The sequence below is a fragment of the Spermophilus citellus genome (assembly GCF_964194105.1).
Source record: "Spermophilus citellus genome assembly, chromosome: 10".
Taxonomy (NCBI): Eukaryota; Metazoa; Chordata; class Mammalia; order Rodentia; family Sciuridae; genus Spermophilus; species Spermophilus citellus.
Window position 1 is genome coordinate 36,818,643 of NC_138197.1, and position 72,089 is coordinate 36,890,731.

The window sequence follows — 72,089 nt, forward strand, 5'->3', positions numbered from 1 at the left end:
TTTTACTTGACAGTAGAATCCATTTTTGACACATCATACATAAATGGAGTATAACTTCTCATTCATCTGGTTGTGCATGATGTAGAGTTACACAGGTCATGTAATCATATATGCATGTAGGGTAATAATGACGATTCATTCTACTATCATTCCTACTCCCGTCCCCTCCCACTCCCTTCCCTTCACTCCCCTCTGTCTAGTCCAAAATACCTATATTCTTCCCCCCTAACTTATTGTGAATTAAAATCCACATATCAGCAAAGTGATTCAGCCTAAGAGATTTTTGAATAAGAGAGTGATAATGGGAATTTCTTTGGTTGATCTGACAACAATGAAAAACCAGTAGCTTGAGGGCAAAGGTTTTGTCTTTCAAACTTTGAATTTTAGTGTGTGACATGTATAGAGCATGCAATTAAATATATGTTGAATCCACAAAAGGATGATTGTAAGTAAGAGTGGTGGCCATAAGATCCTAAAGAAATGATTGAAAGTTGATGCAAGAGATGATGAGGGCTGGAATTTAATTACAGAAACCAGAAATTTGCAAAAGGAGACAACGTAGGGTGATTTTTCTTTATATTTTCTGTTTGAGAAACTGTAGACTGAGCAATCTGTAGAAGATGTTAGAAGAAAGAGCAGAGTGGGTGCTGTGTGATTTTTCTGCTATTGGGAAGGATGTGGTGGCTGATAATTATCCCCTGTTCAATGGACTTGTGTCAAGAAAGCGTATATCTCTAGGGGTAGGCCAAGTGACTTTATTTGGTGGTTTCTCTCAGGCACAATGAGAAGTCTTGTGGCCTATGGATGGTTTTCTTGTATATCATGCCAGGTTCAGAATGGACAGCAATATCGAATGGTGAAAGATGCACCAAATGTGAGGGCAGAGTTAATTGTGATGGACCAAACAAAAGGTGCTGAAGTATGTGCACTCTGGTCAGGATGTCTCTGCCCCTTCTCTAGCCCCTGGGCCCTGGTCAGTACCTAATACCATTTTAAAACAGCCAAATATCTTCTCACTAAGTCTAGGCTATAGTGCATTCCATACTTGCCTTCATTAAGCTTATGGTTATTCTTTTTCTTTTTTATTTTTTTATTCTTTTTCTTTTCTCATTTTTTTTCTGTATCTAGTTGCTTCTTCTAAGCAGATGATGAATTAACTGAAGAAACATCAGAGAAATTGCAAGTCAGACATCAAAGACAACTCACAGGTCAGCATGTCAAGAAGCGCAAAACTGGGAAGAAAGACCAAGATCGTCAGCATGGCCCAGGAAGTCAAACTGTCCATGGAGGACAGGAGAGCTCAAATGGAAAGCGACATAGGGGAGATGGCCAAAGAGACCAGGGTCACCAGGGTAGGCAGAAAGGCCAGTCTGAAAGAAGTGGCCAGAAAGGTCAGCCTGGAAGAGGTGGCCAGGGTGGTCTTCATAGAAGAGGTGGCCAGGGTGGTCATCATGGAAGAAGTGACCACGAAGATCAGAGCAATAACTCTCCTGTCAGTGAATGATGTGGAAAACCAACTAAAGATGGTCTCCAGTGATGTCTCAGGTACTGACTGTATTTCATTCAATCATTTAATTAATTTCTTTTTAAATTCTCCAATTCTCTCATTTCTACTCATGTCTCCCATTTTTAAATCTTGACTTTATTCTTTCTCAGACTCTTTCCCAGATGTGTCCATAACAATGTTGCTCTCTGCCCAACCTTACACACGAACACGCCCTCTGCTTTCACAAGAGCAAGTGTTCCTTCTACCTTGTCGGAGTTTCTGACTCTCTTCTTCTGTTGGTTGGCAGGCTCTTCAAGCTCTCCCTTTCTCTTCTCTCTTTTTTTTTCTTTAATATCTTCCTTTCTTCTTCCATTCTCCCTGCCTTTTCCTCTGGCCCCCTCTCTTCCTTCCCCTCTTTCTCCTCCTTTTTCTCTTAATGTAAGGTATTTTAGTGAGACTACTTAATGGAAGAGATATCAGGCATACGTCATGCACAAGCCAATTTATTACTCTTACCTAAAATTCTTCTTTTTGTTTCAGAAATTGATGGAGATAAACAGGCAACTATAAACTTTTCAGGAGTGTAAACTTTGTGGCCTTTCTTTCTCTAACTTCAGAAAACCAATAAGCTGGGCAAAATGGCACACATCTGTAATTCCAGTGGCTCAGGAGGCTGAGGCAGAAGGATCTCAAGTTCAAAGTTAGCCTCAGCAACTTAGCAAGGCTCTGAGCAACTTAGTAAGACCCTGTCTCAAAATAAAAAATAAAATAAAATAAAAGGGACTGAGGATTTGGCTCAGTGGTTAAGTGCCCCTGGGTTCAATTCCTGGTACCCTAAAAAACAAAAACAACAAAAAACAAAAAAATCAAAAATACCCACAAAAACTCCAATAAAGCCATCAGCATTAATGCCTTGGCTCTTGTTTTATTTCTAGGGTGATAGATGACCATCAAGGAATAAGAATATGCAGGGAGATACAGGGTCTTGACTGGACTCCAACTCATCTGTATATTGGAGGTTTATGGAAAGCTCAGATTTTAATAATTAGACAAGGACTTAAGCACCACCAGTGTTTTAAAGCAAAAGACTTTATTCTTGAAACCAGTAACCAGATTACCAATATACACACCATTTTCTCCATTCAAACAGAAATTTACCTTGTGTATTTCCTTGACCTCAGTCAGTGTTTCAAAGCATATGTGCCATTCAGTTACATTTCTGTTTAGCTGGGATTTGAGAAAGCTTTGAAGAATACCAGAAGCTAGGGTAGAGGCAGAACAGATTGTTCCTCACAGCACTCAGAAAGAACCAGCTCTGCTCACTCCTGTCTTTAAACTTCCATCATCCAGAACCATAAGAAAAAAAGGTTCTGAGGAAAAAAAAGGTTCTGTTGATTAAGCTCCCACACCCTATCCCCCTAGTTTGTGGTGTTTTGTTATAGAAGCCCCGGGGTGTGTGTGTGTGGGGGAGTGAGACAATTCACTTATGAGATTAGTTTGGGTGTGTGAAGCATAGACAAATTATAACATTTATTCCATTGTATCTTCCAAGCTTCTGAGTGGAGATCAATAGAAAAAGACATCACAGGCATGCATCTCTCAGTTGCTGGCCTCAATTCCTAGTCAAGCTAGGAATTCTGCTTAACCTAGAAGTTCTTTTGTTTTACTAAGTGTTAAAATATCATTTTATCTATGGAGAATATACACATGTGAATGCAGGTAGTCTAAGAAGATTGATATAAAATCAGATGAGGGTAAAATGATGGCTTTAATGGCCAATTCCATCAAGGGTATGAGTAGTTTTCTTTTTGTACTAGTATTAATGAAGACATTACAGTTTAAGGTAACACAAAGAGAAATTAAACATGTTTAATTCTATTTAATTGTGTATTCACTATTATGTTTAATTCTGAATCATATTTAGAACTAGCTTTTGTCTCAGAAGAGGAATTAATTTATTGTTTTCTATTTTTCTCTATGCCCTGATGGACTTTCTTTTTTTTTTTTTAATTTTAATTAGTTACACACGACAGTACAATGACCTTGACATATCATACATTTGAATCAGATGGGATATAATTTCTCATTTCTATCCAGCTTCTGAAATAATATGTCACACCGTGGGTAGACCTGAGTAACAATCACAATGCAAAATATACCTAGGTTTATATATACCTTAGGTTTATATAAATATATATATATAAATATAAATATAAATATATATATATATAAATATATATATAAATATAAATATATATATATATATATATATAAATATAAATATAAACCTAAGGATAGAAATGTCTGAAAATTTATCATAGGTAAGGATGAAAGTGAAAGAAACTTTCTGTTTTTATCTTCATTTAAATCTTACTGTATTACTCAGTGTTCCTAAACCACTGAAAATACTGTGATAATGCATAGAGTTAGCCATGGTTTCATTATACCTTCCTCCACTCTCCAATGTCCATGGTCAAGATCCTATGTCATGCTGGGCATGGAGGCACACACTTGTAATTTCAACAACTCGGGAGACTGAGGCTGGAGGATCACAAGTTCAAAGCCAACCTCAGCAAATTAGCAAGGCCCCAAGCAACTTATTGAGAAGCTGACTCAAAATTTAAAAATTAAAAAAAAGGGATGGGTAGGGAGTGGCTCAGTGGTTAAGTGTCCCTGGGTTCAATCTCTGGTACTAAACAAACAAACAAACAAACAAACAAATCCCTTGTCACTTCCTTTATGAGAACTTTCCTTTCCTTCCCTGCGATGGGCTTTCAGAATATCCTCTTTTGCCCCCCTTCTGATAGTGACTATGGTTATGTCCAAGCATCATCAACCATTAGATTCTGAGCTCCTAAGGATGGTAAAAATGATACATTCACCTTTGCATCTCCATTGCTGAGAATAGGGTCCTGCCAGCGGGATATTTTAAAAGTGTACATTCCCCAAAGAAAACAATTAGGAATCTATAGAATGCAAGAAAAATGCAGGACCTACAGAATGCAAGAAACTCTTTGCTAGCTACTCTTTTTGACAGAGGATTAATATCCAGAATATATAAAGAACTTAAAAAGCTTTATATCAAAAACCAAAATAACTCAATTAAGAAATGGGCAAATGAATTAAACAGACAACTCTCAAATGAAAAAAAATACAAATGGGCAAAAAATTTATAAAAAAATGTTCAACATTTTCAGCAATTAAGGAAATGCAAGTCAAAACTACACTGAAATTTTATCTCACACCAGTCAGAACAGCAGTCATCAAGAATACAAATAATAATAAATTCTGGAGAGGATATGGAGAAAAAGGAACACTTTTACACTATTGGTGGGACTGTAAATTAATTCAACCACTGTGGAAATCAGTATGGAAGTTCCTCAAAACACTAGGCATGGAACCACCATATGACCCTGCATGGGCTCTGTCTAGTCCAGCGAGGAGGTCCATGGAACAGGGTAGAAGAGAGTGTGGCTGCGGAGTCGCTAATCAAACCTCCAGGGACCAAGCAGGAAGCAGGTCTGATTTTATTGCGCAGTTACCATGTATGTATACTCAGACAGTAGCTAAGCAGATTACAGGCAGCCACCAATACAATTTCTAGCCAACTGTTCCTGCAGCAACCAATCCAGGAGGGTGCCATGGAGCAAGAACAGGGACTGTAACACATGCCAGGGCTGTGCCTACAGGGTGAGCAGTTTGCTGTTCACATGCCTAGCCCCAGGGAGTGGTTTGCCACTCAGATGCCCTTAAAGTATGCCACGTATGCAGTACTCCATGCACTTGTCTTCACATGACCCAGCTGTACCATTCCTTGGTATTTATCCTAAAGAATTAAAGTCATCATACTACAGTGATATATGCATACACATATTTATTGCAGCACAATTCACAAAAGCCAAACAATGGAACCAAACTAGGTGTCCACCAATGGGTGAATGGGTAAAGAAGATATGGTATACATACACAATGCAGTTTTATTCAGCTATAAAAAAATGAAACTAAGTCATTTGCAGAAAAATGAATGAAACTTAGGAATATTGTATTAAATGGAAAAAGCCAGTCGGAAGGTCAAGGGTTGAATGTTTTCCCTATGTATGGGAACTAGATAAGAAAAAGGCAAAGACAGGTATATAGGGGGTATTTCATGAAAATCCAAGAGAGATCAGTAGAGGAAAGAGATGGGGGTGGGGGTGGGGTGAGAGGTAGAGAGGAAGTGGGGAAGTGCTGGGGAGTGACATTGGCCAGATTACATTGCTGTATTATGTGCAATGTATGGATATGTAACAAGAAGTCCCATTATTATGTACAACTATAATGCAACAGTCAAAACATGTGGAAAGTGGGGGAGTGTGCATTCCATGAATGTTACATTTTATCTGTGTGACACTCAGACATTCAATGTGTGAACAGGTATCTATTAAGCACAGGACAAAAACACAAAGAAAGGAAACAAGTTGCATTGTCTGTAGCTCCTTTACTACATTCTCATGGAGAAGGCCTGAAAACTCTACCCCAAATATTAGGAGTAAGAGAAGCAGTATAAATACTCCTTTCAACTTTTCACCTTCGCATGATTTCTCAGAACTAACATCATCTCAGAAGAGAAACCATGAACCCTGGCTATGTTACTTTCATACAAGTAAGGAAAATTACATATTTAAACATACACTGGTCTCACTTTAGTTCCTCTTGACTGACACTGTTCACAGAGAAATAGAATAATGAGTTGCTGCATTCATGGCATAGGTGGCTGGTCACATTTCCAGGGCTCACAATATAAGAACATCAAAGCTGAAGCTTTCCACATTTCCATTAGCCCTCAGAGTTCTTTTGTTTTTGTGTATGTAAATCCATATAAACTAGGCCTTAGCTGTGTCGGGAGCAGGGACTGGTATTCTTTTGGGCACTATTTAAAGAAATACAAACTATAGGCTATGCATCTAACTTTCTATTTCTTTAACTTACAAGACACTCAATAAACCTTATGAAATTTGTCAATTTAATTGATATATATCCTTTCTATTATACTCTATCCTTTCTATTATATTTTCAGAAAAGATAAATTAATGCCTGAATATAGTATAAAATTCATTTTGATTTTAAACAAATCTATTGATGAGATTATTTAATGTCTTTATTTGTAAATATTTTATTTTATGTACACAAAGCTCATGACTACTTTAGGCTGGCTATTAACAGAGTTGATCTCTCCACAATATCTTTTCCATATACCAATAATATGTTTTTGATGGAATGTCCCAAACAGATCTTATAAATGTATACAGTCCAGGTATATAGAGATGACTTGAATTGAATCAATGTTTTGTTGATAGTTTTAACATCTTGATATTTAAGGTTTTGATTGAAGCTCTCATCTTATCATGGTATCTTGATAAAAGCAAACTTATACATGTCTTTTGTGGAGAAATTCTATTCAATAAGCAAACAATAGGCTCTTTGTTTTGCAGAGAATTTCTACACAAACTTTCTATTGCTTCTACAGTATCTTTCATTGATTAGTCTATGATCCTAAAATAATGCTAGCAGTGATTCTAATCAGTATTAATTACTGCTATATTTATAAAATTCCACAGAATTTATTAAGAATTGTTACTTGATTGAGTCTTTTCCAAAGGTGAAGCTTAATTCGATGATCTGAGAAGAATCATGACATTGGCTGCTTTTCATAAGGATGCAAACACAGCAAGATGCTATTACAGTTGTTTTGAATTGGTTATACATTTGCATCTGGAGAAACGATTTAGAACGAGCAATGAAAATGCCCTCCCCTTTCATGGTTTATGTTAGGATATTAATTATAAATTGCTTTAAAACATAGTTTTAAAGAATCAACTCTGAAAAGAGGAAGAGAGAGAAAGATATAGAGACAAAGTCAGTTTACATGAGATTTCCTAAGTTACAATTATAAATGTGCTAAATAAATTTTGAATACTTAACCACATGAAACTAAAATTAATGCAAGGACTGAAGATAATTAAGAAACCTCTTCTAATTCTTTGTCCTGGAGAATTATATCTTCTTCTCAGATCTGTTTGTTAAATTTTTCTTCTTTTGAGAATATTCTTTACTTTCCAAAACACCCTTAAAAATGCTTGTCTTAATTTATTGTTGCTCAGGATCAGGATAAATGAATGGCCTGAGGGATAGATTAGAGCAATCAACTCACCAAAAATGACAGCTAATTCAGTCTCTGGCATAAAATAGCTGGAGGTGGCTATAAGAAAGGCCAAATAGTAGATGATGAAGAGGAGGAGGAAGGAGATGACTGCTTTCATGGCTCCCACGTGGGCTTCTGAGCTGGGATCTCTGTGCCCTGAGGCATTGAGTTGCATCTGCCTGGTGTGTCTCCACAGGGAGAGGATCAAGAGGAGAAATGAGATCAAGGACACAGAAAAGGGAAATAGTGTTACCAGGTTGAGATATATCTTGGTAGAGGCATATTTGGTTTTCTTTGTTCTGCATTTCAAAGTTAAGTTTCTTCTCCACTTTGCCTTCACACAGTGTCTGAAATCATCATTCAAATTCTTAGTGACTGGAAGACTAATAAACACAGAGAAGGCCAAGCACCCCAGTAGAGTCTTGAGAACCACCCTGTCAATTCTCCACTTCATCCAGAGGAAAAGGGGGTGGAAAAAGTTTGCTATCTTGAAGAAATAGAAAATGCTGAGGCAGGTGGCAAACCAGACACTTAAGTGGTTGGTTAGGGTCCAGAAGAAGTCAATGATTCTCATTTGTTTACCAGTGGCATAGACATCTGGATACAGCACCAATATAGAACAATCTAACAATATTATATACAATAGACAAATTCTGGATATAGCCAGACTTGTGAGGATTAAATCAATGGAGGCAATCTTCCTATTCTTGACCCAGTTCATGAAGTTTATCAAGGCGATGAAAGCATTCCCCAAGATCCCCACTGAGAACTCTCCAACTGCTATGAGCAACAAAATTCTCTCCTTCGTATACAGCATGCTTAGATAGAGAAATACCCAGTTACGTTCTAGTGGACCTGAAGCAGTTTGGTATCTACACCTGGTTCTTGGATTTTGCTGTAATTGTTACCTCTTTTATGGCGGTCTTGCCTTGAAGACTGGAACAAGAAATGAAGATTGTAGCTATCTTCATTAAATCCTAATTAGTGCTGATGAACGCTGTGTGTGGCCATCTTTAGCCTAGATGCTGTATGTCCATTTACCTTCTCAGCAGCTATTGTTTTCCACATATAGTTAATTTAGGCTGAGCTAGTGTTTGCTAAGATGCAAATTGAGCCAATACCCTTTCATAGTCCTGCACTGTCTTTCTGAGGTTAAGTATATGAATTTTGGCTTCATTAATCCTTGATGCATACTAGTGCTCTCAAGAGGGTTGCCAGATTTAGCAAATAAAAATAGAGGATTCTCATGGAGATTTGAGTTTTAGGTAATAAATGATGAGAAAGTTTTTTGGTATATGTTACAAGTTGCATAAGATCAGAACTTTCAGGAAGTCCCTGAAGTTAAATAAAATTTGTGTATATTATATTTTACCTGGCAAACCTAAACCTCAGACTTTGAAAATTAGAAAATTGGCAAAAACTTAGATTTGTGGAAGTATCTCTGCCTTGTTGAATGAGCATGCTGATTATTAATAAAGAATCCCAAATTTGGGCACACAATGAGAATTATATATTTTCAGAAAATATAAAAGATAAACACTAAATATAGATTACTTGGACCTTCCAAATTTTAAGTTTATTTTCTTGGTTGTTCAGGTGAACAATTATATGGTACAGTGTCTTAAAATAATAATGTTGCATCTTAATTGATTAAGTGGCATTTATTGGTCAGAATTTATGATGTTAGATATAAAAAGGTAAAGGAATCATGATAAACATGACTATTGATTGTATTTAGATTTTCCTTTTCATTTAAAATGTTTTCAAGGTAACGTTAGCAGGTGTTGGATATGTCCATTACCTTGACTGTGGTGGCGGTGTTATGGTATTAGCATATGTCCAAATTCATCACATTGTATACACTAAAGATACGAGGTTTTTCAGTTGTACCTCAATAAAACTCTTAAAAAAATAAAGTGTGTTCAAAGACCCTTGAGAAAGACGAGCATAAAATTCTGCATTTTATTTTCCTCTCTACTCTCTCCATATCAAATTGCTTCTAAGTTTCCAGACCTTTATCCTTTCTAGCACAAGAATGAATATTAAATAAACCACTTCTCTATAGACTAACTCCTGTTTTAAAATAGTTTCTTTAATTTAGATTTACTGAAAAATTATAAATCGTCTGTGGAATAATTTTTGGGTATTTATACCTTCCTGGAATTGTATGACTTCTCTCATCTTTCCTTAAAGGAGAAAACTTCATTCCTTAAATGCCACCTTGATTTGGGGGTAAATTGCAGATAATGTAGCCATGTTCATAGGTGAATGCTTTCTTTTATCTTGTGCCTGTCCCAGGCACATAATTTCTACTCCATAGTTATCCTGGTAAATAAGTGCTTTATTTAGTCAAATAATTTTTTTTAATTACTCAAATAATTTTTTTCTTTTTCATTAATTTTATTGATATAACTATACATAACAGTGTCAACCAAATAATTTTCAGAAAATTTCAATATTTGATTTTGTTTTTGAATGTAAGTGTAGATTTTGTGCATGCCAGTTTCATACAGCATGAAAGTTAGGTTATGGTACAGTTAAGAGGAAAAAGAGAAAAAAAATTCCACAGGTGAGCATTTTGTCACATGCCTGCAAACCCCAATCATTGAGTCATTGGAGAAATTTGAAAACAGAGACAGAAAACAAAACATGAAAGAAGAAACTTCAGACTAATGAGAGAAAACTTTCCCAGAAGCACTAATCCTATAAAACATTTATTTTATCTAAACCTACAGAAAAATATAATGTTCAAACCAGCATAGACTTCAAAGGTTTGTTCTAGAATATATTAATATATTGCAGCAAAACCATGAATCTTCTTTTTAATTAATGTATATTTTTATTTGTTCTAATTAGTTATACATGACAGTATAATGCATTTTGACACACCATACATATATGGACTATAACTTCTCATTTGTCTGGTTGCAAATGAATTGCACAGGTTGTGTAATCATATATGTACATAAGATAATAATGTCTAATTTATTCTACTATAACAATTACCCCTGACATTTTTATTTATTTATTTTTATGTAGTGCTAAGGATCGAACTCAGGGCCTCATGCGTATGAGGCAAGTGCTCTACCACTAAGCCACAACCCCAAACCCTACCCCCGATAAATCTTCTTGTCTTGTACAATAAAAAGGAATATAAGTGACTAACATATTACAAATACAATCAATAAAATGTATATACTATTAATGGCTACAATTAAGAGTATTTTACAAAGTGAATTTTACACAATGGTAAGTAAAGCAATTAAAATTTAGCTAATTCATATTTTTAGCTATAATACAAGGAAATGGAGTAGACCAGGATTAGACAGAAAATGGTGGGAGTAAGCACAAAAATGCACAGCCAGATCAGAACAGACCTGACTTCTCAAACATCCTAGTGAGGAGGGATTTCATCCTCACAGCAAAACCACGATTTATTAGTAATCTCATTTTCCTACTTTTTTTTTTTTTTGTAACTTGCTCTATATGTGTCATGGACAGATATTGGTGAGGGAGGGAGGGAGGGAGGGAGGGAGGGAGGGAGAGAGAGAGAGAGAGAGAGAGAGAGAGAGAGAGAGAGAGAGAGAGAATGTATATGTATATTCCATGCTATATGTTAAGTTTTTTTACATTTTTTTCCCTTAAGTCATGAGTGAAACTCCTTGCTTATCTTTTTTTTTAAAGGAACTTGAACAGAATAACTTGACTGATATTAGTTATGCTCATTCTTTTATCCAGATTGTAAAGAGTACTTAGGAAACGGCTTTTGCATAGATTCTCTTCCTAAACAGGTGTCGTCTGAGAAGCAGATTCTTTGTGAAGAAACTTGATTTTAAGGGCAATGAATAGCAAGTGCTAGAATAAAGTCAACTAGAAATTACTGACACAGAGATGACCTAAAGCATCACTCAGGAAACTAAACCATAGACCAGGCAGGGGAGTTTTGAATTACTAGTTAATCAGTCAAATGGAAGTGGTGCAGCAGAGATGTGAATGGAGCACAATTAAGGGCCAGACTGAAAATGTATGACAGAAAGAAAGGGGAAACTGAAAAGTGTAGCCCAGATGCAGTTTATCATAGGCCAAAGTAAAATCTTAGAGAAGTTAACAAGGCAACACAGACCTAACATTTGTCTTCAGAGGATAAGAAGAGATGCATGAGCCCTGACATTCTTAGAGGAAAGGGAATGCAAAGATGAGAAAGTCTGAACTATACACAGCAAAGGATTTATTCATTAGGTCCTGGAGTGCCTAAAGATATGCATCCAAAATAAATGGAATAACTGGAAAAACAATAAGAATAGGCCTATTTTTTGTTTGTTTGTTTCCTTGTTGATTTTTGACACAGGGTCTCACTTGGTTGCCCAGGCTGTCTTCAAACTCCTGGGCTCAAATGATCCTCCTCAGTCTCCCAAGAAAAAAATTGTATTTCTTTTTAAATCAGAAAAGAAGGTTTGCTTTTTTTTATTGAGAAAATAAGATTTGCTCTTAAAGTCTATTTATAAATCCAATATTTCACATCATGCAGGCTATTTTTCTACATGTCAGCATCCTGACAGATGGCTGCCTTAGTTTATTATTTCCAAAAATTAAAATAACTGAGTGTCCTGATGGATAGAGAATTGCTACAGCCTCTCCAACCATTATAGCTAACATTTGTTCTGTTATAAGATAGCTAAAGGTCACTAAGAGAGAAAACACACAGTAAATAAAAAAGAAGAAAAAGAATGAAGTTATAATTATCATGGCTTTCACATGAGCCTGTGTGTTGGGGTCTCTCCAACTTTTAGAATTCATTTTCATTCGGTTAATATGTCTTCTTAGGGATATTATTAAAAGAAAAAATGAGATCAGTGAAAAAATGAATGGTACCAGAGAAAACAGGTGAAATAAAGTTATTGGCTCAAAGCATTGAATTTTACTCATTTCAGTGATGTTTCCTCTATCTTTTATAAGGTAATGAAGCTCATAACCATAAGTAACTGTTGGTAATACTATAATGCCAACTGAAAAGGAGATGGTGAAGCATCCCAGCAGGACCCAGTGAACCATTCTATCAATTTTCCACTTCAGCCAGAGAAAAAATGGGTGGGAGAAATTGGCTATCTTGAGGCAATAGAAGACATTCAGACAGGTTGTAAACCACATACTTAAGTAGTTAAAGAATGTCCAGAGGCTGTTAACAACTATGAGTATTTTCTGATTTGTATACACATCTAGGAATAGTGTTACCAAAATACCATGTAGTACTATAATTGCAATCAAACACATTCTTGAGATAGCTAAACTGGCCAGGACATAGTTAATTGATGAGATCTTTCTCTTTTTAATCCAGTCAATCCAGTTGACTAGTCCAATGTATCCATTGCCTAACATTCCTATTATGGATTCTGCAGTGATCACAATTGTAAAGATATCTTTGATACTGAACATGTTTGTAGAGAGAATATTCTAATCTCCAATATCACTGCAAATGGTTTAGTTTACAGATGATGAGTTAAAACATGATTAATACATTCCTTAAAGCATGACATAATGTTTTCATCTGTCGTTATTTTGACATTGATCCCCCTCCTGGAGCACCAAGATCTCACCTGAGATAGGATCATTTTTACATTCATAAAGACTAAACCAACAGTTTGATCCGAACAAATGTCTTGTCTTTTTTCTTTCTTTCTTTCTTTTTTAGATTGGAAAGATTATAATTATTACCTTTAGTGAGTGATAACTGAAGCATTCGGTTGAAAGTGCTCTCATGCAAATTCAGATAATTTATTTCATAAATTTGCAATAGGCTTCTTGAAGTAGGTTCTTTTAACTTGGATCTGTGAAGTTGAATTTTGAATTAGGAGTCATTAAAAAGCACAAAACCCATAAGTGTTAACTAAAAATAAAAATGTGTAAATGAAGCTTCATTTTCATCATCATAGTTAAAATTAGACACAAGTCATGTCTACTCTGGAAACAGGATTTTGTTTCAGAAAATATTAGTACAATTAGATCATACAGAAATAATAGTCAGAGGATAATACATTTTGTCTTCATTAGATGATCAATTAGGGAAGGTTATGATACAAGTCTCATTATAAATGACAAATTTTTACTCGTCAGACAGGCACCTGGCAATAGTTACTAAGAATTTGTTCTGTGCAGTTGTTTATTAGAAGTAAAACTGCCTGACAAAGATTTGTTGTCTATAGTTTTATTTAATGTTAGAAGTGCTCCCAAAGATGGTTCACAACTTAAAGCATTCTCTTTTGGATATTAAGCATTGTCCTCTAAAATTAAGGAAATTTACATTTTATTCTAGTTCCAATACATTTCTTTTGATAAGACTTACCATCTCATAGCACTCATTACAGTCATGTCTCTAGATAGGGCAATCACATAAAAATATATATTTTTAAAATGAAGTAGCATTTACAGGGAGTAGGACTAAACCTACCATTAAATTAGATTGATTCTCCTTTTTGGGAAACATGACTCATCCCACAAAATGTTTGAATGTGGGTAACACAAATCATAATAATCCAGGGTGTTTGAAGATCAGGATTGTGAGATTGTCCTTTAGTTTTGTTTGTTTGTTTGTTTTTCAGGGGTGGAATGGGGATTGGGGATGGAGCTACATCCCCAGCCCTTTTTATTTGGGACAGGATCTGGCTGAGTTGCTTAGAGCCTGGCTAAATTGCTGAGGCTGGCCTTGAACTTGCAATCCTTCTGCTTCAGCCTTCTGATTTGCTGGGATTACAGGCATGTGCCACTGCACCCATCCTGTCTTTCAGTTTGAAGTCGGCAGGTTTTCACCAGCTGACTTTATAAGAAGGATCAATGAGTTCTAAAATCTTCCTCACAGCCTGTGTGACTGAAATTCTTCTACTTACTGAGTTTAAGGCCTTTGCCAGCACATGGCAGAAAGAAGTAGAATCTTTTTTTTTTTTTTATTTAGTCAGTGACAGGACACGTTATTGTGGGATTTATGTTCATTTTCCTGTGAAGACAAAGAAAATGTGATTCAATGACAGCATCAGATTCAAAATGAAATGAGAAAAAAAATGCAAAGGAAGACAAAAAGAAGCTTTAGAATAATGTTAGATATTAACGATTTCCAATGGCATATAAGAAGAAATGAATGAAAACACATAGGAGGTGGGAGAAAGTCTTTGGTTGATCTCTTTTTTTTTCTCTTGAATTAAAGATATTCTCTAGGGCTCTCTAGGGAACAGAGGACTTTTTTCCTTTCTAGAAACCATCCAGGAACCTTAACACCTTCAGAAAGGCTTCCCTCAGTTTGTTTCCCATTTCCAGGAGGAATGAATGGTGTGATGGGAAATAACAGTGAGATTGCATCAGCACTGACTCTCCCCTGAGGAATCAGAGAGCCAGAGGTTTTTACCAGAGACCCCCACGACACACAGTGAGGCCAAGTGTTGAGATGATTGCTGCCTTCATAGCCCTCGTGTGCACCATTTGCTGGGGTCTCTGGACCCTGTGGCATGAGTGTCATCTGCTTGGTGTGTCTAAATAGGGAGAAGAGTACCAAGAAAAATGAAGGCAGGCAAAGAATACATGGAATTATAGCACACAGGTTCACAGAACTCTGTAAGGATTCTGTGTTTGGGATCGAGGTCTTTGATAGCTTCATGACTGTGGCATGCTTGGTGACTAGGAAGTTTCTGTGCAAAGACACAGAATGCCTGACTGCTGGGAAACATCTGTGCAAAGACACAGGCTGCCTGGCTGCTGTAGCAATGTCCTTCATGAGGAGGCTGTATGTTAGAGTCTTATCAGCCTGGACCTTGATCTCAGGCACACAACTCCTTGGAATATAGGGACTCGGTAGTTAGAAAACCACAATGTTTCACTGACCCCAAAGCTGTTCACATAACAGTAACTTTATACAATGGACTTTCTTGAGAGCCACACAAAGCTCCTAACACTGCATATTGCAACTTATTCTGTAACTGAGGAATAAGCTGCATAATGTTGCTAAGTCCGTAACCTGCCTAACAATACAATGAACAATATGTACTAATGATGCCAATGACCTAAAGTCACTGTTGATATAAATAAAGTTTGGCAGCTTGGCCTCTCTGCCATTCTGCCATCTTTCCTGCCTCTGCATCTTGTCTCTGTGTCTCGTTTTTATTTTCCTTACAGAAATCTGTTTCAAAGCATTTAGGATTTTACTCACTTTGAATTCACAAATTATGTTTTTTTTCAAGATTGACCTTGATGAAGTGACACTCTACGTCATCATGAGAAAGAATGCCTGAATCCCAAGGATGACACAGTTGATTTTAGCTTGATCCAGAGGAAAAATGGGTGAGATGTATAGGCCACCTTGAGTCAATAGAAGCTGCTGGGACCAAAAGTAAACAAGGCACTTTTAATTATCCAGGAGGCTCGCTAGCTTATCTCTGACCTCCGTGTCTGGAGACAGCAGCATAACAGAACCATTCAGAGGCATTAAACATAAGAAGCATATTCTAGAGAAGGCCAAGCTGATTGAGAAGATGTCATCCCAGAAGATAGCTCTCTTGAGCTGGCCAATGCAGTTCACTAGGATGGTGAATCCATTTCCTCAAATCCCTTTAGACAGTTCACCAGCAATCAGCCATAGATATTGTCTCTATTGCACTTGATATGTCAGCAGAGAGTTCTGATTTGGAATTCGCTGATGATGAATTGTATATGGCTGCTGCTCATGTCACACTGCAGTTGTCTTTATTTGTCCCTGTTGTCAGCTGTGATTCAGGTCAAGTAGATAACCAGCTCTGCTGTGGGCTAGGACTGCCTGAAGAGTTTCCTGACTGAGGCCAGTAACTTCTTATTTAAATAGTGGTGATTGCAAGGCTCTAAGATGCAAATGAGAATGGATCTGATTTCTTGGATTTGCATAGTCTTTCTCATTTTAAGCTCTTTACATCTTGTTTCTTGTTTTTAAATTATAGTTCTTTGTTTTTGTCTAATTGACAGAAAGAATTGTATATATTTATTATATATATTTATTGCAACATGAAGTTTTGAATTCTATATACATTTTGGAAGGGTGAACTCATTTAACATGAATTACTTCACATAGTTATTGCTTTTGTGGTGAGAATACTTAGCATCCATTCTTAACATTTTCAAGGTTATGATATATTATCATTAGCTGAACTTATGTTGTCTGATAGGTGTCTTGAATTATTCCTATTATTGAACTGTAATTTTGTATTAATTGACCAAGTACCCCCTGATCAACTTCCTCTACTTCGTAACCACTCTTCTGTTCTTTACTTTATGAGATCAATCTTCTTATATTTCACATTAAGTAAGATCATGCAATATTTGTCTTTCTGTGCGTAACTTAATGGAGTTAACATCAATGTTCTCCTGTATTCCCTTCTATTTATGAATTAATACTATTCCACTTTGTATATATACGACATTTTGGGTATAGCACATAATGATGCTATAAACATGGGTGTGCAGGTCTATTTTCAACATAGTGATTCCATTTCTTTTGGATATATCCCAGCTGTATGGAAAGTTGAACAATATTTATTTTTCCTATCCATGAACACAGGATATCTTTCCACTTATTTGTGTCTTCTTTAGTTTCCTCCATTAATGTTTTACTGTTTTCAGTGTAAAGATCTTTCACCTCCCTGTATTTATTCTTACATATTTTGTGTTGTATTATAAACGGCATTTTTTGATATTGCTGAATTATGTGATAGTTCTATTTTTTATTTATTTTTTTGGTATATTTACTGACCACTTCTATGTCTTCTTTTGAAAACTGTTTACTCAGGTCTTTTGCCCATTTTTTAGCTTGGTTATTTGTTTTCATGCTACTGAGTTTCTTATGTGTAGGGTATTAATTCCTTATCAGATGGATAGTTTGCACGTACTTTCTCCCAATATGTAGTTTGTCTCTTCATCTTGTTGATTGTTTCCTTTGCTGAACAGATGTTTTTAATTTGATGAAATTCCTTTCATCTACTTTTGATTTCATTCCCTATATTGTCAAGGTCATATAAAAAAATATCATTGTCTGGACCAATGTTGTGGGGCTTCCCCTCTGTTTCTTTCTAGTGATTTCATAGTTTTAGTCTTACATTAAATCTTAATTTATTGTGAGTTCACTTTTGTATATGGTATGAGATAGAACCTAATTTCATTCTTCTGCATTAGGATATCCGGTTTAACCAGCACCACTAATTGGTGAAACTGTCACTTCCCCTTTGTGTGTTCTTGGTTCCCTTCCACTTATTTGCATCTTACTCTGTTTCTTCCATGTTTTATAGTTTTCATGTAAAGATATTTCACTTCCCTGGGTTTTTTTCTTACATATTTTATGTAGTATTATAAATGGGATTTTTATATCTTTTTTTAACAGCTTATTCTTTGTGTATAGAAATCTTATTGATTTTTGTGTTAATTTTGTATCCTACAACTTCATTGAATTTGTTTATTGGTTATAACAGTTCTGGGTAAAACTTTTAGGGTTTTCTAAATGTAAGATCATATAATCTGCAGACAGTGACAATTTAACTTTTTTCTTCAATCTACATGCCATTTATTTCATTCTTTTATCTAATTGCTCTGGCTAGGACTTCCAGCACTATGTTAAATAGAAGGGGTGAGAACAAGCATTCTTGGCCTATTCTAGATCTTAGAGGAAAAGCTTTCAGCTTTTTCCATGGACTGCAATATTAGTTGTGGTTTTGTGATTTATGATACACTACTTCTGTGCTTAGTTTATTGAGAGTTTTCATTATGGAGGGATGTCAAATGTTGTCAATGCTTTTCCTGCATCTATTGAAATGGTCATATGGTCCTTATCCTTTATTCTGCTAATCTGAAATATCCCATTTATTGGTTTGCATATGTTGAGTTATCCTTATGTCTCTGGAATTAATCCCACTTCATCATCATTAATAATCTTTTGTATTGTTGAATTTTGTTTGTGAGTATTTCATTATGAATTTTTGGCATCTATATCCATTGGAGTTATTGTACTATAATTTATTCTTCAAGATTCTGATTGGAAAATAGAGCTAAAATTTAATTTAACAGTTTCAGTATCATTACCATTGCTAATAACTTGCACTGTCCCCCAAAAGTGTGGTCTACTTTGCCCAAATATAGACTTTGAAGCTTAAAAAGTGATTATGAATTTAGAGTTTAAAAAGTTAACATTAATACTTCTGTCATCAAAGTAACCCATTGGCTTCATTAATTAGAAAATGCAGATACAGCAATAGTAGTTTTTAATTTTCTTGAAAAGAACCATTATTTGATGTCTAGCTATTTCACTCTGTAATATGGGTGAAAAAATATTTTAGTTGTGGTAAATATTTTAGTTGTGGTAAATTATGAATATTTTAGTTATTCATATTTGCATTCAATTTATTATTTTTTTTAAAAAAATGAGTATAATCTTTAGAAGCTTTTATAAGAATGGATACTCATTTCAAAAGCAAGACACATCTGATTAGATTTTTACTATTTGCCTACTTTTTGTTTTTTATGATTAAGGCACACAGCATCTTAATCCTTAAAAAAAAAAAACAACAACCCAAATACAGCAAGATTATCTTGCATTGATTTCAATATTTTGCCAACTTAACATATAACTTGGAAACTTTCAGCCCTTATTATAATAGGAGACAATCTCTATCAGAGTGAAAGAACATTCAACAAATGCCCAGAATCATTTTGCATATGTATTTTGAGAATATTGGTAGTAACCTAAACTATGTATACAAATTGGAGACAAAGAACCCCACCCATCAGGTGGGGTGAGGACTCAAGTATCTTTTCATGAATTTATGAGCTATTAAAATTCTCTTTTTGTCAACTGTTTATATTCTGCTCATTTTAATCCTTTTTGTGGATTTCTAGGAGGTCTTTATACCTTTTTATGAATTAATAGGATGTTGATATATAAGCATGGAGGGAAATCAATTTTACTGTGGTAAAAATTTACAGTAATTTCTCAGTTTTCCATTTGTCTTTAGATTTTTCTTTTTCTTTTTAAATTAAGCAGAAGTTTACAAATTTTAAAAAGATATGTTTGCCAGTGATTTTCCTATGACATCTGAATTTGGAATTATAACTTTTCCATTGAAATTTTCATGTCCCTCTGTGTGTATTTTTTGTGTGTCTTAATGTCTTAGTTTTCTTTTGCTATCATAAATGCCTGATTCTGTGGATAGTTTTTAGAGAAAAAGGTTTATTTAGCTCAATGTCTTGGAGATTGAAAGTTCAAGATTAAATTGTCTATTTATTTGGCCTCTGGAGAAAGTTTCATGGCAGATGAAATGTCAATGGCAGGAGTAAATGTAGAAGAAATCTCATAGTGAGGTAGGAAGCCAAAGAACAGGGATGGGGGTCAGGTTTGTTCTTTTATAATAACTTATTCCTGTTGGAACTAATTGGAACCCCACAAACACTACCTTAATTTTTTTCTAAGGGCCATGCCCTCAATAAGCTAATCACTTCCCATCAGATCCCACTTTTTTAAAGGTCCCATCAACTTAATGGTAGCACACTAATAACCAACAACCAAGTCTTCAAGTCATGAACCACTGGGGCACAAGAAGAATAAATGAGAGGAAGAGAGAGTTCCAATAATTCTGACTTAGCAATTCACCTTCTCCTTTGCTTTAAGGTGCCAACATTGCTTAAATAATTCACCTTTTATATTTGTAGACCAAGTACTAGTAATATGACTGGTTATAATTACATACGAGAACTTAAGAGCATTGAAGGTTTTAAATTTTTAACTGATAAAGATCATAAATCTTCTATCATCACCCTGAAAAATCCTCTTATACCGTTAGTCAGATCTAAAGGTTTATTGTGGATACAATAGAGTTACTACATGAGATGTATTCACAGATATACTAAGTCTCACAAATAAAATTTGGGGCAATAAGTGTGAAAGAATAGGATCTCAGAATGAAGATAAATTAAAACAATAATAAAACTGAGAAAGAGTGTATCTGTGTGGACTTGGATAGATAAAGGTAGGAATCCAGAACTCTCATTCTAGTGGAAGTAATTTTTCTTCCCTTGTTGGGAAGGATTACTCTCACTTTACTCCAATATTGAACAGTAGTCTTTCCTAGGAATGTTGCTGTGCAAAGGGATGCCTATCTTTCTTGAGATGCACATCAATCACTATTAATCAACTCTAAACCTGTAATCAATGTTATATTTTAGTATGCCTTCAGGTAATATGGGAAGGAAGATCACAATTTGGAGAACGATCACAATTTCTCACCAAAGATGAAAACACTTTACTCCAAAAGTGGACTAGACACTTGAACAATACATAAGAAAATGGATTTTCTAGTTTTTAGACCAAGAAGAAAATATAATACTGGCTCCTGGGCCATGTAATTACCCCATCACAGACATAGGATTGAAAGTGTTAGTTCATTAACCAGTTTACTTGTTTGGTTGACCAAAGCTTGAAATAAGTTGTTACTTACATTAAATGAGATTTTAATGCCCAAACTGATAGAATGTACAACAAAGAATTCTAGATGTAGGAAGATAGGTACATTAGTTGAATTTATTTTATGTTGCCTTTATCCTTACCCCATTATTATATCACTTGAGAGGGCCTGAAAGACACTCTTTTTACGTAAGCATTGAGAAATAAATTATTGAGTGAATTACCAGTATTCTTGAAAAACTCTGCAATGCTATCTCAATAGAAAGTGTTATGGTGATAGATGCTTGATATGGCTTTCCTAATTTCATCGGAATGATGGGATCCTGAAGTGTCAGATCTTAACAGAAGCAAGATGGGCACAAATACTATACTTAACAGCAAGAACTTAGTGGGGATCAGAATGCTTTGATCCTCAGTTATCTTCAATAGTATCTAATTGATCGTAATGTTTACAGAATGAAAGAGATAGGAAGCTGACCAAAATCCTACTAGTCTTTACAGCAGTAGCCATTCTACACTGGCACCAGAAAGCTGGCTTGAATTGCCAAAAACAGACATGGATTTCACTTGGTTTTCAATCATAAGTCACTGTACAAATTCAATGCTGTTTAACTGCAGATGAGGCCAGATTCTCCAGAGGAAAGGCCTTTAGCTCTCCCACAAGTATATGCCATCTATCTGTCTAATCTTCCTCTAACACATCCTCTGCTGCATTTATTGGGTTGACTGCAAAATACTCAGAGCTTTGATTGAGTAGTGGACATGATTTCTAAGTTGACATTTATTCATGAGGACCCCAAACAATACTACAGTTAACTGATAAAAATAATAGAGAATTATATTTGTGGATATGAAATTATACTGGGACCTAGAACTCATGCGCTGGTCTGTGGTTATTTTTACATTACTTAAATGTGTAATTGAAACAGGCATACCTAAAAACCAAGGAAGGAGAGATCCAAGGTGGTGGAATAGAGGAGATTGTGTTCCTGGCTGCTCCATGGCATGAAACTAAGAAAGCAGACAGGCAGCTTCTTCACAAGATGGGTGAAAAAAATAAAAAAAAAAAAAAAGAGGGGGGGGTACTTTACTGGAACCTAAAACGAGGCAGTCAAAGCAGATTGAGGACATAGGGGGTTGTATAGAATAAAATAAGAAAAAAAACCCCAGCTGCATGGCTGCTTCCACAGTTGGGCTGGGAGCTTCAGCCAGAGCAGTCCCTCCATGAGTATAGTAGAAGGATAAAGAAATCAAAGAAACCCACATTTTGGGGAGGCCAGAGGTGTGACTGAGTACAGAGCCATTTAGAGACCAAGGACATTGCCCAACAGACCTGAAGAACTCCCTGCATAATATCCAAGTGTGGGGAAAGAACCCTCCATCACTCCAGGTGACGTGTGGCGGACAAAGGAAGGAACAATTTTGCAGCTGTGGTATGGGGGCTGGCAACTGAGGAAGGCTATTCCTGGCAAACCCAATTTTGGCTTGAAATACAGGCCCAATAAACACACAATGCACAACAGAGAGTGTGCTTAACTGACCAGAAGAAAATCAAATGTGGAGAGAGGTTTACATAGGGGACAACTGGTCACGGAAACCCACCTGGCTCTACCCCTCCCCCTCCAATCTGATTGCTTGTAGGACCAGGTGGGAGAGATGCATCTGGCTGGGAACTTGGAAGGGCTGGGGTGGGAGATATTGTTTAGAGACTGAACCCGAGATCAGGAAAAGTGAGGTCTGTAGGTGACATAAGGGACTGAGAATTGGCTCCCTTACCACAAGAATGGTACCCAGGGAAGCCCTGGGGTAAAGTCTTCCAGGGTGGACCAGCAAATGTTGGTCCCTGGAGGTGCACTGATATCAAATCTCCAGACCAATTAGCATTTAGGGAAGAGCCTGGAGCCAACCTAATCCTAAACTCTGCCTCCAGGAATTCTGCCTATGGGATTACCTCTCTCACTCTAGCATCCAGAGGGTGGAGTATCACTCTCCAGAAGACCCCACCTAAAACTGCTGAGAAGAGAAGCTGAGACTATTTTGAACTCCAACAGAAATAATTCTTTAACTTTTTATCAAGATTTTAAAAATTCTTTTTCACTGCTTAATTGTGACCTTAATGGCACATGGACATTTATTCAGTTTCCTATTTTTTTCTTCTTCTCATCTCTAGCATCTTTGAAGCCAGTTATTTCACATGGATTAGTTTTTTGTGAACTAAGTTGTTATTTACATTAAATGAGATTTTAATGCCCAAATTGATAGAATGTACAAGAAAGAATTCTAAAGATGTAGGAAGATAGGTACATTCGTTGAATTTATTTTATGTTGCCTTAGTATATTTTACTTTATTATTTATTTTATGTTTGATTAGTACATTTTAAGTTTTTAAATATTCTTTTGTTTTTATTTTTTATTTAATTTTTGCTTTATATATTTTCTCCTACGTTTCCCTTGATTCTCTCTTTTCTTCTGCTAATAGCAAATCTCTATTGTTCTTTCTCACTCTTCCTTTAATCTTTTATTTCTCTTTTCTCTCTCCTGTTTTGTAATATTTTCATCCTATATCATTTCTGTTCTCTCCATGTCCACCATTTGAAAATGTAAACCCTCCTGCAAACTTGCTATTTTTATTATAGGCATAACTGATCATATCATTTATGTTTGCATTGGTTGTTGTTATTTGTCTCCCTCTAAACAGTGAGATACTGGAAACCTTCAGGGACATGATAAGTCCACAAAGCAGAAACTTTACTGCCTCATATTCGTACAGTTAGATGGGTAGACACACAAACAACATGAAAAAGCAAAGAAACAAATTGCCTCAAGCAAACCAAGATACTCCAATAACAGAATCCATCAATACCACAGTGGAAGAAACGTCAAAGAAGGAGTTTAGAATGTACATAGTTAAACTGAACTTTGAAATAAAGGATGCTACAGATACATGTAGCAAAAGATTACTTCAAAAAAGAGATGGAAGTTCTGAAAACAAAACAAAAACACAAAAATCCTCAAAATAAAGGAAACAATAAACCAAATTAAAAATTCAATATAAAACATTACCAAGAGACTAGACCACTTGAAAGACAGAACCTCAGGCAATCAAGACAAAATATATAATCTTGAAAATAGAGTTGGCTATGGAGAGAAGATGTTTAGAAACTATGAACAGAATTTCTGAGAAGTATGAGATAATATGAAAAAAATCAAATTTAAGATTTATTGGAATTGATGAAGGCACAGATGCTAATCAAAGGAATTCACATTTTTTTTCAGTGAAATAATATCAGAAATTTCCCAGTTCTAAAGAATGAAGTGGAAAATCAACTACAAGAGACTTACAGGACCCCAAATGTGCAAAATTACAACAGACCCACATCCAGTCACATTATAATGAAAATGCCTAGCATACAGAATAAGGATAAAAATTTACAGGCTGCAAGAGGATAATATCAGATTACATATGAGGGGAAACCAACTCAGATCTCAGCTGATTTCTCAACCCAGACCTTCAAAGCTAGAGGGTCCTGGAATAACATATACCAAACTCTGAAAGAAAATGGATGCCAACCAAGGATCCCATATCCATCAAAATTAAGCTTCAGTCTTGCAGATTAAATAAAAACCTTCCATGATAAACAAAAACTAAAAGAATTTGCAAACACAAAGGCTGCACTTCAGAATATTTTCAACAAAATATTCCATAAAGATGAAATGAAAAAAAAAAGTGAAAACCAATGAAGGGCTACTACACAAAAGGAATAGTTATTCAAAGGAGAAGCTAATTCAAATTAAAAACTAGAAATAAACCAAAATGACCAGGAGCACAAATCATATCTCAATAATAACCTTGAACATTAATGGCATAAGCTCATCAATCAAAAGACATAGACTGGCAGATGATTGAAAAATGATACCCAGCAATATGCTGTCTGTAAGAGACTCACCTCATAGGCAAAGATATCCACGACTAAAGACAAAAGGATGGGGAAAAACACATTATTCACATGAATCAAATAAACAAGCAGGGATTTCTATCCTCTAAAATAACCAAGTTGCATAAGCTATATAATTGTGATTATATAATTGTAATATTACCTTAATACATTTTTAGCATTTGTAAAGTTGTTTTGTTGGCTCCCTTTCCACTGCTATTAATTTTTTCTTGATTAGACTTGTTAGATTTTTATCAGCTTTTAGCTGTATTATTTCTTCTCTATATTACATATTTCTGCTCCTATTCTTATTTTTTTCTTTCTACTACCTAATTTGAAAATAATTTGATTGTTAATTTAGCTTCTTTCTGATATAAGTACTTTAAGTTATAGGTGTTCATCTGAGTACTATTTTGTTTCAGAGATTCTAATATTTTAATCTTTTATTATCACTTAGCTCAAAGCACTTATTATTTACTTTTCTTGTGCTTTCTTCTTTGATCTATGAGATATTAATAAGTGTGCTGTTTAATTTTAAAGTAGTTGAGACATGGGGATGGGGTTCTAGATATCTTAAGGTGATTGATTTCTAATGTAATAAATCACACAGGTAACACAGTCTGCATGATTTCAAATTTTTAAAATTTCTCAAAGCTTATTTTATGACAGAATATAGTCTATCTTTATTAACATTTTACTTGTCATTTTTGTGTATAGTTCTCTATAAATAACAAGTAGGTCAAGGTGGCTGATAATGTTAAGCCTTCTATATCATTACTCCTTCCAGCAAAGTGAGGAAGCTCAAAATCTCTATGATTGTGGATTTGAAATTTTAGTTTTATTAATTTTTACTTCATATATTTTAAAATTTTGTTTTTAGTTACATAGACATTTAGGGTTGTTATACTTTCTTAAAGAAGTTACCCTGTTATGGTTATAAAATGTTCCTTTTTATCTCTGAAAATACTTTTTCTTTAAATTTATTTATATTAATAGCTCTTCTTAGATTTCTCATGCTTATTTCTCCCTTCTTTTGCTTTTAACCTATTATATTGATATTTAAAGTGTTACATATGTATAGAGCATATAGTTATTTTTATATAGTTTGTTTTTACACGTTGAACATTTATATTTTTAAATTACAATATCTAGTTCATTTATATTTAAATTAATAATTGCTATTGTTGGAAAAAAACAAAGAACACCTGACATGAACGTCAGTGGAAAGTTGGATAAATGATAGGTTTGATGATATAATATTTTAGAAAATGGGTTGAATGTGGGACGGGTTCCTCTTCCCCTGTCAGGCTGTCAAGCTCAGAGAGAAGATTGTTAGAATGCTTTTGTTGCAATTATTCTTCACTCATTTATCATAAAGTACACAGCAACAGATTTATTTTATTGTTTGTTAACACTTTTTACTTTGCAAATAAAAATAATATATACATATATGCAAATATATACATATACACGCGCGCATACACACACACACACACACACACACACACATATATATATATATATATATATATATATATATATGGGTATTTTTTATATGTTCATTTGCCATTTGATTATTGTCTTCAATGAAATACCTGTTTATGTGTTTTGTTAATTTTTAACTGCATTATTTGCTGGTTGTTGTTTTCCAGTCTTTTTGTATTGTGTAAGCAAGTATGTGTATTGAAAATGTTTTCTCATAGTTAAAAAAAAAACAACAAAAAAACAAAATCAGGCACAGAAGGACAGATGCCACACATTCTGACTTACATGTGGGTGCTAATGTTGATCTTATAGGAGGAGAGAGCAGAAAGTGGTGACCAGAGCTTCAGAAGATATGGGATAAAGGGGAAGGTTAACAGGTACAGAGGTACAGTGGTATAGGAAAAATGACTTCTAATGTTCTATAGCAACATAGAATAACTATGGTTGACAATACTTGATAGTGTTTCAAAATGGGAAGATTCTGAATATTCCCAATGAAAAGAATTGCTAAATATTTGAAAACAAAATATTTGAGGTGGTTGATATACTAATTGACCTGATCTGATTATGCATTGTATACATGTACTAACACACTGAAGCTCATAAAAATATGTACTTGCTATTTTCCAAGAAAAATTATATGTAAATAATTATTTTATATTCATTAAAAAATAAAAATAAAAAATTAAAATACCCCCCAAAAGAAAAATCCCATGTTGGCTCTTATAATCATGGAGTGAGAGTTAATATAGTTAAAGTTCCATGAAGAACACTTCCCACAGAGAGAGCAAAGCTAAATTTTGTATTTGGCAGAATTGCCAACATTTGTTTTATTATTGAAGACTTGAAATATGCAGGAATAGTGAAATTTTATGATATGTCCATTAATAATGTATTAATTAAATATCTATAAATTCTAGATAAAATTAATTTATTAGATATTGCTCTCAAGAATGAGTGATGCAATTATGAAATATCTTTTCTAAGTTCATGGGGATGATAACATGTTTTTTCCCCTTTGGACCTCTATAACTATAGTTAATTATTTAGATAAATTTTCTAATATTAATTTATTTTTTTATTCATAATGTAAATTCTACTTGGTCTTGGATACTATTGTAAGAAAACTCTGTTATTTTTGCTTGTCAATATTTATAACTTTATTTTGATATTCCCAAAATTTTTTAAAAAAAATAAGATTAGGTTGTAGTTTTCCTTTTTTTTTTTTTTTTTTTTTTAACTCACTCTGGGCAGGTTCTGATACCAATGGAACATTTCAGAAAAAATTTAGAGTTTTTATTTTGTTACATGGTTAATGTCAGTCATCACTTCAGTGCTGTGATCTTTATACCTGACTAGAACAACTGAGAGAAGGAAAAGTTTTTTCAGACTCACAGTTTCAGAGCTTCAGTTCATCACTGGTTGATTCTATTGAATTGGGCCAGAGGTGAGGCAGCACATCATGGTGAAAAAGGTGTGGTGAAGGAAAGCTTCTTAAGTCATGGCAGCCAGGAAGGAGAGAGAGAGAGAGAGAGAGAGAGAGAGAGAGAGAGAGAGAGAGAGAGAGCAAGGAATCTAATCCCCAAGGGCACTTCCTTAGTGACATATTTCCTCCAATCATGGTATACCTGCCTAAAGTTATCACCCAGTAATCCATTCAAATTGTTAATGCATCAAACGGATTAATGAAGTGATGTGATTACAGGTCTCATCATTGCCTAAAAGCCTCACATCTGCACCTACCTGAATTGGGGACTATGCTTCCAAAACATGAGCTTTTAGGGGGGCATTTCCAGATACAAACCATAACACTTGAACAGCTTAAATAATGTTAGAATCATCTGTTCTTTTAAAGTGCTGGTAATTTCCCCCCCAGAGCTTGGAGTTTTCATTTTTTTGGTTGTAATTCCTTAACAAAATTCTCATATTCTTTTAAGAAAATCAGGATGTTTATGTTTAATATTTCTCCTAAAGTTTCATTAAAGCTATGACACATTGTCCCATTTATTCCACAGAAGTTTAAAAATTTATTTTCAAAGAATTAGCTTGCATACTTGCACTTTGTCTCTTCCCACTATTTTTCTTGATTACACTATTTGCTAACTAGTATTAATTTTTTCATCTCAAAAGAGTATGCTAACTCACACATTTAAGCATTTAATTTTACCTCCATTCATTCTTCTTCTTATTATTAGAGTTTTATGTTGTACATACAGTAGTTGGCTTCATCCTGACACACTTCACTCATTTGTGCACAGAATTTGATTTCAGTTCATGATACCCTCTTATCCTTCCTGTTCTCCCTCCCCTGCCCTGTTCTTCTTCTACTCTAAGAGATGTCCTTTCATTCATTCATTTATATTTATTTGATTTCTTCTTTTTACTTATACATAAAAGTGAATTTCCCTGTGATATATTTATATTTGTGCATAAATGATTTTTAAAGAATTCATTCTGCATTGCCTCCCCTTTTCCATCCCTCCCCTCTGTCTCTGGATTTCCTTCTTCTAGATTACTGATCTCTAGTCATTCTTTCTGCTTTCTTATGGTATATTTTGTTTTTCTTTGTTTGATTTTCTGAGTTGGGTATTTTTTGGTATTTGCAATTAAATATGAGTTGTCCTGCGAGTGGTTTTAGATATAATCTGTGGCCTAAGACCGTTAGACTTAGAAAGTCCCACTTTTTAAATTGTTCCTTGGTTGGGATCTGGAAACTTAGATTTCTGGAGAGCTTCTTCCTTTCCCTGAAGAGAGTGGATCATTGTTCTTAAAACCCTGTGTATAAACAATGTGGATTTTGCTCAACACCTGGCTTTCTTCTTGGGAACCTGGAGTTTTAGTACATGCATGATATCACATACACATATGCACACACATTATTGTATAAGCAGCAAACTTATTCTAAGTACCTCTTTCATTCTATCATACTCTTATAATTTTTGTCAATTGTATTATTATTACATTCTCTTGGCCCTTAAAATATAATTAGTTTGTTTTAGTGTTAGTTTTATAGTCAGATATTTTCAAGTGTTAATGCTAGTTCTTCCACTATAAATTGTTAATCATCTCCTGTTGAGATATAGCTCAAAATAATTTCCTTCAAAAAAGTTTTGAGTTCTTGCATTTCTTAAAAGATTGTGTGTGTGTGTGTGTGAGTGTGAGTGTGTGAGAGGGTGAGAGAGAGAGAGAGAGAGAGAGAGAGAGAGAGAGAGAGAGAACTTTGTGATGAAACAAAATTCTTGGGTTATGCTTTATTTTCTTGAACTTGTAAAAAAAAATCTTAAAGTAGAATAATAATAAGCCATGCTTTTTACAATATATGTTTCTATAAAAAAATCTGAGTTTAGCCATATTTTTAATCCTTTATAAAATGACTCAACTTTTTATTCTGGCTTACCAATCAAAAATTGTTTAATTCATATGTCTAAATTTGGCTACTCAGGATCTGTTAAAACTGGTAATGTGCGTGGTATCTTAAAACATATTCTGTTCAAGTTTTTATTACTTTAGGAATTATCTATTAAAGTATACATTTACATATGTATAATTTTCAATCATTTTTATTTTTTGCTTTTGGAATTCCATCTATCCATATCTTGTACCACTTTGGCCTATTTTTGACATCCAATGTTTTTACCTGCATCTTTTGAACTTTTTTTTTTCTTAATTTTGCTTCATTTCATTTGCTTGTTCTATTTAAAGCCTCTGCATGTTATTTGCTGTTTCCCATTGTATTTATGGACTCATTGAACAATAATTTTTTGTTTCTGAGATGGTTTGTTTCTTTCCTTCCTGAGTTTTATTAGTTTAGGATGACTAATGGCTTTCTGATATTTCTTCATAGAGAGTATTGCTTTATTATTAAAAAAAAAGATCCACAGCAAATTTTGGTTATTATTTTCATCTACTCTGTGCTGGTATTTTTCTTGTATTTGACCCTTGTTAATGTTATAACTTTTATATTAATTTTCCTTCTTTTAATATTTATCTTTACTTATATGTTATGCCAGTGCAATAATTGAATGGGTTGGTTGCACGCTGTTGGAATAGCTATTTGCATGTTTTCTGTATCATTTTCATCATCTAGAGGCTCCCTTTTCCTCTGTTTCTTCAGGCACAGGCTGAGTCCTACTAATAGAATTGATTTAAATGATGTTTTGTATATCCTCACCTTCTCCATTACGCTTAACCAAACCAGGATTAGTAGAGTTTTGCTCATGAGCGCTACTTACATATTTCTTGCAGCTGGTGTTGCAAATAAGGGTTACAGGTTTTGCATTTCATCATGCAATCCTCACGCTCAGGATTCATATTTTGGCTGTTGCTTTCTGAGATTGCAGGCTTCTTATCAATCTCTGTGCTGCTTCTTTTCCTTTTTTTTGTACTTCTTTTTCACAAATTTAGTTCAATTGTAACTGCTTTTGGCAGCTCCCACATTTTACCTATTTATTTTATTTATTCACAGCGCTGGGGATTGAACACCAGGACTTGTGCATGCTAGGCAAGCACTCTAACACTGAGTCAAATCCCCAGACCTATAGTACATTTACTTTAGAATCAATATATTATACATGCTTTCTGGTTTCATCCATAATTTTCTTTTCCTCTCTGACTTTCCCTTCTTTCTAGGATAAGAGGAAAAATAGTGATTTTTACTGTTACTGTAAATTGTACATATATTTACTTAGCCTAAGAAACAAGGCAGAGGCAAGGGCTATTTTAGAACGTGGAAAAACAGTGATTTAAAATCCATTTTAGGGAGTCACGTGTCAGCCGAAGACGGCTGCCTCTGGGTGAGTGGGAGTAAAAGTTGTAGTTTAAGCCCCGGCCTGTTAAAGGAAGAACTGGAGAGGCACGGACTGTTTGGGAGGAGAGCAACAGGGTCAAGATTGAAAACTATAAATCACATGATAGTATCAAGGAAAATTTAATTTTTGATATCATAAACAGAAAAATTGAACAACTACCAGAAGCAAAAAGGAATCTACTTGAACATGAATCCACATATATTGGACTTAAGGCTGCTGTCTGTGGCCTAATAGCAAACAGTCTTTTTCCACATGTGGTGCATGTAACACAGGCCCCAATAGCTGCTGGTTTACCAATGGCAGTGCTCCCATTTTTGACAGCAAATGCATCTTTCAAAGGTTTTGTAAGTTTACCTTTGAGTACCGGTGATTTGAATTGGGAAACCTGTACCATGACACGGGGTAGACTTGTTGGCTTTGTTTTAGGAGGTCTGTACCCTGTTTTCTTGGCTATTCCTGTAAATAGTGGCCTAGCAGCCAGGTATCAGTCAGCCTGGTTACCAGAGAAAGGAAATACCTTAACTTACTGGATTAAAATTTCTTAAGCCTACCTTCAGAAAGATGTTGATTCCCATTTTTCTTCAGACTGTTTGTATCATACCTTGGGTCTAGACAATAGAAAGTAATTGTAAAGGCTCTTCTGTTACCTGAATCTGGCTTCGAAATTCACTGATTTTAAGCAAATGTGTATACAAAAATACAATTGTAAAGATTAAAAAAAAATTTAGAAAGCACATGTGAATGTAATTTTATTTTAGCAATGAGAAATTTTCATTAACATGTCACTAAAAAGAAATATGAGAGGAAGTAAATCTAAAAGAAAAATTTAAAAGGCAGACATTGAATTGTAATGCTATTGGTAAAAAGCAGTCAGAGATTTCTGGTTAGGATAGTAGAATTTCTTAGGGTGGTTTTGCTTTGTATCCGAGAGTATCCTCACTATGTAGAAAAAGTCCTCAAGTCTTAGTCTCTTTTAATTTAAGAGACAGGAAACAGATTTATCTGTGCTATGGAGAAGAAAAAGGAAAGGTTAGAAAGTGATGTTTTGGAATTAACAAGCCTAAAAGACATGTAATTGTTCAATCTGAACTGAGTAATGAGAATACCTGCTTTGAATTTTCTTACCTATATATTTTGTAGACAGTGTACTATCATATTAGTATGTAATTAAGGAAACAAACACATATTGTTTTATTAGGACATATTACAACATGTCATTGAATCAAATGGACAATTTGGAAATGATGGAAATAAATGCACAGTGACATAGTTTCCAAAATTTTAATTATAGTTTAACTTTTAAGCTAAATATTGCTATTACTAATAAATGAACTAAAATAATATCTGAAAATATGTAATGATATAATGTCTCATCTGCTCCTCTGTTCATTGCAAATGACTGTGTTCTTCATATTTATACACCAATAACAACAGAATGCTGCCAGAGTGATTCTATTTTATGATAACTTATATTTTGTATAGTTGCTACCCTTATCACTCACTCCATTTCAAACTTTTCAGTGGATCCACTGAAATCTTTTCTGTTTGAACTCAGGGGGACTTGAACTATTTTGTGCAGGGCTATTTTGGCAGTCCAGTGCCTAGAAAGCTCTCCTTAGAATAATGTTTTCAAACACATGAAATAAAATATGCAGAATTTCTAAGGACTCCAGACAGATTAAAACACACACTAATGTGATGCAGCAGTCTGTGTGCTTCTTAATTGACATCATAATAATACCTGTGAGAAAGAGCACTGATGACAGTAAATGCCTGTTAACTGTGATAACAGGGATCTGTGGTTTCCAGAAGCAGGAAAATCACAGGTTCTGCGAATTTGAATGATTGTTACTGACATTCAAAATGGAAGGATTGCTAGATATGTTAAAGATAGATTGCAGGGCTGGGGATGTGGCTCAAGCGGTGGCGCGCTCGCCTGGCATGCGTGCCGCCCGGGTTCGATCCTCAGCACCACATACCAACAAGGATGTTGTGTCCGCCGAGAACTAAAAAATAAATATTAAAAATTCTCTCTCTCTCTCTCTCCTCTCTCACTCTCTCTTTAAAAAAAAAAAAGATAGATTGCAAACAATGGGTAATTGGGTGCCCATGAACTTTTGTCCATCACTGAATTCTCTCCACGCACCTCTTTGTTTTGATACCCTAGAAGGACATCCTGCCTCTCTCTGAAGGTGTTACCTTCCCTAATTCCCTTTTATGCAGCAGCTCTTTACTCTTCCTCCCATACCACTAAGCCTAAAGCTGGGGACATTGTGTGCCTCCTTGTGGCTTCCAGATCACTCTTCCTACACTTCCTCATAGGGCGCACAGGAACTTGGACTTTCCCATCATCAGTTTACACAAAAATTACCTCTTTGTTGCAATCACTCACCAGCCCTCCTTTCTTGATTTTGGCCATCTATGATTAAATATATTTTATTTCACCTTCATTATTTTTGCCCAAACTCTCTGAACCTCTATTGATTGGATGAAGTCTTTATTCTCTTTCTCCTACAGCACTAATGAATGCACTATTTCACAAGTTTTTACCTATGAGAAACATTCCCTCACTGCCTGAATAGCTTTGATAGCTGAGACAGCATGTCTTAAGGAAAATGATAGTGACTCACTTTTTGCACTGGCAGATTATTGATTTTTCTCTATTATTTTTTGTTAGGTATTATACTATTCATCTATCTATCTATCTATCTATCTATCTATCTATCTATCTATCTAAAACTCATACTGAATAATCAGTTTTGGATTGCAAAAGAGGACTTATTTATTTTTTGTCTTTCCATATTTTTTATTGGTATATTTTCATTGCACATAAAACAATAGAGGATTTATTTTTTTGTACATGCTATAAATCTTTTTCCACAAGCAAGTGATTTTCCCCCATTATTTCTATTAACAGAGGATTTATTTTTTTGTACATGCTATAAATCTTTTTCCACAAGCAAGTGATTTTTCCCCCATTATTTCTATTTATCTTATTTACTTATTGTCCATACTTTTTATTAATGCCTTGTAGTTACACATGTACGATTTGTTTTCTTTTCTATCAAAGTTGAAGCTGTAATGCAACACAAATATGTTTACTGTAACTGAAATTTCAAGTGTATACCGGAGCCATTTTAAATTAGGTAACCATGTGGTCTAGAACAGGTGTTCAATCATACCTGGAGCCCTTTTCCGTGCCCTCCCCAATTTCAAATTAGCTAATTACATAGACTGTACCATCAAAGTCTTACTATCACAGTAAGGGGCAGTGCATTGTTAGGGATAAAAACTGGTTGACTGCCCACCCAGGTGTGCTTACTCCCTGGATTCCCTTTGTGGGCGCACCCTTCTGCAGAAGTACAGATTTTGCCTTGCTGACCCACTTCTGAGGTTGATTTCTTGTGGCATCTCAGTAATTCTAACATACATCACGGTGGGGTTTGTTGTTATATATTCAGATTTGGTCTTTTTGTCTATTGACTCAGAACCATTTTCTTTATATTTAAAGTCTTATATGATTCAAATGTATGATATGTCAAGGTCATTGTACTGTTATGTGTAACTAATTTAAAAAATTAAAAAAAAATAAAGTCTTAGGTTATAAGATCTGAGGTGACTTTTCTGAATCTAATTTTCTATGGATACTATGTCTTTCCAATATATAAAGTAAAGTAATTTATTTTAGAAAAGCTTTTTTTTTTGAGCATCCTTTTCTGTTTCAATACTTGGTTTTGTTCTTTTCAGAGATTCAGTTATTTCTTCATCTCAAATCTCCATATTTGTCTCTTTCTTTTTAGTATTATTATCCTTTTTTATTGTGAGCATTTTTTCCCTTGCTCATTTCTGTCATTTATTGCTTTTATAGTATTTTATTGAGCTGGTGTGTTCTTGTGCAAGTTAAAATTCTCTTTATTTCTAAGGTGATTATCTCTCTTTTTTTCTTGATTGCTATCTGCTTTTTGTTGTATCTGTCTGTATATGAAGTAACTTTTATAATGTTCCTCACTTTTAATCCCTTTTAGTTCCCCAAAAATACACCTGCTTTCTTCATGGTGTATTTTTACATGTATGCAGATATTATTTTTGCAATTGTAATTGTTGTGGTAGTTCTTCTTTAAATTTTATTGTTATTCCTATACCAACTACCAGCAAAAGGATCTGGTAGTTCAAGGGCTCTGGGTGTCTTTTTTGCTTATTTCTCAGTTCTTGGGGTCCTTTTGAATTGCTTCAGTCTTGCTGATTATGAGATGGTACTAATTTTTGGATTCACATCTTACAGTTTTATCTTGTTTCTCTCATTTTCTTGATTTATATTGTCTTATTCCTTGAAGAAACAATGCTTCAGCACCCCGTGAAGCCTTTCTCCCCTTCTGAAAACTTGCTGCTTCCCTAAGCTTACTCACAGTGCAACCTATCTTTTCCTTAGGGTGTGAGTCTCCCTTGATGGCATCTGGGTCTGCCATTTCTAGAATCCCTCTAAAATTTCTCCTCCTGTGCACGCATCAGCTGGAATTTTCCTATCAGTATAAGCTCTGTTGCCAAATCTCCACCCGTTTCTACATCAATTGTTATCCATAGGCCTTCCATGTGTTATGATTTTGCTGTGAATTTCAGTTGTGATTGTTATTTAATTTCTAAGAGGCTACTTAACATCTTTCAATATGAAACAGCAATAAAGGTTTCAGAATGTATACAGAAACCCTTTCCCCAAAGTTTTGGAAGATGTATCAGTAAAAGCTGAAATGAGGTTAGAATAAGCCCATATAACATATGGGGAATAAAGTTTAGTAAAGAATTTTGCAAAGTTTATAGTGTCTGATATTTTTGAAAAAAATCTTAAAAAACTATATCTGGATATCAGGTAAATAAAACTAAAATTTCAAGGTAGATCAACACACAAATATCTGTTGTTTTTCTACATACCAGTCATGAAAATTCTTTAAATTAAAAAAAAATCCTATTTATAATAACATCCAAAAGAACCAACTATTTCACTAAGGTAACAAAATACTAATGCCCTGAAAAATATAAAATATTGCTGAAAGAAATTTAAAAAGACACAAGTAAATGTTCATTAATAAGAAGATACTTTTGTTAGAATGTCAATACTACCCTATGTTAGCTACAGGTTCAGTGAAATACATTATTAAAATTCCCATAGGCATTTATGAGAACACATTAAATTGATTCTCAAATTCATGGAATTATAGAGATCCTAAATTCCATTCCAAATTAAACATTAAAAAGAAAAAAGTTGGAGGACTCATACTTAATGATTTTAAGACTACAAAGCTACAGTAATTAAGACTGTGGTATTGGCATAAGGACAGACATTGAGACCAAAGGTATAGAATTGAGTCCTGAAATAAACTCTTAAATTGACTTATGGTCAATTGATTTTTGACAAGGAAGCTAAAGAATTCATTAGGACACAATCTTTTTAACAAATGCTGCTGGGATAACTGGATATCTACACAAGAGAATAAAGTTGGATCCTACATTATACTATATACAGAACTGAACTCCATATGAGCCAATAGCATAAATAAGAGAGCCAAACAATAAAAAAAAAAAAAGAGAGAGAGCCAAAGTGATAAAAATTAAAAGAGAAAAATCTATTGGTAATCTTTATGAATCTGGGATTTGACAATGAATTATTAAATATGACATGAAAAGTATAAGCAAAACAAAAAGTACATAAATTGGACTCAACTCAAAATGAAAACTTTTCTGCATCAAAAGCTGGTAAAATAAATTGAACAATTTACAGAATGGGAGAAAATATTTGCAGATTTTATACTTGAAAAAGGTTTAATATTCAGAATGCATATAAAACTGCTACAACTCAGTTACAAAAAAGACAACCTACAGTGGTGGTACACGTTTGTAATTGCAGTGGCTTGGGAGGCTGAGGCAGGAGGATCGTGAGTTCAAAGTCATCCGCAGCAAGAGCAAGGCGTTAAGCAAGTCAGTGGGATCCTGTTGTAGTGCCACCCCCTTCTTCACAGAAAATCTTAATTAAGCTTCTCCAGAGATCCTCAAAAATTCTGTTTAACATAATTGTACTTAGACTATCAGCAAGAATTTCTACAACAGAGTTTTCAGGCAGGAGATGTTTGCTGAAGCAGAGTGTTAAGACTAACCCAAGACCTTCACAGAGGCATTTACATTTTTAAAGGAGAGTGGAGAAATCCTTGAAAACCAGCTCTTCAAAGGAAAGAGGAGAAAAACTCCCTTACCCAGACACTGATTTTCACAGAGAATGTCCTAGGCCTGAATTGGGTGCCCAGAACAGTGAAAAAGCTACTTTTATGTGAATTTTCACAAATTGTGAGTCCCTGAGCCGTTCCCCTTACACACTGGACATAAAGTTCTAAAACTTTCTAAACTCGGGGTTCAAAGGGATGATTTGAAGGAGGCAAAAAGCCCCCCTTTTGAACATGGCTGCAGCCAATAGGTCTGCTTCCTGCTATGCTTCGGTGTCCAACCTCAACTGTTCTACTTCACTGTCTCTAAATAAAATACAAAATAGGGCTGGGGATTGTGGCTCAGGGGTTGAGTGCCCTGAGTTCAATCCCTGGTACTCCCCCAAAAAACAAAAACAAAAAACAACCAAACCTAATTTTGAAAAGAGAAATAAAAAAATAGACATTCCCTCTGAAGATTAGTCATTAGGGAATGCAAATCAAAATAGAAATCCCACTTCAAATCAACTAGGAGAGTTACAAATAACAAAAACCTGGAAAAACAAGTGTGGGTCAGGATGCAGAGAATCTGGAACCCTTGTACCCTCGTTAGAAGGGAAGTAAAATGGTTCAGTTACTGTGGAAAATACTTTGGTGTTTCCTCAAAACGTTAAACATTGGAATTATAAGGTTTGGTCCAGTAATACCACTCAGTGTAGTGTTTTCATAGAATGGAATGCTATTCAGTCATACAAAAGAATGAGGATCTGATTAGTGTGTGAATCTTGAAAACACTATGCTGAGTGAAATAATCCAGACACCAAATGACAAATTTTGTGTGATTCCACTTAAATGACATTTGTAGAATAGTCAGATTCATAAAACTAGAAAGTACGCTACAGATCACTGGAACAGGGTGGGGGGAGGGAAGATTATGGGTTATTATTGCTAATGTGCTCATAATTTCTGTTTAGGATGATAAAAATGTATTGGAGATAGTGTAATGGCTGCACAACATTGTGAATATAATAAATGTCACATGATTATGCCCTTAAATGGTTAGAATGATAAATTTTGTTATACATATTTTATCACAGTTTTTTGAATAAATATATAAATAAAGATCATAAAACTCCAGACCATATTCACACACGATGAAGTATGAGATAAAACCAATTAAAATTCTTTACTTTATTTGGAGTGAAGAGAAAGTATTGATGTTTAACTCAGCATATGAAATTCTGGTATCAGTAGAAACAGGAAAGAAGGAGAAAACAAAACAAGACAAAACAGAAAAAAAAGCATAAAAAAGAAAAAACAGATGGGACAGTAGAAAGAAAAATAATATAATCACATTGCAATGAATACAAAAATAATTAGTCAATGATAATTAATTTTAACATCTTATTAAATAAAGTATCAAAACTAAAAATTTGTTTTCTATAAGAGACATTTAAAAAAAGAGAAATGTAGGGATGGAGGAAATGTTACCAAATACAAAGCAAGGTAACAAAATTAGTGAATATTAGCACAGATAAAATAAAACAAAGCAGAAGCATGCATAAGTTTTGGAGTATTGAAAGAAGGTTTTCAATATGAGTTAAAATAATTGTAAAAATGTAATGCTCATAATCAGGTTCTATAGCACATGCCTGTAGTCTCACTGCTCAGGAGGCTGAGACATGATGATCATGAGTTAAAAGCCCAGTCTCAGCAACTTAGTGAGACCCTGTATTAAAATAAAAAATAAAAAAGGATGGGATGTGACTCAGAGGTTAAGTGCCCATGGGTTCAATCTATGGTTAAAAAAAAAAAGTAATGCCTTGAAATGCAAATGCAATATCAGTATTGCTTCCAGTTCAAGGCCACTTTAATTGAAAAAAATAATGAACAAAAACAAACAAATCAATAATTAAAGTGTATGTTTACTAACTTTACTTTTCCAAGTTGGTATACATTATGCAAAGATAGAGGTAATACAAGTAATAGGGTCCACATAAATTTAACACTGGCAATATAAAACTCTTTTAAGAAAACTTGGTACATTCATAAAAATAAATCTTTATCTGGCCAAATAAATATATCCTATGCCAAATATCATACAAACATGTTGTCTGACCCAACTTCAGTGAAATAGAATATCATTACAAAAAAAGTTACCTAAAATAAATCTCATAGCTATAAAATTACTGTGTTAAATGACCTTGGCATTTAAAGGAAATTATAAAAAATATTTTTTTTTAAAGAGAGAGTGAGAGTGAGAGAGAGAGAGAGAGAGAGAGAGAGAGAGAGAGAGAAAGAGAGAGAGAGAGAGAGAATTTTTTTTTTAATATTTATTTTTTAGTTTTCGGCGGACACAACATCGTTGTTTGTATGTGGTGCTGAGGATCGGACCCGGGCCGCACACATGCCAGGAGAGCTCGCTACCGCTTGAGCCACATCCCCAGCCCAAGAATATTTTAAAATTTTTGAATTAAAATATAAAAACCATGTGCCAACATTTGTAGAATGCATATGATATCCAGGCAGAAAACAGTTTTGAATACTTTAAAAAATTTTTTATTTTTTAAAAAATTCTAAATTGATTTTTTTAAAAATAAATGACAGTGGAATGCATTACAATTCTTATTACACATATACAGCACAATTTTTCATATCTCTAGTTGTATATAAAGTATGTTCACACCAATTTGTGTCTTCATACATGTACTTTGGATAAAGATGTCCATCACATTCCACCATCCTCAAAAAAAAAAAAAAAAAAAAAACTCAAAGTTTTTAATACATTTATTAAAAAAAAAGTAAAGATTGAAAAGAAGGATAAAAGAAGGCCAACTTTTGCTTTTAAAAGTACAGTTAACCACATGTCTGCAGAAATGCTTCCAGTTCAGAATATACAAATAAACTGAAAAACATGTTTTCAGAAATAAGTGGGTGGTCCAACTGTCAGGAGGTAAGAAAAAAAAATACTTACTGTTTTTATATTTTAAAAAATGCACTGTAGGGCTGGGGATGTGGCTCAAGTGGTAGCGCGCCCGCCTGGCATGCGTGCGGCCCCGGTTCGATCCTCAGCACCACATACCAACAAAGATGTTGTGTCCACCGAGAACTAAAAAATAAATATTAAAAAATTCTCTCTCTCTCTCTCTCTCTTAAAAAAAAATGCACTGTAAAAATGGTGGGAAAGTGCAAATCCTGAAAAAGAGAGTTTTCCTTGGGGCATCACTAATTGTCTTGAAACCAGAGTTTCAAGTTCTATAGACAATGTGCATGTAAGATAAGAAACCAGGCATGCATGGGCCTCTCCAGAGCTGGAAGTTAGACTGGACACCATCAATGAGCCAGGATCTCTGGAAGGCAAGAAAGTAATGGGCAAACGCAAAAACAAGGACACCCAGCCAAAGATTAAAGCGGGGAATGGAAGGGAAGGTAGTTCTGTTGTTTTGAGTTTCTACTGTAGCCTTGCATACATGTATATTTGGGACTATAATTTACTCTAGAATTTGATTTGTCTAAAAATTTACAAAATGAAAATTCAGTTTAAAGAAGTCCAAAATAAGATAGGATCCTTAGTCAGTCTTTATGGACAAAGTAAAATCCTTCCTGGCAATATGCACTATGTCCATAAAGACACAAAATATGAGAAAAACCAAGCTAACAAAATCAAAAGTCAGTGTAAACAACACAGTAAATTATCAGACCAACAAAGACAGCAGACATTTGAGTTGGTACTTACAGAGCTTATGGAAACACGGAGGAAGGCACTGCATTTATTTATATTTTTATTTTTTTATATTGATTTTTTATTGTATTTGAACATAACAGCTTTATTTTATTTATTTATTTTTATGTGGTGCTGAGGATTGAATCCAGGGCCTCGCACATGCTAGGCAAGTGCTCTACTACTGAGCCACAACCCTAACCCTATTTATTTATTTATTTATTTTTATTTGTTCATTCATTCATTCATTCATTCAATGAATTGAATCAGGGCCACTTAACCTCTGAGCCACATCCTCAGCCCTTTTAAAAAATTTTTTATTTTGAGACAGGGTCTGACTAAATTGCTTAGGGCCCCACTAAGTTGGTGAGGCTGGCTTTCAACTTGCAATCCTCCTTTCTCAGCTTCCCAAACCACTGGGATTACATGCATATGCCACCTTCCCATATGGCTTGGCTCTTTCTCTCATTTATTAAAGAACTTTAACCAAACAGACTTTTTTTTCATGTCTTTTGTCTTTTATTTAACTATCTTTTCTGATTTCACAAACTGTTTCATAGAAAAGTGAACAATTTATAAAAGATTAAGAAAATAAAAATAATCTATAATTCTACTACTCAGGCATAAGAAACCTAATTATTCAGTATATGTATATATATATATATATATATATATATATATATATATATATATATATATATAATGTATGAAACAGATTTCTAAGCAACAACCTATTATCTATCCACCTATCTTAAAATTTATTTAAAATATACTAATAATGGTTAAATATTTCAAACATGATTAATCAATTTCTCCTTCATGCTTTTCTGTGCTAATTTTAGGTGCAATAAAATCACATTGTTTTATAGTAGAAAATGGAACTATTGAAAAAGGGAAAATAATCTATAATTAATAAATTAATATTGGCAAAAATAACACTAGAAGAAATCATGAATAAAACTTGTAAATTTTGATTTTTTTAAATCTAAATTACAAAGGCATTTCTACAAACACCACAAATTATTTGCTAAAGAGCTAATTAAGAGAAAAAAATCCTAACATATAATAGTGCTAATGTATAATCACAAAATTGGTAAGAATAGCCAGAAGACTTGAAAAAATAAGAGAAAGTAATTCCTAAAATGTTTAAATCCTATAAAAATTTGTAAACACCCTAGTAATCAAATATATACAAATTCAAAACTCTTTATAACCTAAGTAGCAACATTAAAAATAATAACCTTGAGTGATTTTGAGATTGGAATAAATGGATTTTTTTTTAACTATTAAAATATTGGTTCACTATTGCTGCAGAGTACTTACCAATTCTGCAAGGAATATATCAAATTCATTTTCGTTAGCATTTCTGTTAAAAATAATTTCAATATTCTCTATATGCTCTTCCAGTTCCTGGAACTGTGTGTGAATATGCCTATGCCCATGTGCCTGTGGAGCCCTGGGCCACGTTTTATTTTCCTGACCTTTTCCTTGGTCAGTCTTTTGTCCCTTGGTCAGAGATCATGTTGAGTCCTGTGGATCTGTAGATGTGGCAGAATCCTTACTCAACTGATTTGATTCTTGACTTTTCATCTCAAATCACTGTACTGAGGAGTCTGAAGACTCATTTCATAGGTATTCTGATCCCCTCTCTCTAAGGCAGACTCTTTCTCTAACTAATTTTCACTTTCACCAATATGATTACTCGTACTTTAACAAACATACCCAAGTTTTTTTTTAAAAGCACATTAGGATTTTAACAGTGAATATAAAAGTAACTTTCTAAATTATTAAAATTGCACACACAAAAAAAGCATCCTTTTCTGTTCCTCAAGTCCATATCTTAACTGTCAAGATTGATCAAGATTTTCTGTCTTGGTTTCTTTTTCTGTAGATCTTCCTGAGGAAGAAGATGGGGGTTGGTGCTTCAGGGCAGTTGGGCAAAGCACAATACAGAGGCTTGTTTTAAATGTCTCTTCCCAACACAATAGTCTTTACCTAGAATAGTTCCAGGCTGACATTTTTCCTCTGGGAAGAGTATGAGAAGATGTTGAAGAGTCAGGAACTTGCACATGAGACTAAAATCTCATCAGAGAGAGATATTCTCTGAGACATAGTAGAACATATCATGGAAAATTGAATGAAGTTCCATAACACGGTTATAGAACAATAAAAGAATGTGATGCAAAGGAAGGAGAAAGGTCTTTGAGGATTTTCTCAGTGGATTATTCTCCTGGAACATACGTTTCTGTGCAAGCCTGTCTGAGGCTCTGAGATTTTTTCCTTTCTCACAGCACTTTAATTGCTGCAGTACCCTCCAGCAAGTTTGCTTTAGCTTGTTGTTTCCTAGAATTAGGATAAAGGAGTGACCCCAGGGATATATGGCTGTGGTTGTGAAACCAAAAGTAAATAGCAGTTTGTTTTCTGGCTTACTACCACATACTGCTTCTATGAGGATGCCTATCACATGCAAGATAAGGAGGATGATAAAAGATATTAAAACTTCCATGGCTTTCACATGAGCTTCTGTATTGAGGTCTGCGAATCCTGTTTTGTTCAGTTGCATATGACTTTTGTGTCTCCACAGGGAAACGGTCAATAGGACACAGGTAATTAGGAATACTGTAAAGAAGAGAGTGACTCCCAGATTGAGAAAAATCTGTTTAAGTAAGAAATCACTTCCCTGTAGGTGACACAGCTATGATGTGTTTCTATGGTTCATTTTATCACCATTAATCACCTTCACAACTTGTAGAAAAGTAAGTAACCATGACACAAACATCCAATCAGAAAGGCAAAAACTATTGATTCTTCTCTTGAACCAGAGAAATATGTAGTGGGAAAAAATTCGCTGTCTTCAGGAAATAGAAGATGCTGAGGTTGGTAGCAAACCAGATATTCGAGTGATAGAGGAACTAAAACATTCAACTAATGTTAGAGTCTGTAAACAAGTCAAGATGGCACCTGGCATTTTGCCAGAGAGAGTGGTTTGTGAAGTAATGCCAGCGAGCCATTAAGTGTGGAGATTCCTTATTGGTCGACTGCTGTATCTAGTTTATGTTAATTAAGATAAGCTGTGTGGAATGTATATATATCCCTCCGGTCCTACAATAAACGGCTTCCACTCCTGCTGTATCAATCTATACAAGTTGCTCGTCACCCCCTGGTTATTTTGCTGCAGCCAGACTGCAGCAAACTAAGTAACTAAAATATTCAGTTAGGTCACTAGAAGTATGCATATCTGGAGAGAATGACTTTATGACTCCATCAAAACTTATGTACCATATTATAGAAACTCTGGAAATAGCCAAGCCTGTGAGAATAAAGCCATTAATAGAGAACTTCTTATTCTTGACACAGTCCATGCAGTTTACAAGTCCAATAAATTCATTCCCCAAAACCCCCAGTACTGAGTAGTTGTGACAAAAAAGAGGATTTCTACCACGCTTGGCATATCTTCAATATCCAAGGTCACTTCTGTTGCATCTGCTTTCAATTACCTGCTCCAAAAAGAAGCATATATTAGCAGCTTGATGGGAAGTGTGACTTTCTTCTCTTTCTTTAAATAAAGACTTTAAAGTGCCTCGGGAATGACTGGTGATCCTATCAGAAACGTCTTCACAGAAATTGATCCAGTTATTTCTATATAACTTAGCTAGTCTATGGAACATATATCTAGACAGATGCCTACTTATAATTTGTTAATATGCAAATGAAAGTTTCAGTTTTATAGATTTTCCTTGTCCTTCTAAGACTCTTTTATATTTAATAAACTGAATTATGGAGTAGAAGTGCCAAACTAGACCTACAGGATAAAAAACATATCAGAAACAAACATTGGACTTCATCTTTTTCAATATCAAATCACCATCATTTTTATTGTCTATGATCACAGTTTAAATATATATATAAAGGAAAAACTAGCATATAGAAGTAACAAATTAATGTAGTCATTGTAGATGCTTATCCTGAAAAATTAGTTAAACTTTTAATTAAAATGTAAGTTCTAGCCAGGTATGGTGGTATATGCCTGTAATCCCAGCAGTTTAGGAGGCTGAGGCAGGAGGATCAAGTTCAAAGCCAGCCTCAGCAACTTAGTGAGGCCCTAAACAACTTAGTGAGACCCTGTCTTTAAATAAAACATAAAGAAAGGGCTGGAGATATGGCTTAGTGGTTGAGCACTCCTGGGTTCAATTCCTGGTACCAAAAAAAAAAAAAATTAGTTGTTTTGTTGGCATAGTAAGTTTCACAAATATTATCTCACAGAGTTGTTGCAATGTTTTTATGCAATACTCTTAGTTGTTGCATCCAGGAATTCAGAAGATAATGTTCACCACTTTTAACATGAAAGCATAGTTTCATTTGCTCACATCCATCCATCATTTATTCAATGAATATTTCCTGAGTGTCAAAGTATACCATGCTTGCTTCTGGCCACTGAGGGCAGATGGACTTTCAAAGGTTTTTTGACTCACGGATTTTGTGTTCTAATATAAAAAGCAGGAAACACTCAAGGAAACCAGTATATTGATCTAAGTGTTAAAAGTAAAATCTAATATTTAGCCCATATTATGTTCTTAGCGCTGTTAAATACTTCTTTATTATTTTTTCATTTCAACTTCACAATAAGGCTTCAAGTCTTTAAGACAGGAACTATCTTTACCTTTTTCTTAAAAATGAATAAATGGAGCTTTAGTGAGGAGAAGAGCTTGTTGCTGTTAACACTGGCATGACTCCCAAGAGCGTAATCACAGAATGAGCTCACGATGAGGCTTGGGAGTGTCCAGGAATGACATTTTGAAAAGAAAAAAGAAACAGACAGGCTTAATCTTCATATGGACTACACATGTTAGAATCGACAAAATTTGTGTGCTATATCAGCTATGAATGAACTGTGTACAAATACAAGAGATACAATTTCAGAAAGAAGCAGTAACAAGAGATACAGCAAAAGGAGCCATCTTGGAAGCAGATAACAGCATTCACAACTCAAATCTGCTGATGTCTTGATTTTGGATTTCCCAGACTCTAGAACTATAAGGAAATAAATTTCTATTGTTTATTAATCACTCAGTCTAAGGTTTTTTTTTTTATAGCACAGATTAAGACACCCCCACATACTTATAGACGAAACAAATAGATAAAACACCAGTAAAGGTATAGAGAATTCCAAGAACACTGTCAAGTAATTTTATTAAATCAACACTTACAGAGGATTACTTATAACTCCAGAATATACATTCTTTTCATACACACATAGGATTCACCAAGATTAATTATACTTTGATTCATAAAACACTTTCCAATAAATGTCTAATGTTCAGAATGAATGTGGTGGTATTTTGTGAATTTCCACATTCAACTAGAAATGTAGTGGATCCATAGAAATTCTGCATTCAGAAATTAAAGTGCTTTTCATCTTGAAAGAGAAAGACTGGGGGTGAGGAGGGAAAGAGGGAAGAAAACCAAAACAAGTACTTTGCAATTATTTCATCTTTATATTTGTTGATGTGCTGCAATTTTTTTTGTAAATTTCCTAACTAAATCTATTTTAAATGGAATTTCAATAAAATTATAATAAAGAAAGATTTGGTATTACCATATACTTAATCTTAAATTTCCAATAGTATACTTATATATTTACTTGGGTCTTCTTAGGTATAACTCATGCAGTGTTTCAAAATTTAAAGAATACAGTTTCTATTTATTACTTAAAAGATTTTTCTTGGCTCTTTGTGCTTTTGATCATTTTCAGAAATGGGGAAAGATGTTTGCAATGTTTTCTAATGCATTTATGTTGAAATCCAAGAAATCTCTGTTATTTGAATATTTATCTTGCATTCAGTATCTTTGTTAAATCATTCAACTAAAAAGAATACTTTTTCTTATTTCATTCTGTTTTAATGGACTGTGTACCACCTGCAAATTGGTCTTCTTCCCTTCTAAGACTGATGGTAAAAGCAGGAAGACTGTATGCATTTCCAATTCTGGAGGTAGCTAAACACTTCGGATGAAGTCAAACAAGATGTTCTTGGTTTTGATTTATTCAGTACAAATTACTAATCCAATGAATCCATTTCCCCAAATCCTTATTATGGATTCTAAACTTTCAATTATTATTAAAAACTTTTTGAATTCACTTGACATATCAGAAGTACATTCTCATTATTTCTGTCAAAACTGAATGATTGTTTTCCAGATGACTTTTGGAAAATGATACAACAGTTGAAAATACTCTTCTTTGGGCTTTTATTTTGGAGTCTGTTTCAGACCAAAAAAATTTAACCCTGATGTGAGCAAACACTACTGGAAGCTCCATAAAAGTCATTCCAAACACAAAATCCTTCTAAACAGCAATCCTTGTATCAGATTGATTATCAAATATATCTTTTTGCCATTGTCTCAGGCTGAATTTCTCAGATTAGCTGAAGGCTGAACTCACATTTGCTAAAATGCAAATGAGAAGATTCTATGACATCATTTTGTTCTTTCTTCTAACAGGAAAGTTTAAATTTACTCTTCTAAAACTTTAAAGTAATAAGTTAGAACTAAATTTTATGTTTCCTTATAAATTCTGACTCTTGAGATTAAATATAGCCAGAATCCCCTACTGGTTACAGCTTTAATTTTGGGAATCTTAAGGGTTAGAAGTCCTGTGTTCAGCATTTGTAAATCTCTCTTTACCACACTGGCTCAGGCCCTCTGGGCTTTTCCATCTGGAGAAAGACCCAACTAGGTCTGCATCACATACCTCCTCACTCCTGAGCCACAACATCCCATTTGACTTGAGATCTCATTTCTAAAATATATCAGAGGGAAAACAGGGGGAAAGTATTTGTCTCTCCAGGGTCTCCTCCTTTATTCTGTGTCCTGTCTGGTCTTGTTTGCATATCAAACTGACAAATGTCTCAGGACCCACCTGATTATAGCACCTGAGAAGAAAATAAATTTTAAGGAGGGATATTCTCCCTCCACTTACTCCCTCCATGTAGAGCTCCAACTCTTATTAGGATAGAGTAATTGGTGGAAGTATCTTTTCTTAGGATAAAAGTACTGGAGCTAAACCTGGTACCTCTGAATGAGACCTTATTTGGAAAAGGGGGCTTTGCAGATGTAATCATCTCAGGCTTAGGATCCTAAGTCCAAACTGACTACTATTCTTGTTTTCTTTGGTTACCTAGATTTCCCCAGGGTCATTCCCTTCTTTTGTCTCCTTTTCATCCTCCAAAAGCAATTTTTATGAAACTGCACACTTTAAATTCCCTTCTGTGTGGTCCTTGTTATCATCTGCCAGGATTATTTCAGAATTTTTGCATTTAAGATGGATGTTTTTCTTCTCAGGGAGAGATTAGTCAATTCTTAGATCCTCACTCCACTTTTGTGTCTTTCACACAAATTTTCCAGGGACCTTCCATGCCATGACCATCACCACCAAACTCCACAGGGCTTACAGCAGGGGGATATAGAGATTTTTGTGGGAATTTGGTGTGCAATTTTCTATTTAGAAATCACTGGAACATTTTATTATTTTCTATCTTCTATTTAAGCTGAGGGTGTGGAATTTTGTGGCTTTAGTTTATCTAGTTAACCTATGTAGTTTTTGGAGAATGTTTGATGAGTTTCCAATAAGTGGAAATTCCTCAGAGTGAGTTTATTCTTATGCTAAGATTCAGTAATGTAAATCTGAGGAAGAACAATGGTTGGATAAGAAAAAGTTCCCTATGGCTGAATATTTTACAGGATAAAATAGACACAAGTTAATAGTGGTTCTTGTGTCCTCATTCTGTACTAAGAACAAGCAAGATAAAACTACATTTATGAGTCTTAGGGGAATATTTACTAACCACACAATGAATGTAAGTGGTTCAAAAACACAGTATATATCAAGCAGCATGATCCTCTTCCCTCTGAACCAGCAGAGCTATGGATGAAAATGTAAAAAGTTTTTGTACAAGCCAGATACGGTGGTACATACCTGTAATTCCAGTAACTTGGGAAGCTGAGGCAGGAAAATCAAAATTGAGGTCAGCCTGGGCAACTTAGCAAGACCTTGTTTCAAAATAAAAATAAAAAGGGCCAGGGATGTAGCTAAGAGGCAGAGAACCCCTGGGTTCAATCCCCAGTAATGCAAATCCCCATAGTTCCTGGTTTATAACTTTCTAAGACAGGTTATAGAAAAATCGTATCTTTCCTGGCTATAAAGAAATTCCCTGATCTACTTTGTTTGATAATAGGTCCTCCCCATTCCAGTGTGGTCCTGCTTCATACCCTGGAGGAAAACATGCTATTTAGGGAGCAAAAAAAGAATCTCAGCAGGCAGGCCTTGCTAGTTTTCTGTGCATAGTCTGCTAGCAATCATACCTAAGTCATGGCATTTCCATTAAAACCCCAAAGGGACAGAGTTCAGAGTGCTTAAGGCAGCAGAAGATGTGGTGGAGGTTCTGCAGGGTGGTGCACCCAGAGATTGCACAACAACTTTGCACCTTTCCCATTCCTCACTATATGCATCTCTTTGTCTGTGTCCACTGTAAAATCTTTTAAAGCTGATAAACATAAGGAAATATTTCCCGAGTTTTGTGGGCCAAGCAAATTAATGGAACCTAAAGAGAGGACTGTGGGAATCCAGACTGATAGCTGTTGGGTTAGGAAAAACTAACCTGGGGTTTGCAACTTGTATCTGAAGTGGGGAGCAGTCTTTGGACTGAACATTCACTGTGAGGGATGCAACTTGATCTCTAGGTAGATAGTGTTAGAGAGTGTAGATAGTGACAGAAATATCTGCTATTGGGGAACTCATTGGTCACTGGTGGAGAAATACTCCCATAACTTTTAATTTTATTCTATTTTATTTTGTTTATTAGAACTTTATAGTTATACATAGTAGTTGGGTTCATCCTAACAAAATCATAGAATTTGATTTCATTTCACGATCCCCACTCTTTCCCCCCTCTTTTTGCTTCCTGTCCTTTCTCCCCTCCCATGTTATCTTTACTCTGTTAGACTTTTTTTTTGCTCATCTATTTATTTACATTTGATTGGTTTTACATTTGATTGGTTCTTTTACTTACACATAAAAGTGAAATTCCCTGTGGCCTATCTATATTTGCACATAACATGATTTTTAAAGAATTCATTCTGCATTTCCTTTCCTTTCCCATCTCTTCACACTGCCTCTTGATTTCCTTATTCTACATTACTGATCTTCTCTTTATCTTTATAATATCCTATCCTTTGCTCCCCCTTGTGTTTATTTTATTCTAGCTTTCATATATGAGGGAAGATATTTGACCTTTGTCCTCATAACTTTTGAGAGTGCAGAAATCTTCTGTTTATTGTGGTGTGAAAGTAGAGGAGAAACAGGCATTTTGTTTTTCCAACAACACAATGTGCATTCTATATATGGTAACTCCTCATTGCTTAGATTTTACAATATGCTATTATAATCAAATTTCAGGAAGTAGTACCTAGGCTGTCATGACAGCTGTTTAACAGTTTCCACAAAATCTGGACTATCTAATTTCTGTGGTTAGTTACATCAGTGTCAAAAATATTCATGAATAAAAATTTATTGTAAAAAGTTAGCAAAATATGAAATAAAGGTTAAATCCATATTAGAGAGACAAAGTTGTTTCCTAAAGGAAATAAATTGTTGGCGATAATGGCACATTTGGCATAAACTATGACTTTCTGAACAATAGTTTACTTTGCAGATCCATATTGACTTCATAATTCCACAAAACACTGATTCCACCATCCTAACTTTTAAGCAACTCAGTATTAATAATCAGTGACTTTCAATGTTCTGTGAATATGTTTTCTATTTAACTTTTTCTTGGTTACGTTTCACTATCTCTTACTCATTCTACTTTGATGACCTTTAATTTCTGACAACATCCATCTTCTGTAGATTGTTGTGAGTAAATACTTTAAAAAATATAAAAGGGGCTGGGGTTGTGGCTCAGCGGTAGAGTGCTCACCTATCACGTATGAGGCCCTGGGTTCAAACCTCAGCACCACATAAAAATAAATAAAAATAAAAGTATTGTGTCCAACTACAATTAAAAAATAAAAATATTTTAAAAAATTTAAAAAAATAATATAAAAGTTCTAACTAAGCTTGAAGTCCTCTGACGTATTTTCTCTTTGCTTTTTTAGTTTGTTTGTTTTTATTAGGTTAGAGTTCTATCCAAGTCTAGGAATAACTTATGTGATCCTCAGTGTCACAGTGCACATACAAAAGAAGAATCCAGTGAAGACAGGTATATTCTACAAAATTCTCTTGCAGGCCTATCTGTGTAGCTTAGAGTACCTGTCTTTTTAGGATAAGCTTCAGGCTTTTCTCATTTGGACATTTACAAAAATCACAACACACAAGTGACCTGAAGGATATAGAATTCCTATCACAAAACAAATATCACAACCAGTTTGTTCTGTAGCAAACAAAACAAAAATACTCCCCCAACTCCCAAACTCTCAAATGTCATAAAAAGGATAAATTGATACAGAGGAAAGGACAAAAGACACAGTAAGAAAAAAAGAGTAACTGCTTTGATGTGGGCCTCTACCGTGGGATCTCTGAAATGCCCGACATTAAACTTAATATGCTTCATGCATTTCCACAAAAAAGAGAACAACAAAAAAGAGGAAATACAGGAGAGAGGGACAAAAAAAAATAAAGATAATAATAGTTTAACTATAAAATTTTGTTTCATATGAAAAAACCCTGCCTTATTTCTTTATATTTTTGGACATGATACCAGAAGACATCAAAGCTATGTGACAAAGCAAAGCTCATGAACAGGAAAGGCACAGAAACCAGTAGACTCTGAAACCCACCTTGTTAATCCTCCATTTTAGCCAATGGAAAAAAAGGAGAAATTGGCAATCTTCAGGAAATAAAATGCAGCAAGATAAGTAGCAAAGTAAGTGCTCAGGAGGTTGGCTAATATGTAGGTCCCATTTAGCATGTGTCAGGGATTTCCTGGGACAGAACTGAAAACACATTTACAATTGATAGCAACAAATCAACAGATTCTGTTAAAGGCTAGACTAGTAAGAAAGAAGTCATCCAAAGAAATTCTGATTTCTAATCCAGGCAATACAACTTATGAGTCCAGTGAGTTCATTCCCTAAAATTCCTGTCATAAATTTCCCATGTGTTGCAATCATGAAATTTTTCTCCAACATATTCAACATGGCTGTCAACAGAAAACTCTACACTGTAGTTTGCTGGTTGAGGAATTGTCAGATGACTTACTAAATAATGATATAGATCTTAAGGTTGATTATGCAATTAGTATTCTTCTCCTTGTTTTTGATGTGGTTTCTGTCTTTAACTATGAAGCCCCCTGTTTGCAGTAGGACTGTGGAATTACTCTTCATAAGCCATCGAACAGTTTCCAACCACTTCTGCTAAAAATTTCCAGTCTTGATCCAGATGTCAATTACAAACTGTTTTTTTTCCTACATATAGATATGATAAAAGGTCCAAACACTCATTTGCTAACACGCAAATAAAGACAGATTAATTTTCATTCCTTTGGATGAAAATACTTTTTGCTCTCCCAAAGAACTACATCATTTGATTTACAAATCTGAAGTGTGAAATAGGAACCTTGAACACCTATTTTTACCATAATAAAGTTCTTCAACAAGTTAAAAACAGCAACACTCCCATTGGTGATTAGTTATAGAGCATTCACAGTGTAGGTTGCTGAGTTACAAAATAAGATACAGAGTTTGATATTTTCAGGAAACTTGTAGGCAATATATGACTTAAACCTGAGGACTATAATTCCCAAGGAAACGTTTTTTCTTCCTGCCATAAAGAAGCAGGCTTTTCAGGTCATATCAATATCATCTTAAATATTGTTTTAAAAATGATAAATTTTGGATGAAATATAAGCATGCAATATTTTAGCATTTAGCTGTTCATTATTTTTTCTTTTTATTATACACAGAATTACAGTTTTTGTAATGCTGAGGTCTAGCTTTTAAATCAGCATTAGAATTTAGGGACTTTTTTAAGCTTGTAAACTCTCTACAACAATGATTTTAATAACTTTATAATGGTATATCAAGGACATACAATATATTTACTCCTCAGGAGCCCTTATTTTGGGGTATTATCTGTCTTCCTCTCTTTCTACTTCATTTTTCTATTAAACAAAATTATGTAATCAGTATTGTAGTATGTAGAAATAATTCTCTATTTACTTAGATAAAACATCAATAAGTTGAATAATGAGTTTAAGTGTACCAGTATTTTAAAGTTTTTTGATTGTCAATTCAAATTGCTATTGTAGATAATTTTTGTAAAGTAGTACTATTAATTAATTAAAATGTTAATATGAAAATTGGAACAGTATTTTTCATTATTCATCTTAAATTGTATATTTACAACCATAACTATTTATCTGAGGAAGCTTGGTGGTTTTCTGACAGATTTCCACCAATTCATTTCATTTTGGAGTTATAACATATTACCTGTTTTTTTTTTTTTTGCAGGAGAAAAGTTATTAGTTGGCTTTCTACTTTTTACATATAGAAGTCGTTCATTCATATTTTAAGAATGTATAAAACCAGATTATCAATCAGCATCTATACTCTTCTTCCAAACAAAAAGTTTGTAGTGTCCTTTTAATATAAAACTTCAACCCCACAATTTCCATTGCTACAGTAAATTCAAATCTAGTTCCAGGTTATTGCTATTGTTCAAAAACCTTTCTTTACAAGGTCATCAGACTTCACAGGTATATTATCAAGTCTTCAAATCAAGTTTTATTATTTCTTATCTCATATATAATCCAAAAAAATTAATTCAAAATTTGTCATGAAACTAAAATGGATTTAAAGGTAGAATCCATAGGAAAAAAATGTAACACGAAAAAGAGAGAAAAAAAAGAAAACACTGAAACTTTTTTTTTTTTTTATAATCTAGAAGAAGGCTTAAAATAAGGAAGCTGGAGGAAAAATATACTATATCCTCTGGAGAAAATATACTATGTTTTAGAGAAATCTATAACTTTACCACAATTCCAGTCAAAATCCCAATAATATATTTGATGAGATTTGAGAAATTGATTCCAAAAATCTGCTAAAGGGGTAAATATTGCAGAATAGCTCAGAAAGAGGGAAAAAATCTACACTGGCAGACTATGAGCAAAAGTTGACTGAAAAATAAATTTGAACACATTATAAGGAACATGTACACAAATTTATGTCAATGAACTCTACTACAATGTCTTTACACATTTACATGCTTTCCTTGCACCTGCAGGCACTTAAGTTTGCAGACCTCCTTAAAGCTATATTAGTGTATTGGTGATTTATTTAAACTAATCAGGTTCCCCCCCTCACAAAATATACAAATTATGAATTTGATTACAGATCTACTTGTAAAACACAGAGATTGTAACAAAAACAAACAATAAAAATATTTAAATCATTTAATATGAAAGTCCTCCTAAAAATATAATTCAAAATCTTAGAAATGTAAAAGAAATGTGACAGTTTAAGCTCACATAGTTCTATGGGGAATAATATCACATAAACAAATAATAAATAATTTGTTGAAAGATACTTGCAATATTTTTAATACTCATACTTCATAACAGGATCTGATGAATTCGTAAAAAAATGTTTGCATAGTTCTGTAGAAAAATGGACAAAGTTTATGACCAGACATATAACCAGATTAAGAAAATATAGTGAAATAGCTCAGATTCTTCTGATATATCAAAGATGTCATGCTTCCAAAAAAAAAAAAAGCAGTTCATTCACCCTTGAGGAAATCTCTCAAGGTCCTTCTTTACGCCCTGCACAATCACCAGAACTAGTATTCTCCCATCAGAAAACTCCAGCTTTCAGACCACAGGAGATTTAATATGGTCCAAAGTGATGGCTTTTAGACACCTAATCTAACCAAGGCATACCCATAATTTAAAGTCTTAAAATTCAATATCTAAAAGGGTGGATTGGAACAAGTGTCTGTATTATTTCTGCTGAATGACAGACCACTGGAAGTTGTAGAGATATGAAAATTAGAACATGGCCTATTTGAAGGCATTCATAGTTGAAATTATAAAATACTATTGTAATCAAAACAATCACAACAGAAAACAAGAAAAACAGTAAAAACAGTGTATTTAGTCTAAATCCTGTCCAATGATTACTCCTGCACATAGAGATACTATAAAAAAATTAAGGAAAATCATAACAATAAAGAGAAATCTTAGCTGGAACTAACGAAAGAATTAATCTTTAAGAAAGTTCAGTTAATGGAGGAGACATGAGAGAATATTAAATAAATCAATATTAATTTAATTATTAAATTAATAGAATATTAAATAAATTATTAAGGCACAATTAATAATTTAGAGGAACTTGGAAGTCTTCCTTAACTAAAAAGCTATTATAATTTTCAAAAAAAGGTAAACAGAATATTTGGGAATCTTAATCATGTCTGTAAATTTTTTTTTTTTTTTTGATGTGATAGTAAATGCTGGACTGGAGATCAGACTTCTAAATAGTGAATAGTGAATTGGAATTCCTAGCCCAACAACTTGCGCATTTCAGAAGCATTAAGAAATGAAAATTCTGGTTTCTTTGGGAAAATAACAAATGTTGTAGTGGGAGGGTCCAGAGGCCCTGGGGGCCTGGAAATGGGAGGCTGCAGTCCAGGAAGGATTCTGCAGTGGCCTCTGAGATAAGGCCTAAGACATGGAGTGGATCCTGGTCACCAAGGTGGGCCACCTGGTCAAGGACATGAAGGTCAAGTCCCTGGAGGAGACTTTGCTCTTTTCTCTGGCTATCAAGGGATCTGAGATCATTGATTTTTTTTCCTGGGGGCATCACTCAAAGAAGAGGCTTTGAAGATCATGTTTGTACAGAAACTGACTCATGCTGGCCAGCAGCCGAGGTTCAAGGCATTTGTTACTATCGGGGAGGTAGCCACTGCTATGGAGGGGACATCATCCTGGCCAAGCTCTCTATTGTTTCTGTGTGGAGAAGCTACTGAGGGAACAAGATTGGCAAGCTCCACACTGTCCCTTTCAAGGTGACAGGATGCTATGATTCTGTGCTGTTGTGTCTCATTCCTGCCCTCAGAGGTACTGACACCGTTTCAGCCTCTGTACCCAACAAGCTGCTGCTGATGCCTGGTACTGATGACTGCTACACCTCTGCCAGGGGTTGTACTGCCACTTTTGATGCCATCTCCAAGACATACAGCGACCTGACCCTGATCTCTGGAAAGAGACTGTGTTCACCAAGTCTCCCTGTCAGAAATTCACCCACCATCTTGTGAAAACTCACACCAGAGTCTCTGTGCAAAGGATCCAGGCTGCAGCTGCAACATAGGGTTTTTATATAAGAAAAACAAGGTGAATAAAACCTCTTAAAGAAATAAAAATTCTGATAGAATAAGAGACCTGAATAATAAGAATAAGAATATCATGCAAATATTTATCTATTGTTAATTTAAAGCTAAGTTAAAAGAAATAATCAAATAAATAAATTTAAAAAAAAATCTGAGCCGAATAACATTCGGCATAACATTTAGAATTAAAGGCTATTCTAAAGGCTGAGCTGAGGACACGTTTGAGGTTTCAAGAGAAAAAGCACATTCATTTTTTATAGTAGTAATAAAAATGATAAAACAAGTAAATAAACTGTACACATAGATACATGGAGAGATTTATACATTGGAGAAATTTATACATTGCAAAAATAAAGATAAATGCCTCAACATTTCAGAGATGGTCATACCCACAAAACGCTGCTTGATTCATATTACAGGAGAAACTTCAATTTTTATGAGCCAAATTCTAAATTAAGTCCTACAATGGAGAATTACGGTCTCCCACTCTGTTTGGAAACCTCAGCCAATTTACAGATGCCAGCAGATTTTTCTAAGTAAAGCCCTTGCCACTCTCCTTCGGGTCTATACAATATATCTTCCCTACAGTGTTCTTCCAAAGAGACCTGTGCCCATATAATAAAAAGTGCACTGCACAAGGGGGAATATCCAGGTTACTCTGAGAGATTGCAAGATACTGCCCTTGAATTTACACTAATTCCTGAGGATCCAAAGTAACCACCACAGTCTACCAATTATAATAAGAGCTTATTTTGGTCACATAACGCATGGAGTTGAAGGACCCCAGCCCCATAACCTAAGGCCCGATTATGAAAAGTAGAAAATATGCAGTAAACAGGATGAGCTCACCACATAACCAGTTGAGAAAGGGCACCCTGCCCACGTCACAGGACATGCTTGAGCAAACTGGGATTGATGAGTGGGAACAGGGAGGAAACAAAATGTAAACCTGTGAGATTTATGAGTTTTTCGGGAACCTATAGTGAAAAACAAGTTTATCATAGTGAAAAACAAGTTTACCTTTTAAGTGACCTGTATGCTGGATTCAAAGGAACCAATTAGACACCTGTTATTGTGCTAGGCGGGAAACAACTCCTTTTGCCCTATAAAAGATCTGTACCCCAAAGCCCGGTGTGCCAGTTCACCAAAGCTTCGGCTGAGGTTTTGCTGTGCACCCGCAGGCGCCTGTGTATTAATAAACTTGCCTCTTGCTTTTGCAGCCAGTGTGACGCTAGTTCTCTTTTGGACGGGGGATTTGAGGGTCTGAGGGTCTTTCAGAGTCTTGGCAAATATTCGAATGAACATTGGCCCATAGATCATTGACTCAACCCTGAAAATACAACTGGAATAAACATATTTAGTAACTGGAACAAGACTGATATCTGATATTTTGCCCTTAAAGAGAAATATCCAAGTAGCAGACTCTCCCCACCAAATTAAACCAGGAGTAATACTGCCTCCCTGTAAGTTTCAGGGATCACTGACTGACCTTAAGTCTTCATATCCATGAGAATGGTGATATCTGTCACATCCCCACTCAGCATGCTATCCTGATGGATTTTAGATAGGTGGATTTTGTAGAATGTCTTCAGTTACAGATGTTATTTCAGAAATAGCATCTGTAGTAGAGCAAATTAACAATTTCTGGCATCTGAAATGCTGTTGTTGATCTTTTGGTGCTTTTTCTGCCATAGCAATTCATAAGAACCATTGGAAGCAATTTGCCTTTACTCTAGTGGTACAAATGGTACATGGTCACAGCTTTGTCTGAGGCTTTGTCAGCCCTCCTACTCCTCATCATAAGCATCACCTGGTCCATTACATTGTTACCAGTTTGTGGATTCTGACAATCAAGAAGTAGCAAGTACTTCAAATGCCATAGTAAAATATATATTAATCAAAGCATGAGAGATAACCTTCCCCCCTAAATTCAGGAGATTGCTACCTGAATGAGGTTTCTGATAATACAGGGATTTGAAGCATGTTGAGATGTCTCCTCCAGTATGAAAGACAATTTGCTGAATCCTATACCACTCACCACTAAAAATCGTATGGCATTTTTTAAAAAATTATTTGTTCTTTTTAGATATACAGGCCAGTAGAATATATTTTGATATCTTATACATACATGGAAGATTACTTTTCATTTTTTATTAGTTAATTAATTAATTTTTTAAATTAATTTATTTATACCTCCCATTCTTGTGGTTGTACCTGTTGTGGTTACAGTGGTCGAAGGACACAGCATTTTATAGGCCTCTTGACTTCAGATTCAATAAAAATCTGACTGTGCTACTTTGTTCTCAAATTCTAGTCTGCTAGTTGAGTTCCTTTTTTTTTTTAATCTTGAAAAACTTTGTTACTTGATGCTTTTTGTTGCAGGTACAAACAAGTCATGAATTGTATTAGGAAATAGCCACTGAGGACATAGACTTTTTAACAACTCAAATTTTTGGTTCACATTTTTTAAGAAATGTTTTATTAACTTCTCAATATGTTACTTTGTACATTAATTCTTCTCATTTTGATGATCTTTACTAGTTTTAATTGAAAACTTAAACTATTCTTTAGGAATTAAATCTATATGTATTTGTATGTATATGAATGTATCTGTATTTTTTAAAATCCATGGCTATTCTAAATGTGTTTGTATATATAAACATAAACACACATATGCTTTTTCATATCGATTTAATGAAAATTAAATTAGTTAAAATGTCAATTATATTGCCTAACAAAAATGTGTTAACCATCTGATTTGACTATTAATATTATATATTGCTACTTTAATTTTACTATTAAATATTAATATTCTGATGGAAAGAGCAAAATTCTCTTAACTGATTTCAGGTAGATATTTTCTTCTTCCTTCCTTCCTTCCTTTTTTAAAACTTTTTTTCTTGGTACTGCGAATTGAAACCAGAAGCGCTTAATCACTGAGTCACATCCCTACTCCTTTTAAAAAATTTTTTGAGACAGTCTCACTAAATTTTTCAGGGCCTAAGTTCCTCAGGTTGGCCTTGAACTTGTGATTTTCCTGCTGCAGTCTCCTGAGTTGCTGAGATTGCAGGCACACACTACTGTACCCAGCTCACACAGATATTTTCAAGGAGTTCAGTGACCTATCACAGAACATGATAAAAGATGTTGGGTTAAATGAAAGAGATGTTCATGAAGTCCTATTTGTCATCTTTATTCTTGAGAAACTCATGGATCACTTCAGGCATTTTTAGGAATACAGATTTCCTTACATTCATGAAACACTCTAGGACGCAAAGAGAAGCCTATTTTAGTTTGCTGTTGAATAAGATCAGAATAAATGGATGGCTGGATAGATAAGAAAATATCAGTATATGAGCAGAAGTCCTTGCCATGTCCCTTTGTGGAATAGGATTGATCCACTTTATCACAATATTGCTTCAAAAGTACATAATGAAGAGGTGTAGGAATAAAATCATTGATTTCAGATTTCCTGTGACCTCTGTGTTAGGATCCCCAGAACCTGTGCCCTTCCTCTTCCTGGTGTGGTATCCTAAGGAGAGGATTAAAAGGAGAAAGGATTTTAGTGACATTACAAAGGGGATGATGAAGATCATGTTGAGAAGCATGTGGGAAGTTAAGCTACATTTTCTCACTAAGATGTCCCATATTAAATTTCTGTCAGTGTTTACATGCTTTTTGATCCAGCACTTAGTTGTAGTCTCTAAAAGAAAGAACAAGCAGAAAGAGAGGTTTTTCCTGGTACAATTTTTAGAAACATCTTGGAAGTTTTCCATTGTATCCACTGGAAAATGAAACTGGGAAAGTTAGCTACTTTTTAAATTTTTTAATTTTTTTTTTGACTGAGGTGGCCATACAGAAATAATTGGATCCTGTCCTGAGGATGTCACAATTTATCATTGAATTATTTATATAAAATTTTCTCACAGTTTACATTGTAGTTCATGTATTCTGGAAATTGCCAAATAATTGAGAATGAAATCAATCACAAGGAACTTCCAGCTCCTGATCTAACCAATGCAGTTAACTAATACAATGAACCTGTCTCCCCAATGCCCATTATTTTAGTTAGCTTTTTCACTGTTGTGACCAAGAACAATTAGAGGCAGAGAAGTTTGTTTGGAGCTTAGTTTCAGAGGTCTCAGTCCATATATAGGCAGCTCTATTCCTCTGGGTTCAAGCTGAGTCAGAACATCATGACAGAGGAAAAGCACGTCAGGATATGGCCACCAAGAAGGAGAGAGAGAGAGACTCCCCTTACCACAGATAAAATATACACCCCCAAAGGCACTCCCCCTAATGACCCACCTCCTTTCAGTAGCATCTTACTAGCCTACAGTTGCCACTCAGTTAATCCCTATCAGAGGTTTAACTCACTGATTACCTTAAGTCTCTCACAGCCCAAACCTTTCACCTCTAAACCTTGCATTGTCTCACACATGAACTTTTGGGAGACACCTAATATCTAAACCATAACACCCATCATGAAATCTATAACAGAAATGACTGCATATACATTCTTCAATATGCTTGCCATGTGTGATGATCAGGAATCTGTCTTCAGCATAACACTGACTTTTTAAATAAGGTATTATAGATTTGTGTATACAAAGTTTTACTATTCAATGTTTCTTTTGTGCTATACAATTGGTGGCCATGGACAAAGAATGTAAGGCTTCCAGGGTTCTGCAAAAAGTCTTAGTTATCTTTTGGAAAATGAACATTTCTCTCTAAATCTCAATTTGTAATTTTCAAGACAGATACGATGTTACCTGCTGCTGTGGCACTGCTTATAGTTCCCCTGTGAAGCTATGCATTGGAATTTGAATTGTGGTTTATTAAAATGCAAAAGAGAATTAGATTTTTAAATATTTTTGTCTTCTTTTCCTTGAGATTTAAACATTATTGATTCATTCTTCTTAGTTAGAAGCTGCAAGTATTAAACCTGTCTATAAAAGGTAGTGTCTTAATGGATTCGCTGAGGAGGAAGCCATGTCTGAGTGAGAAAGGAAGCAGAAAAGAAAAAGATAATATTTACCTTATCACTTATTAATGTCTTTAATTTCTCTCAACAATGTATTGCACACATTTTCAGGGCACAGATTTCAAACATCTTTTATTAATATTTTTGCCTAAATATTTGTATGCTACTGTAAATGGTATTTTCTTTAAATTTTATTTTCTGATTATTCGTTTCCGGTATCTAGAACTATAGTTGTTTTTATATATTGATTCATATACCACTACGTTGCCCAAAGCTCATTAGTTTCAACAGGTTTTGCTTTAATTTTTTTTTTTCTTTTGAAGATTTCATGGAATTTTCTACCTATTCAAGATATCATCTGTGAATAAAAACAGTTTCATTTCTTCATGTTAAAAATGAATGCCTTTTTATTGCCTAGTTTTACTGGCTACAACCTTTTTCATATTAATGGAATTTTTTTTGTTATGTAGTATACATATATATTCCACATGTATTTATTATGCTCTCTCACTGATAGAGACATTAAAAAAAAGCATGCCCACCAGGCCATTAGAGTACTTATCAATATTAAATGGAAATTTTGATAGGAAACTTGCTTGCCTTGTTTCTGACAGTATTTACTATTTTTTGTAACTGTAATGTTACCACTGGCCTTTCCTAGGTGCCCTGCCTCAGAGAAATTTCTCTTTTAATCCTACATTCTTGAGAGTTTTATAATGAACAGATGATGAATTTTGTAAAATTTTTTTCCAAATTCATTATAATGATTGTGATTTTTATTCTTTAATCCATAAATATAATAAACATCAATTTAAAATATTAAATTAGCCTTACTTTTTTGATAAATCCTACTTGATACATTATATGTCTATATTATACATATTATATATATACACACGCACACACACACGCACACACACACACACATACATAGCAATTAAGACAAGAAGTTTACAGCAACCCCCAAAGGCCAGTGCCAGATGGCTTGAATAAAAGTGGAGGAAAACATCACCCAGCTTCTCTTCGTCAATCTGAGTTAAAGCCAAATCTGAACCCCAACCAGCCCTGCTCTTCTGGTGAAATTTCAGATTCTAACCATGGGATTTCAAATGCAGAAGGAGACAGAGACACGGAGATGGTGGAAGCCACCAGGATGAGGAGGAGGAGGCCAATGCCTTGGGTGTTGGGATAAGGTGGGGTGTACCATTGTGCTTCCCGATAGCTGTGGCCAAAGCCTACTCTTTATTGATTGGAAAAAAAAAAAGTTGAGTTCAAAGAAAACTCAGAACAAGTAAAATTGACATAAAATGTTATCATGACTCATAACACTGGGCCACATTCAGGACACTCTTAAAATAGAAGACACTAGAAGATTATCTGGAATGCCATACAAGATATTTGTACAAGGATAACAATTTCCTGAGGCTCCTTTGAAGAATACCTGCAAGAGGGCAGTGATAGTGTTACAGGGATCAGGCCCCATCGTGTCCCCGTTGAACTCTCTGTTCCAGTCATGAGATGTGCATTATCTGTTGCACCTAGGCACATGATATTTACTCACCATGGGTTTGACATCTAGGTGAGGACTTGGACTCACATTCTTCAAGGTCCTGGATGGTTTCCTGTGATGTTCAGGGTTAATCATTATCAGATCTCTATAATTAGAACATCAACTCCACCAAAGTACCCCAACAGGGAACTTTGGGCTGATCACCAATTGCATGTATGTTGAACAGGACAGAACAGCACTGATCTTTTTATAAAGTGAGGTAAGTCTTCAGTATCTTCAATATTTCACTCATGTTTTGGGATATCATTTTCATTTCAGACTAATAAAAAAATTAGAAACCAAACCAAACCAAATAAAAACTTAGATTTTAGTTTTATTGGTTTTTTTTCTGAATGTTTATCTGTTTTATTTATTCCAATATTTATTTTCTTCCACATTTTTTATTGGTGCATTACAGTTGTACATAATGATGGGATTTGTTGTTACATATTCATATACGCACATAATATAACAATAAAATTTGGCCAATATCACCCCCAGTACTTTCCTCCTTCCTACCCTCCTCCCATCCCCTGGTCCTTTTTTCTGTTCTACTCTGTCTGTTCCATTTTCATGAGATCCCTGACCTTCCACTTTTCTTTTCCTTTTTCTTCTCTAGCTCCCACATGTGAGAAAAAATACAAATTTTGACCTTCTGAGTTTGACCTATTTCACTTAACATGATGGTTTCTAGCTGCATCTGCTTCACTGCAAATGACATAATTGCATTTTTCTTTATGACTGAATAAAATTCCACTGTGTGTATATACACCACATTTTCTTTATACATTCATCCACTGTTGGACACCTAGGCTTGTTCGATAGTTTGGCTATTGTGAATTGTGCTGAAGCCACATCCCCAGTCCTTTTTATATTTTATTTTGAGACAGGGTCTTGCTAAGTTTCTTAGGGCCTAGTTGCTGAGGCTGGCTTTGAACTCGTGATTCACTTGCCTCAGCCTCTTGAGCTGCTGGGACTATAGGCCTGTGCCACTGTGCCCAGCTCACTTTCATACTTGAAGGACATTTTTGCTAGATGTATACTTCTGAGTTAACAATTCTTTATTTTTAGTACTTTTAAGATGCTGTGCTTTCTCTTAAGACTCCATATTTTCTGATGAGAAATCTGTTGTTTGAATTTTGTCTATATGCAATGTTTCATTTTTTCCTCTGGCTCATTCATTTTTTTCCCTTTAAAATTGGATTTTAGTAGCTTGACTGTGATTTGTCCAGCCATTGTTTTCTTTGAGTTTATTCCTTTTGAAATGTACTGAATCGCTTGAATCTATAAATGTATGGCTTTTACCCAATTTGGAGTTTTCTCTCAAACATCTTTCCTGCAGTTAAATTTTTCCCATTTCTCCGGGATTTCAGTGGTATCAGAGTTGAACATATCTAATCTATGAGGTCAGAGGCTCTTCCACTCTGAATTTTCAGTCCCTAAGGGGGAAAACTAAATCTCTGGAAACTGATCCCTAACGGAGACATGACTGTTGGCGGTTGGAATGAAATCAGCACCTTGCCTGGGGTCAAATGCCTAGTCGATGATTCCAGGTTCTTTCAGGCTTTGGTCTGTTGGGGACAAGAATCAGGAAGGAATACATCCCTCTGCAGGGCATTCCCAGCTCAATATACTTTCTAGAGGCATCTCACTCTGGAGGAGGTGGATGAAAAGTCTTCTGAGTGTATTTAGTACTGTCAGGACACTTTCTCCAGTTTCTGCCAGGCCCCAACTTTTAATGATAATGTGAACATCAACTTAATACAATCAAACTAAAGCCTCAGATTTTCCAGAGAGAAGGATGACAGCACTTTCACCCCTATACTTTAATCAGACTGAATAAAATTGATAATTTGTTTTTACTCTAGTGTTTTCCTCTTAGAAGGCCTTAAGTAAATAAGTTCAGATACTAGTGACCAGGAATCATCTAGATATTTATTTATGAATTTATATTAATATATAATATATACATATGATAAATAATAGCTTATGCTAGGTGCAAAACTATGCTAGATATGGGGTAATTGTGAGCACAAGATAGGAACAAATTTGACCCTTAATTTTTTTTTTACTTTTTTAAGGTGATAAAGAAATCTGAAAGTAAAATGATAATCAGTGTCTTTGACACCTGAAGAGTGAAAATGGACTCTGTGTGTGTGTGTGTGTGTGTGTGTGTGTGTGTGTGTGAAATTACATACACATATTCAGCCAACTGTTCCCATTCTTCCCCAAGAATAGAACTGGAATTGGTGGGCTAAAGTTATATTCAGTCACTGGAAGGAACAATTGGTGAAAGACAAACTGTTCTCAAGGCACTGAGTCTCCCACTGCTGGGATGACAGAGGGGTGGACATGTCACATGAGGAAAAATGCTCTTGGAGTTAATATAAGACCCAGGATGTCTAACTGAGTCGGATGCTTTTGAAGAGACCTTCAGACCTTGAGATGACATGATTCTATAACATTTGGGAGAACATATCAGAAGCCAAGAAAGTGAAAGTACTATATGAATATAATAATGGAGCCATAATCCCTTCTAATAAAATCCCTACAGTTATAACTTTACAATTTCCTTGGCTGTCCCCTGGCAAAGACCTGGCTTCTCTTTGGGATCCTCAGTGTCAATTACCCACGGATGCTTGGGGGCAGGAAAGCAGCACATTTCTGTCCCCAGTACTGGAAAACAACACGTGCCCCATTGCAACACAGTGGTCATCAGATGGACACTCTTGCCCATGGCAGTAGAACCTGTGGGAGAACATGGCGCCATGACCTGTGGAAGGATGTTATAAACAGGCTTCTTGATTGTAGGCTGTTGGGAGCAAGACAAAGCTGCTAGAGGGGGGAGGTCACTTTGCCCTTTGGTTCCCTTTTAACTAGCACATGTGAAAGTTGATTCTTGCACATTTTCATGGCAGGAAATATTTTCACCTTAAACCCAATGCAGGGAAGATGTCCCCCTTTTTCACTAGCCTGTGACTCATTGCCTCACTATCTCCTTTGAGTTCCTATTGTTTACTGATTTATTTACCTGCAATTTCTTCACAGGTTTCTTGCTTCCCAAGCTCCTTACTATTTCCTTGGTGAGGCCTTCTCATTCAGTCTCCGGAAAAACAAAATGTTCTCTAGTGTGTGACTGTATCTTCCCTTCATTAGGATGAAGTCTCTTGTAATGCTCCTTTTCACAGGAGAAAACCAGCAAGCAGAAGATCAGAGAGATCAATATGTCTGGGGCAGAGAGGTGTGGAAGCAAGTAGTAGAATGGTTGAGACTATAGGCTCTAACTTCAGACGCAGGTGTGTTTGCTTCCTGATTTTGTAACATTTATTGTGTGGCTTTTCCTAAGTTAACTAACCTCTCTGGACCATGATTTGCTTATCTATAGAAGGAGGATAATGAGATCACTTTAGGGTTGTCATTAGGATAAAGTGATATATACCAATAGCATATAAATATTTCATCAATATTAGCTCTTATTTTTATAATTTTTGAGAAGATTCAATGATAACACCAGCCTTGAGGTTTCTGAGAATCATTGATTAGTTGTGAACTTCTAAGTAAAGAAAAGTGAAACCTAAAGACCTCAGTGGGACTCTGTGATGGGAATCTTGCACATCAGTTGAAGAGCTTCTTTTCAGGTACAGTGGCGACTTTTAATTAAGCAATGAGGCTCACATACATGAGCTGGTCCCTTACTCTTCTTATGCCTATTTCCCATTTCTTCCATGGGTTAAAGTCTGTGCTACAACCAAGGATAGCCCTCAGCTTAGTATTGACCCAAGAGGACTGACAAATTCACTATAAGGGGCCAAAAAGTACTCCATATTTATGACACTACTGCAGAGAGTTAATATATTTGGTGAATACCATGTCCCTCAATCTCTCAGCTTTAAGTATCTACACAGAAAAATGGGGATGATAATTTCTACTGTATAGGCTCATGTTGAGAATCAAATGAGATAGTATCTTCTCTGAAATCCTATTTTGGATATTGCTATTAGTCTAGTAGTAATAGTTATCATTCACCATGCTTTTTCAGGACCCTGCCAGGATTAGGATATTGTTGGTAAATGTTTGACTCTAATAGTCAAAGTAGGCAGCCAACTCAAAGAGTCTTTTGTGAAAACCAAAGGCTTGGTTATCCTGAACTAAAACTTCTCGACTCATCTGGATACCTGCTCTGAAACCTGGTTCCACATTCTCAGCGAAGCAGACTTTTGGGAGCAAAAGTAAAGCAGTGTGTGGCTCCAGCTTGGCTGACAAACTTGCACCCATGGCCTGGAGAAGAGTCACCTGGCATCTGGTGGAACAGGAATTTCTCCTCCAAGAAGCAGATAAACCGAGGAAAAGGTAAGAGGGATAATACAATCTATTTCACAAAGAACTTATCAGTGATTTCTCCAAACATCCTCCTTGTTTCTCTCTCCTCCTTCTTCTTTTCCCACCTTCCCTCAGGGGCATTCTCCCGACTGGGTGAGGGGTCCTCCACTCCAATCACCTGGGGAACGCCTCCAGTAGAGGCCAGGGACAACCAGGTCTATAAAAGTCCAGCGCAACTGTCCTGAGCCACTTGCCTTCCTGTGCGCTCTTGGCCAGACTTCTGCCCTCCGCGAAACCAGCGCCATGCTCCGCAAGGTCCTGATCCTCCCGATTCTGTGCGCCCTGGCTGTGGCGTTCCCTACGCTGCCTCCCGGTACGTGCCCTGTAAGAGGTCTTTGGGGGAACCCGGCTAAACTCACTGTGTGATGGGGGTGTGGGGGATAGAAATCCCCCAATGAAGTTGTAAAGTGGAATTGGGCAAAATGTACAGGGACTCGGTCTGAGGGTCTTAGGTGGGGATGGATGGGCGGCTGAGCTCTGGGCCCTGGTAGTTGAGTGACTAAGTAATGATTCAGGCCGTGAATTCCAGTTGACCGCAGGAAGGTAATGAGGCTGAGCCAGGTGGGGTGAGGTGGGTGATCAGAGGTGCCGAGGTTTCCTGGGTGCCTTTCCCTGCTGGGTGTTAGACGTTATTCTAGTTAATTCAGGCTGAAAGTTCTGTGGCAGGAACCTCATTTCATAGTGGAGTACAATCAATTTTGGCAAGATTTAGCAGCCAGCTGGGTCACAGACAGTGGAAATCAGTGGGTCTGGAAAGGAACATGTGAAGCATGTTGAGGAAGGAAAGAAATGGGTGTCTTCCTAAGCAGAGAGAAAGGGAATTTCTCACCCCCAAACTTTCTTGTCCATTTCTTCCTGCTTTCAAGCCCATTTCTCAGGAAGAGAAATGTGTGCTTATTTGCATTAAAATGGTCATTCCCCTGGCCCTCTTCCTCTCAGCTCCTTCTCTGGTGGCTCTATTTCTGGGAGGCTGGGTTTGGTTCTTCCTGCATTTGGCTGAGGGGTAAAGCAAGGTGAGGACAGTGGAGAACTAGTGATTTGGGCCTCTTGGGCAGCTGCCCACACCTGCCACAGTGACTGCGCATCTGTCTCCACTGCAGCCTCAGGAGACCAGCTTGTTGCCCAAAAACCTACTCGACTATGATGCTTATATGGTTAACAAGCCCCATTCAGGACACTGAGCCCTAGACATAGTTCATTAATTAAATGAAAACACATTAGGAGTTGCCTAGTTTAGAGGCCATAACACTCTTGCTTGTACTTAGCAATAGCTATTTTCCTTATTTCCTCTCAGGTTTTTTTTTTAATTTTTTAAATTTATTTTTATTTATTTATTTATTTTAGCTTTAAGGTCCTGGGAAGGACATAGAGGGGGAGTCTTCTGTGCCAGTCTGACCAGTGCATTCAGAGAACAGTATCTGGGGGCGCTGATCAGCTCCTGGGCAGCAGCTGGCTCAGGAACTTTTTACCCTTGGCAGGAGGGAGACTTATGTGAGACCACCGAGGCTTCCGTAGCCACCTTACCTTCTACACTTTCCCCAGAGGAAAGGTCTAGCCAGCAACAGGCAGGCATGGAGGCGACAGAGACATTCTGACAGGAAGGCGCTTGAACTGCTGTTTTCTTTTTGGCTCCTCTAGAATCAACCACTGACCTACCGGAATGGATCCCTGAGTTAAGCCTTGATGGAGAGGTGGTCAAGGTCCAAGATTCAACTGCTGATGTAGACCAGACTACGGAATGGATCCCTGAGTTAAGCCTTGATGGAGAGGAGGTCAAGGTCCAAGATTCAACTGCTGATGTAGACCAGACTACGGAATGGATCCCTGAGTTAAGCCTTGATGGAGAGGAGGTCAAGGTCCAAGATTCAACTGCTGATGTAGACCAGACTACGGAATGGATCCCTGAGTTAAGCCTTGATGGAGACGTAGTCAAGGTCCAAGATTCAACTGCTGACCTAGACCAGACTACAGACCTAGAGTCAACCACAGACTCGTACCTGGATGTCACACAGACTTCAGGTGAGAGTCTTGCTTTAATGAGGACTCAGGTGTTTCTGGACCCCTATCTTCTGCATTCCTGAGAATGCCTGCTTTTTTTCCATGTACCGGATGACCACACCTGTCTTTCATTTGGTTTTCCCAGAATTCTACACTGACCTTGAAACAGCCACTGCCACTCCTGTGGAAGAAGCCAGTGAGGCCCCAGGTAAGGGGGGAAAATTTCTCCCTGAATCCCTTTTCTTATTTGTATTTCATTGCATAGGAATGTCCTGTGGTAACTTATGTTTGAAGTACCTTTGCTGCTTTGATCTCTGAAGTAAAATTTGGTCAAAGTTCTTTGAAATGTGAGGAAAATGTAAGCATTTTCTCACCAGCGTAGTTGGAATTTGTCAGCTATCAACATGGCTCCAGCCCTGCTGTCTGCCTCCATCTCTGGAATCAGCCTCTGGCTACTCTAAAGAGGAGCAGCTCCTTGGTGTCTCCGTGGGGTTGACAGATGTGGTGACAGGATATGGTTAATCACGACCATTTCTTTTCCAGATGATTATGATGTATTTCTGTACGACATCTTTGCGAATGACAATTTTTGTAAGTATAAATGTCATTTTAGACTGAACAAGAGAAAGGGGGATCTAAAGTCTTCATGATTTGAGCAGTGGTCCTTTATGCCACTCCTTCTCACCATGCACCTTCTTTTTTTTTCCCTATCTGCCACTTAGTGAAGGCATCATAGGATTTCAGTGCTTTCTGCCCCCACAAATAAATCCCAATAGTTTTGAGGGATAGCTGAATTTTGCTAGAAAAGAGCCTTAGACTTTACCTATGAAAGAAGATTTCTAAGTAATTTTGCTTTTATGTTTACAAATAATATCTAACATTTACTGAGATCTGTATTCTAACACTGTACTAAATGCATTCAGGGATTACTGGTAGTAGTTGGAGGAATCTAGAAACTGTTTTTTAATAGATGCTGAAGGGCCTGTTAAAGGGAATGGTTGTCTGGCTTTAAATTCTTGCTCTAACACTGTCTTTTTCCTAAAATGGACCTCATTTGTGCAATAAAACAATATCTCAGCATTGTACTCTAACTACCCGAACCATGGTGGTTAGTTAGTAAGTTAACAATGTCCAACAGCCCTTCTTACCTGAAAACCCACACACACCAGGAAAATTTTCCTGTTTTACTACAAGGCAAGGAGGAGTGTCATGCCTGAGGGCATCTGGTCAATTTTGCTAGTATACTGAATCCCACCTGTTTCAACACCTGCCTTTCAAGAGATGGTTTCTGACTATGGCAATTACTCACAAACTAAGAAGCTTCTGTTTTTAATAGAAGGAGAAATTTCCTTGCAGATTTTATTTTTAAGAACAAGAAATATTATTGGTTATTTCTATCAAATGTTAATTCTGTTTAATATGGAGAGCCCATGATTAGAAGAGCAGGCAAGGCCAAAGATTGTCGCTTCTTTTCTGATTTCTTGCTCTTTGAGGGATTCTTTTTTTTTTTTTTAAATCTTGAAAATCTTTCCAGGAAAGACTGGAGAAGTGGGACTCTGGCACTCTGTCCTGTTTTATAAACTTCTAACCTAGGTGCCATGTTCAGTTAGTCCTATGCCCGAGGTCACAGTGGCTAGTAAGCAAATATGGGGCGGATCTTTTGAGAACTAGTTCTTTTGTTTCTCTTTGTCTCTCCTGAGACTTATTTTCTTTCTTTTTGTTTTTGTTTAGAAAATGAAGCATATTCTCCATGAGCTGGAGCCATGAACACTTTCTAAGAAGATTCTCAGCGTTTGAAGAAGCTTACCACTATAGTACAGGATATTGCTCAATTGTAGAAAACTAAAGAAACATGGGAAGTACCCAGTTGGAGGAAAATAGTTGAGGCAGTGAACTGAGGGCTAAAGGGAGTGAACTGTGTACAGATGGGAGGGAGGTATTTCTTGACTATGTCCCCTTTACGTGAGCTCAATAAATGTTTACTGGAATTGCATTTTTGAGAGTGGCTTTATTTCAGGAGGGAGGAGATTGCTTAATTGCCTTGTGTTAATATCCAATTTAATATCATTCCTTTCTGATACTTTATAAACAGGACCACAGAAAATTTGAGTATGTAAAGAAATATAAAGAAAATACCACTCATCCTCTGTAGTCTATTTGTCCAGGGATAACCACTATTGGCATTTTGTTTGGTCCTCTCGTTCTGTGTAAAATGTTTTATACAATAGTGACCCCACTGTGTGCACAGTGTTATTCATTTTCTTATTCACTATATCTAAGTATTTTGCTAGAAAGCGAGAAGCTGGTGTTCTCTCTGTTATAAATGACAAAGTTCTCTTGAAATATTGGTCTAAAAAATGTAGAGTTTTTCTATATTTTTCAAGCAATTTGCCTAGGGAACAAAATTTTGTGTTTTATATTACTTGTGCTTCCTGTGGTATTTCATTGAGTCCTTGTTTACTTAAGAAAAGTGAGATTTCTCGGTATTAAAACAGCAAATTTTTTCTTAAATCTCTGTAACTTGTTTCATTTGCCTTTAAAATAT

The 72,089-nt window shown here is 35.4% G+C and overlaps 2 protein-coding genes and 1 pseudogene across 3 annotated transcripts; 1 reads left to right on the forward strand and 2 right to left on the reverse strand.

Annotated features, from left to right (window-relative positions):
* Positions 1 to 7,545: 7,545 nt before the first annotated feature.
* Positions 7,546 to 44,773, reverse strand: LOC308658179 (taste receptor type 2 member 7-like; the record flags this gene model as incomplete). Its single annotated transcript, XM_081310789.1, has 3 exons — positions 7,546 to 8,485; positions 44,537 to 44,663; positions 44,755 to 44,773. 3 exons carry the CDS (start codon positions 44,771 to 44,773, stop codon positions 7,546 to 7,548), a joined length of 1,086 nt encoding a protein of 361 aa, XP_081166915.1.
* LOC308658666 (taste receptor type 2 member 8-like) lies at positions 12,183 to 13,100 on the reverse strand (the record flags this gene model as incomplete). The annotated part of the gene is made up of 1 exon (XM_081311481.1): positions 12,183 to 13,100. One exon carries the CDS (start codon positions 13,098 to 13,100, stop codon positions 12,183 to 12,185), a length of 918 nt encoding a protein of 305 aa, XP_081167607.1.
* Positions 44,774 to 55,975: 11,202 nt separating the features above from the next.
* Positions 55,976 to 56,614, forward strand: LOC308658180 (small ribosomal subunit protein uS5-like; annotated as a pseudogene). Its single transcript has one exon. The product of its transcript is annotated as a small ribosomal subunit protein uS5-like (transcript).
* Positions 56,615 to 72,089: the final 15,475 nt, after the last annotated feature.